At 36.4% G+C, this 72,089-nt stretch overlaps 1 protein-coding gene across 1 annotated transcript; it reads left to right on the top strand.

Moving 5' to 3' along the window:
* The first annotated feature begins 33,197 nt into the window (after positions 1–33,197).
* LOC113079386 (MAM and LDL-receptor class A domain-containing protein 1-like) lies at positions 33,198–56,251 on the top strand. The gene is made up of 49 exons (XM_026251641.1): positions 33,198–33,319; positions 33,421–33,461; positions 34,333–34,422; positions 35,728–35,975; positions 36,429–36,510; positions 36,638–36,993; positions 39,292–39,832; positions 41,148–41,344; positions 41,445–41,825; positions 43,532–43,815; positions 44,395–44,660; positions 44,794–44,844; positions 44,921–45,058; positions 45,201–45,457; positions 45,580–45,664; positions 45,889–45,954; positions 46,343–46,480; positions 46,575–46,834; positions 46,960–47,044; positions 47,179–47,283; positions 47,428–47,565; positions 47,679–47,938; positions 48,046–48,130; positions 48,265–48,369; positions 48,549–48,686; positions 48,817–49,076; positions 49,191–49,275; positions 49,410–49,514; positions 49,786–49,923; positions 50,037–50,296; positions 50,404–50,488; positions 50,623–50,727; positions 50,907–51,044; positions 51,175–51,434; positions 51,560–51,644; positions 51,779–51,883; positions 52,028–52,165; positions 52,279–52,538; positions 52,646–52,730; positions 52,866–52,970; positions 53,115–53,252; positions 53,383–53,642; positions 53,768–53,852; positions 53,987–54,091; positions 54,236–54,373; positions 54,487–54,746; positions 54,862–54,946; positions 55,079–55,199; positions 55,578–56,251. Exons 1-49 carry the CDS (start codon positions 33,243–33,245, stop codon positions 55,612–55,614), a joined length of 7,917 nt encoding a protein of 2,638 aa, XP_026107426.1. The 5' UTR covers positions 33,198–33,242; the 3' UTR covers positions 55,615–56,251.
* Positions 56,252–72,089: the final 15,838 nt, after the last annotated feature.

Genomic DNA, 72,089 nt, shown 5'->3' with positions numbered 1-72,089 from the left:
ACTTACAAAAAATAAAACTGATAGTAAAATAAAAACTGACTTTTCAACTTTTAATAGCAAGACACAAATGCATACCAAATGTTTTGCTTCTGACATCACTCCTTATTCATTCAAACTCCACTATATTTTGTAGTTGAATTAATCAAATGCCAGCATGGACAGTTTGTATGATATTATCTTAGAAAATGCTGCAAGTTAAAACATAAATAATAATCTTTCAATGGCAATTTAGCTTAGTTCTACATGGTAAATAACTTTGGTATTGTTTTGGGTCACTACTTTATATACATACTTATATCTGTGGCCTAAAGCAAATCCAGCAGAGAGCCAATGATTAATAATAATAATAATAATAATAATAATAATAATAATAATAATAATAATAATATGTTTATATTCATAACTGTGACCTAAAGCAAAACCATACCAAAAAAAAAAAAAAATTTGATTTATTTATTCAAAAATACAAAGACAAAAAAAAAAAAAACACAATTATTTACACAATAATGCACCATGAAATCTGAAATGTGTTAAATATTCAGTGAGAATCTTTGTACTTATGATAACAATAATAATTTATAATTATAATAATAATTATTATTATTATTATTATGGTGTGTTAAAAATTTGATACATTTTTACACAAAAAAAACACTGAACTTTGAACAAATTTCAGCTTTCATGGTGCATCGTTCAGAAAATAATTGTAATTTAATTAAAATGTTTGTCACTGTTAGAGCAAAAATTAACATCTATTGCCAAGGTAATTATGGTGAAAACCCCTGGAGTAAATTCTTCAATAAAAGCAACGATAATACTTCCTCAGTAGTACTGTAAATACATTTAATGTGATGATGTTGCTGCAATTACGTGAAGCACACAGTTTGTTAGTAATCAAACAAGGCTGTACAGAAATGATGTGTTTGCGAGAGAACACACTGAAGCTCAGCTTTCACTAAACTGCGGCACCTTCGTTAATGTAAAGCTACTAATCATATTTAATTACAGCAATGGCTTTGAGTTTTTGCATACAGTGTGACTAACTCAGGAATATTTAGGTGATCAAAAACAGATGTAATTCCACCAGAGGTTATTTCCGCTATAGTAAATTCTTTAATTATCACTAGCCCTGTTCTCAGATGAAAGATGATTTGAACATATGGAGAGAGCTGATGAAGAAGAGGATCTAAGCGGATGAGAGATAGATTCTAGAGGCATTTTAAAGCTTGAAGTTTTCAGTATTCATGAGAGAGTCGAAGTGTTTAGCTGTTTTGTCCTCCCTGATCCATTCATGCATTTATGCCTGAGATTGAGCAAATAAGAGAATTGACAGTCATGCTCATAAGGTCACAACAATGACCCTTGCTGTCATACTATGGGATTGGGAAATGACCCAAACCAGATTCAGGTCATCAGTACATAACCGGCACTATGGGTGAATCTAGGTACATTTTGACACTTATCTCCATTGAGATGACTAGGCAAAAATGTCCTGTTTAACCTAAATTCATCCTACTTGATGATGGAGCACACAGTGTTGTAACTTACTTTAAATTAACATTTAAAACATTTAGTTTAAAATGATCAGTTCACATACGATTATTGTTTGGTGACAAACAAATAATAATGATACTGAACTCAAAAACAGACAGATAGACAGATAGATAGATACTAGACATTGGCCGTTTACCGGTTTCAAGGTATACCACGATACTGAAAATTTCATGGTTTCAAAAGCACTAATATTTTCCAGTATATACCGTTCCTGCAGTATGCGCCGTTTTCCATGTCTCCTCGATGACTGAAAGAGTAGGACTCCCTCAGGCTGAGTCCAGTTTAGAGAGTAACAGTGACTCCTCCTCTTGTTGGTGCGAGCAAGCGGTCAGTCACGTGTGTGTCGGATGGCTGAACTTAAGGCCACGGTACATTTCACATTCAGCGTTCCTTTCCATCTCACGCACAGTCACGTCCACACAGCTTTCAAAAGTAAACTCAACCGCAGATGAGCGTGGATGGATGACCTCGACACATGCGCAGTACCACGGGGTGTGCGGCATTCCGCTAGCCCTCTTGATGACGAAAATAACGTAATGCCAATGGTGCGCGGACAGTCGAAATATAATTCGGACTTTACACGATCAGCAACCAGCCATTTTTTGCCTTACTGCAACTCTCTGTTATGGACATGCACAAACTACGTTGCAATGCAATCATTTTTCGAAATGTAATTTCAGTGAAAATATGAAGTCTGTTGACGCCCGTTAACACAGGCCACAGATGCTGAAGGAAGGCAGATCACTCACTCTTCATGATACACAAACTATTGGAAGAAAATCCTCAATATTGATTTGGGGATTTATATGAATGTGTTTCTGAGGGGAACCGACTGTCTTCTGAAAAGTTTACGTGGTATAATTTCACAAAGCTTGTCAGAACATTCTGTTTTTGCTTTCAATTGGATTATTATTAAATCAAATGATGTGTATGATTATATAACTAAATTATATGAAATTATATAAATGATATGTATATGAATTATATAACTAATCTAAACCGTTCTGTAACAATAATACCTTGAGACCATAAAAAAATCTCATACCTACCCATGCCTACTAGACACAGAAACCAAATGCTTGCCCTTTTACTCAATTATAGACTTAGTATCTCAACTCCCCTTAGCATTAAAATGGACTATGCAGGTGCACAAACAAAGTCAGTTAGTGACTCCAGCCACCGTATGAAACACAAAAAGGATGAGTGAGAGGGAAGGAGTTAAGAGAGAGGAGCGGCATGAAATGAATGAGGATCTCGACGACCCTCAGTCCAACCGTTATCAGCATTTACTCAGACAAATTGGAACAAGCGATGACATGCATTATACATTAGATGCCATTGTGACACGCCTGTTGGACTAATGGGATGAGAGATTGTATTTACCCAGCATGCCTCTCGAGAGCTTTCGCCGGCCTGTGAGTGACAGTGATTGGTTTACCCGCTTCTATAATTTCCACACATCTGTAATGTAAACTGATTTAGTATTTCAGTACATGGGCATTAATGTGTTTTCCGACAGAATTCCAATGGATTGATTTTGTTCAAAGACGCAATAAAACTAATCTCAACAATACATCTGAGAAAAACTGATGAAACGGATCATTATTTATTCAGCATTCAGAAAAATACACTCATAAAGAGAACCAAAAATTTGAATGTTGAAAATAAACCTGTTGATAAACACAGCCATTATAGTGTTTTCAAGTTTTTCCAGGTCTGAGTGCACAATGTGCATGAAGTGGGCGAGCAATATGCTAATGTTTCATGTTGATGTCAACAAAATGGCTTGGGATTCGTTATTAAAATGACTCGTTTCAATGAGTTGACTCGTTCTTTAAGAGACAATAACTTTATACATGGTGCACTTTCAGATTTAAAACTTTGCAGGAAGTTTTCATTCAATTACAGCTGTGTTACACACTGCATGAAAGGTAATTTTCAAAAATACATAATGGGGCACTTATAAATATTACTTTTCACAATTGACAGAATATTTACTTGCCATTGCTGCCATGCCGCAGAAGATGATGACAATTTAAGACCATATATGTAATGTTGATTTTGACTATGACCTAGACACACCAGTGAGTTGTGTGATATTTTGTAATATCATGATCATGCCAGAAGAATCTGATTCTTCCTCACACTCAGAATTTCTAGATGCATCAGTATCTGTGTTTCCATCACCCTGTTTATAGACCGCTTTTTGAAACTAAAACACCATTTCTAATAGATCCAGATTAATGTGGATGTAGCCTTAAAATCCAGTTTCCAAGCTCTGGCCTACCAATCACGCACTAAAATTGAATCTGCCCAATCACTGCCAACATGCAGTCTGAAAACAGCACTTCTGTACCTGCATTAAACCCCCGAACTCATTACCCTTCATTAAAGCACTTGTCTAGTGAATGATCTGCGTCTTGATTGCACAAAAATTACACTCTTCATTGATTGCACTCAAATGTGTGCATTGTGCTATGTTCTGTATTCTCAAAACAATCAAAAACCTTCTCTAAAAGCAATAGCACCAATGGGCTGATTTACTACTTTATATCTTAAATTATGAAGCACTTTCAAGAGCTGACTGCCTGTTATATAGCAATACGTAAAGGTTTAGACCAAGTCGTCCACTAAATGAATTAATTACAATGCAATTTAAATGCTTTCCATGCTGGACGTGATTCATGCCTCCTCTAACTCTTTTCTCTGCTACTAACACAGGTTCTAAGTTTATTAGTGTGGAATTTCAATGCATAAAATCTGTCATGTAAATGTTTACGTGTCTCCGTGAAATCGTGGCTTATATAACGTAATTGGTATGTAATGTAATTTAATCCTTATTTATTGCATGGCATTAAGAACTAATTGGCAGTGGAGAGTACTGAAAGGAGAACATCTGAAATGAGCTCATTACACTGATTTATTTAGAGAATAATATGTCAAGCGTGCATTTACACAGCAATGAATGTGCAATAAAGAAAAGAAAAGGTGAAAATACGGTAGAGAAAAATACAAGGAACAGTTGTTACAAATTAAAAGTTATAAGGATTCACAAAGTAAGAAAACATCAGTGCTGCCGTCATCCTTTGAAAACATGCCCTCTCTGCATACAGTAATGAAATCTGGATGATATGATCAGGCTTTTCCACCTGAACTACCTGCACATGTTTCTGTACAGAGACTGACACGAAACAGGTAGATCATTCTAGCACAAACACAAGCAATTGAGTACAGGATGTATTATCAATGTAAGGCAGTAGAAGGCAATTAAAATTCAAGGGAGACTTTCAGTTTATTCTTACATGAGTATGTTCAATTTATTAGATTTAATTCTGGCTTAGTAATTAGAGTAAGTATTAAGCATTGTTGCGGAGTGTTGTATTAATCTGAGGAGTTGATTTCAGGGGTTCCGTGAACTCCAGGATCTATCTGTGAGTGTGTAAGCAATTAGCAGCTCTTTTTAACTAAATACCCAGATGCAAGTTTTAGCACTTTCCTGAGCAGGTCATTTAGAAGCCGTGTGACTAATAATAAAAAAAAAAGGGAATTGTGAGGAAGTGAAAAAAATGTGTTTGTACTATCTTTTGTTTGGTTATAATTCTTGGCAGCTGTGCAGAAAATTGTCATTAAAAAAATGAATTAAAAATATAAACAAAAACACGGGGGTGTAGAGCATCCTGTGTACTTGTCTCACTAATTAGCTTTAGTCCTTGAGAGTGAAAATAATTGAGACCTTGTGTCAAGACAATGACAGTTTGAAATAGAAAATAGCAGAGCTTGTTGATGCACTATATACAGCCGGTAAAATAAGTATTGAACAGATCACAGTTTTTCTCAGTAAATATATTTCTAAAGCTCCTGTTGGCATGAGATTTTCACCAGATGTCAGTTACAACCCAAGTAATCCATACATACAAAGAAAACAATACAAAAAATTCAGAAATTAAGTTCTGTGTAATAAAATGGAAAATGGAAAAGGAAAATTTTTAAGATTTTTATCAAGAATGTCTTGGCAATTTTTCAATTCATCCTTCTTTCAATTATATGTATTTTGCCAGTGCTACACCAGGATGTTTCGGGGTGATGTGGCATTTGCCCTTCAAGCATGGTGTGAGTTACGGCATCCAAAGAGTATAATTTTGGTCTCATCTGACCAGACTATATTATCCAATTATTTCCCAGGGTTGTCTAAATGTTGTGCAGCAAACTGTAAATGTGCTTCAACAGGCTTTTTCTTCAGCAATAGAGCCTTGCGTGGTGAGCATGCATACAGACCACGGTGGTTGAGTGCATTACTTTTTGTACTTATCATTTTCTTTGAAACAATTGTACATGCTAATTCCAGATCTTTCTGAAACTCCCCACAAGTGGTCCTAGGCTCTTAGACAACATATTATATATACATACATATATATATATATATATATATATATATATATATACATATATATACACACACACACACACATACATATATATATATATATATATATATATATATATATATATATATATATATATATATATATATATATATATATATATATATATATATATATATATATATATATATATATATATACATACACATATGCTATTATCCGGACCCCTGTGGCAATAAATAAAATCACTCACTATTCATCTGACTATTTATTTAGTTTAAACAACAAACTGAAACACTGCACCAAATGTGCGTTTAGGTATCAATGCCATATAGGACATGAATGTGTTTGTCAAGGCCCTGCAAGCACACAGATATTACACAATCATTATCGTTTTGTGCAATACTTTTTAATACGTATTACAATTTCAAGAGGGATTTCAATTCTTGGTGACATGTAGTCAATAATTTATTGATTCAGGCTAAATAATTGATGGTAGTGTGAGAGATGGAACATTAGGATGACTGTGAGCCTCTACTATGAAATTGTGAGAGTTCTGTTCAATAAATAATGGGTTTAGAGACCATTATCCAACATTTTACTAAAATGGATTAAACACCCAAAACCACAAAGAAGTTTTAATGCCAGCTAAAAAAGCATTGAGCGAAGCGACTAGGGGATGAGAATGGAGTAAACCTGGATAAGGTCCTAATGACACTTCATTCTCCCAATGAGGCTGTCCATATACAGTAGATGAACAGTAGATGAACAGCTCTCTCTACACCTTCAATACCACGACTTAGGTGCCCTAGAGCAAGGCATCGAACCCCCAACTGCTCCCCGGGCGCCACAGCATAAATGGCTGCCCACTGCTCCGGGTGTGTGCTCACAGTGTGTGTGTTCACTGCTCTGTGTGTGTGCATTTCGGATGGGTTAAATGCAGAGCACAAATTCTGAGTATGGGTCACCATACTTGGCTGAATGTCACTTTCACTTTCACTTTAAATAAGTAGAAAATATAAGTAAAAGACTGGCACCTTGACCGGCAGGGACAGCAGATGTTTAAAATCCAGTTATGTGATATAAGTTCCTCAAGGGAGGTTTTTTGCTTGACAATATGGCCTGGTATCCCTGCTATTAAGATCTGCCTTGGGTGATCACAGACAATTAGTACAGACAGATCAGTGCTTACACTTAGTAGCAAAAAGGTCTGATTTTATGACTGCATATGTATACATATATACACACACACACACACAAACATAATGTATATTTGTTTCATGGCACCTTTTTTATGACTGAAGGTGTGTATCACTGTGTGGCGAGTGGGGCGGAGCCGAGAGGCGTGGGAACCAGGAGTGAGGCCAGGTAGTGATTGGAGATGAGCTACACCTGCGCCCCACCGCCAGTATCAAGTCCCACGTAGGAGATGGAAGGATATAAAACTGGAGCGACTATAGTGAAGGACGAGAGAGGACCAGCCCTGGGACATTATTTTATGTTTTGGTTTTTATTTGTGCGCGTCAGTCGCCGTGAGTGGCTGACGCGCCGTTTTGTATTTATTTTTGAATTATTAAAGTGTTTTGATTGTGCGCCGGTTCCCGCCTCCTTTATTCCAGATGATTAGGAAGTTTTAATATTGTTACACACTGATATACTACTGATGTCTCTAGGAAACAATTTTCTTTCCCTTATTATTTAACCATTGATAATAGCCATTCAACATTGCAGTATAATTGATTGCTATCAATTTAACATTTAATAGACTTATAACAAATTAGACAAATTCTAACAAATCAGACTTAACAACAAATTCTAAGTACTACTAGTTCCACCTGTGTTAATTGTGTTAAATATTTTAATGACGTTAAACTGAAAAAAATTTAATACCTGAATTAACGTGCAAATTTAACAGCAAATATATACAGTGCATATATATACACAGAAAGTGGGAGGGAGGGAGGGAGAGAGAGAGAGAGAGAGAGAGAGAGAGAGAGAGAGAGAGAGAGAGAGAGAACAATAAAGGATATAGGAAACATTTTGACAGATCTGAAGAACAGCACTTCCTGAACAATAAAAATAATAAATACAACACACAACGTATAAAGGGCCTGGTTTCAACAACTAGTTGACAATATAATAAACACTGCAACATATAGAGTGGTCAAAAAGTATGAGACCACATTATAACCACATATTCAAGCCTGCTAATAAACAGAAAGATTAAGGCTTTAAAAAAAAAAAAAGGAAACATTATAATGCCAGTTAGTTTTTACATTTACATCTCATCTCTGTAAAATGTCTGTTAAATTACAAAACAGCTCAGTCCTGCTGCAGGGCTAGCATGCCTCCACACATGCAGAGCTAGCGGGCTAATCAACGGGTATGTCAGCACCTTAGCACAGTAATAGCCTATCTCACACTGATAAAGAGTCAGTCACATGGGATGCGGAAACCCCCTGTGGGCGAAGACGCTGGCTCTGCTGCAGACCCCAGAGAGCCGCGAGAGGGCTTCAGCACAGGATGGGCCAGTGGGCAACAAGCTAGCTGGCTGTTGGCCGTTACTTGGTTGGAAAGCTCAGCTAGCCTGGCTTTCCAAATCTCCCTCTTGGACCCCTGTGGGTGTCGTGCTCTTGTGACATCTGTCTGAGACTGATACCACAAAGGGTATAGGAGCCTCTGGGGAGGCAGTACACCTCCAGCTCTCTTTAAGCTACCAATTCGGTTTTCCTGATATGCTTCAACTTCCGACAGATTTCATAACTTTGACTATTTCATTAGTGAAGTGTTGTTAAAGCAAATGTCACTATTGCTATATAGTGGAGCAATGCCCGCCCAGTTTTTTAGCAGGTTCAGTTCCAAAAGTATTTTTCCTGTTTATTTTTCCCAATTGGATTTTTAAAAGTCTTAGTTCAGGAGTTATAAAGCAGAACCAAATCAACTGATAGAAATCACAACTTTGGTCTGAAGTAAAAGCAAATAAAATAGTACTTACTCTTGTGGTAAAGAAATGAATTGTTTTGTACTGTATGTTATACATAAGCATAAAAAACCTTACACATTACAAACATTATCAATTTGAAACTACTCTCAAATAAATTGTTTAGAACTTTACCCTTTAAATGGTGCATTTCATATATAATGTAATGTAATGTAATATGTGAACATTAATAAAATGTTAAAGGGGTCATATGATGCTTTTTTAAAAGATCATTATTTTGAGTATTTGGTGTAACAGAATATGTTGACATGCTTTAATGTTAAAAAAAACACATTATTTATTAATTACTGTGTATCATTGTATGTCTTTTATGCCGCGCCTCTCTCAAATGCATCATTTTCTACAAAAAGTCCCTCCTGACAAGCGCAGTCTGCTCTGGTTGGCCAATTGGCCCAGTGCATTGTGATTGGCTGAACACTGCAAGCGCTCGTTGGAAATGTAACGCCCCTTTCTATAATCACAAGCTTTATCTTTTAAAATAAATGTTAAGACAGTTAATAGTGTCCTTAGTTTTACCATCAGTTCAAGCTTGAAAGGAGAACAGAGTCGCGTGACACAGTGATGAAGCTCGTATGTGTTTGCAGAACACAAGCCATGGATGGGTAAAGCCTGGTTCACACCGGACGCCGAAGCGGCGCCCATGTTAACCTAAGGTGTCGTTCACAGCGTGAAGCGCCAGTTTCGGTGGCTGGTCTATTTTTTGCGCGAGCCACGAGCGATCTGCGTCAATTCCGGAAGGAAGTCACACCAAGAAACACGAGACAATCCGGTCAATTGTCAAAATACAAGCAATTTTCTAATTAAAATACCGCGAGTGACAAATGCGATCATATTTGTGTATCTAAACAGACTAGAAAAATGAAAAAAAAAAAAACACACACACGCACATGCACACACAGAGCAGGTGAGTGGGCGGACTACAGGGCGGGTGGGAGGAGAAGCGCTTGTCGACTGCTGCGGAGAATACATGTCTGGTGTGAACAGGCAGGCGCCGGACCGTGCGTGATTTTCCGTTCCGCATCACTTCGGCGTCCGGTGTGAACCAGGCCTAAGACAGCTGACTCCACTGTGTGACCATCTCTCTCTCTCTCTCTCTCTCTCTCTCTCTCTCTCTCTCTCTCTCTCTCTCTCATACACACACACACGATGCACAAAAACATACTTACTGTATCTGATTCAGAAGCGCCAGATTGTCTTAGCAAAGTCAGAATGACCTCCTCTCCTAGGTTCACGAAACAGTCGTCCATAAAATGTGGTGTTGTTCTGTTGTAAGTAATCTTGAAAATTCCTAAATGCATCTCCTTTCAGAAGGCCAAATAAAGTGCTTTTGCTTTCGCCTGCATACAGCATCTCCCTGACATGGCTGCTTCAACGCTAACAGCGGTTAATGAAACCACACCTTCTTTCTTTGCATGAACATTTGGGCGGGATTACACAAATATTTCCACATAGTGATGTAGACATGTGGGGGGTGTTGGAACGAGCCGTTTTAGGGGGGCGTGGCAGAGTCTAAACTTTGATAAAGAATCTCTCTATAGATTTGAGTCTTTAGACTTTGCAACTTTACAGATCTTTTTATGCACCAAGAGCTTGTAAGACTCCAAAGAGAAAGGAACAACTGAAATTGCATCATATGAATCTTAACATATATGAAAAAAATAAAATAAAATAAAACTTTATTTATGTCTTGATGTATTTTTGTTGTTTTCTGGGACATTTTAAAAATTGATTTTATGTATTATTGTAATATGTATTGTCCGAGACTACATAAATATGCAAATAATACAATATAATATAATATAATATAATATAATATAATATAATATAAACATTAATGGGGATTTTAGTGTTAAAAACGTGTATTCATGTCTTGAATTCTTAAATTAAGTATTTCGTTCTTATTATTCTTTCTTATATAATTTAAGGGAATTGTAATTCAATAAAATTACACGTTATAAATGCACCAAAGTAGTTATATATTTATACTGCATAGAAACTTTCTGGTAACCACTCACAGCATTTCAATTCAGAACAGTTTTATGTCTGAACTTTCAGAACTCCAAACGTCCTGCCAGCACACTTTTATTTCAATCTAGCTGATAATCCAGTACATTCCACCATAAACACTACAAACTCTAAGTGTTCTACTTCTCTCCTCATAGACCAAATGCCGAAGCCATCCCTGCTGGGATGAGTTGGTACAAATGTGTTGCAGTTACTTAAATAGGTACTTACGATAGCAGTTGCCACCCCTTTTCACCGTATTTCTGATAATGCGCTCAACCTTTATTCGTATCGTGCGTCCTTACATTAACATCTGTCATTTCCTGGCAGTATGTTGTCAAGAGAGCAGAAAATATCTGTAACATTCCACAAATAGGGACTTTTTCTATCTCATTCCTGTGCTTGTTTAATGAATCCGTGTCATAGGCAAGATGGATCCCATTACAACGTGTCCCTCGACTCCCATCACATTAGCATCACCGCGCAGCGAGAGGAAGCGTCCACAATGGCGGGTAATAATCATAAGCTATCTTGTACAACACCTGAATGTCGTGATTACATCTGCCAAGACGGCTGTTCAAAGAACCAAATGGCTAAAAACGCATCATCGGGTTCAATAAACTGCCATCCTGCACATTAAGCAGATTTTTTAAATTAAGAACGTACATGCTTGCTTCATAACGCGGTTAGTGTTTTTTCATGGCAGCGGGTTAATGCGACTGAAATTGTTGGCGTGAACCCGAGGCCATGGCGAGTGTGACTGAGCATGTGGTGGGCTGAGCATGGAGTGTGATTTTCAGAACAGCACCTGAGATCATCAGACGATGAGACATTTACAGGTCAGTAAATCGTCTGAAACAAGGCACGAAAGGTAACAGAATAGACCAGAATACACCTGTATTGACAAAAGATAAACATGATATGAATCGTCCCAAACAGTATAAGTACAATGATACACTATAGTGATATAAGATTAACTCAGAACTCCCTGATCACATGCTTCTTTAATATAATATAACATAACATAATTTTGAATTATACTATAAACGTATCACAGACGACTCTGTTTCAAGGAATAACTTGATGATTCAAATATTTCACACTGTCATTTTCTTTACACTCTATTTATGAAGTAAATAAGAAGGAAAGAAATACAAAAACTACTTATAAAGTAGTAGAAAAAATCTTGGAACCAAATCCACCTTTTACTCTAGAAAAATTTGAAAAAAAAAAAATATGATACATAAACAGTTTTATTTTAAACTAAGCAAAGCAGCTTGTTGTTATACATTTTTTAGTTAGACAATTAAACGTTAGTTTCATCTAATGCTGAATTCTTGTCAACAGTTTTACCATATATACCTAAGAACATTACTTTCTTTTACAAGTTTTTTACATCATTACTTGCTAAGTCGCCTAAGTACTTGCCTGTGCTGATTATGCTGCACAATTTACCAGGTAATTATGATCTTGTGTTTAGCGCTTTTCTGTACTCAGCAAAGCCGCTAATTGATGCCAAACAGTGGGGGGGTGCCGTGACCTGCCGTCGTCAAAATCTCACCTGGTTACTTACTCAGCTAACATGCAAATGCTGTTAAATTAGAAGTGACAGAGAAATCAGTTCATATTGAGCTCCTCTGCATTTATCAGCTCTTGACCTTTGACCTTGGCTAATGGCCTGTTTACTTTAGCATTCTGGTACCCGCTGGTGCCAGCAGGAGTCATTCATCTATTGATTGTTCGTTTTGAATCTGAAAATGCTCATTATTCTGATCGATCACATATAAACGTCCAGCCTGGGCCGCTATCATTAGACGCACCACATGTTAGCAGGTCACTGTGACTCGCAGGTAACTCATCTGAGAGGCAGTGAACTCTGAAGAGCACAAGGGGTCAAGCAGGTGGTCAGACAACATAAATAAAAGCTGCAAAAGGCTGAGGCAGACTGCACGAGTGGCCTAAATATGGCACACATGAGAAGAACCAGATGACCATCTCAAACAGAGAGGGGAAATAAATAAATAAATATATATATATATATATATATATATATATATATATATATATATATATATATATATATATATATATATATATATATATATATATATATATATTTTTTTTTTTTTTTTCTTTTTTTTTTTTTTTTTTTTTTTTTTTTTTTTTTACCTGATATAAAATATAGCATGCAACAAACAGACCCCAATCATTTAAAATTTGCCTTTTTTTTTTTTACTACAATTTATAAGTAATAATAAAAGGTTTTTTTAAGCTAAAGTAAATTTAAAGTAATTTTTTTTATCAAATACTGTCATCACATCAACATAATTAGACTGAATTATTGTTAATTGTTTTATCTTAAAATAAAATATATAGTATTTAAAACTATAATACATGCAAACAAACACAGGTAAATCCAGAAAAATCAAGCATTTCCTCTATATAAAAAAACAAGAAAAAAAAAACCCTGACTGACATAACTGGGCCATGTTATATTTATATAAACATCCTTCATTTTACATTCATATTATTTCACTAAATTAAGTCATGTCTGTACTGCTTGTTCACTTTACCTTTCTTCAGAGCAACTTTCATTTCCTACACTCCTGAGAGGGGTCAAAAGGTCACACAGACAGAAGAATGCAAATGTAGCGATTTCCCCACAAGATTCTTTACCTGACTCATTTCCATAAGTTGTGTTTCCAGGGAACCACATCAAAGAAAAATGCAAACAGCTCACTCGTCAATGCAGTGACAGGTCAGCTTTCATCTCGCTTTATTTCTTTCCTGTTATATCTTGTTCTCATTTATTTTTACCTCACTTTCTGCCTGATTAAATGAATTAAGAGAGAGAACTGAGAGTGTACGTGTATCTTGAATGGTGCGTGATGTATGGAGAAGAGGGGTTGTTTTAGTCCACACAGTTTCTCAGATGTAGTTCAGCGACTGATACTGTAAATCAATTTTAGAAGGATCCAATAGCCCTCACGGGGAAAATGGCTTAATAAACATAATAAATAATGACTTAATGTATAATGCAAAAAGGATTGTGTGAGGATTAGGGGATAAAAACATCATTAGCTGAGTATAAAAACATGCAAGTCCTTGCCAAGATGGGCAAACAAAAAGTGTGTGTTGTGTGTGTGTGTGTGTGTGTGTGTGTGTGGGTGTGTGTGTGTGTGTGGGCATGTTTTTGTGACATATCAGGAAACAACTCTGTATAATGACATGGGTATGACACAGGTATTACAAGGAGAGGGTGACTTATTAGGACATAACCCATGTCCCCCATTTTTCAAAACGCTTATAAATCATACAGAGTGAGTTTTTTTGAGAAAGTAAAAATGCACAAAGTTTCCTGTGAGGGTTAGGGTTAGGTGTAGGATTGGTGAAGGGCAATAGAATATACAGTTTTCTACATTATAAAAACCATTACGCCTATGGGATGACTTTTCACAAAAACAAACGTGTGTGTGTGTGTGTGTGTGTGTTTTGTTACTCCCAGTAGCACCCCAAAAGCCTGCAGATGTTGTGTGTATATGTGTGTGAGTATGTGTTCCAGAGTGAATATATCCTTTGATGGCTGGAAAGTCAAAAGAATCACACAGACATCAAAAGGTTTTTTTTTCCTTCCCACACACAGCACTAGCCACTTCAGACTGACTAAACTGCACATATCCTGTACACAGACCTTAAGACCTTACAAAACTAAGAAGTTCCTGAAAAGACACAGTGATGGAAAAAATCTAAGATGGCAAAAATATTTATTTATTTATATATATATTTGTTATTTATATTTATATATATATATATATATATATATATATATTATAATTGTTTTTTTGTTTATGTGTCCCATTATGGATTTTTTTTAAACTTTCATGCAGTGTGTAATGAAAGACAAAGCCTTTCAAGGTAACAGAATATCAAAATGAATGGCAGATATTTAGGCCAAAGTGGACAAGGATAAAAAATCTTCGTCATTATTTTATCTTTGTAATTAAAAAAATAAGAACAAAGATACAAATTATAAATACATTATAGAAATAAAACAACAGTGCATTATTTTAAGGTACAATAGGTGTATTTAACAGCAGCATTTAAGAAATTGAATGAACAAATATAAAAATCTAACATTATAGACTGATTCTGATCAAAGCAACTGTATAAAAGTTGTTCAGTTAAGAGTAGTGGGTGATCGTTCTCTTTGTGTTTTGTTGTTTTATTAGCATTAAAGCAATAGTTCACCCAAAAATTTAAATATTTCTGTCAAATCTGTCTTAGTGTTTAATTTTTATACCATCATTTACTCACTCAAAATTAGTTTTAAACCTGAATGAGTTTCTTTCTTCTGCTGAACATAATTAACTATAATATAACTATTTTGAAGAACGTGGAAAACCAAACAGCTGCTGGTGCACAGTGACTTAGTATGTATTTCCTACTATAAATTTCAACTGTTTAGTTACCCACATTCTTCAAAATATCATCTTTTGTGTTCGGCACAAGAAAGAAATTAATACAGGTTTGGGACAACATGTGAGTGCATAAATAATGACAAAATTATTTTAGGGTGAACCATCCCTTTAATGACAGTCAGCTGCATGTTTAATACTGTCCCTTTAAGAGCTGCACGCATCTAATATACAGGCATGCATCTGTTTTTCTCTCAAATGTTTATTTTCATTTTAGACATAACTCTATATATAAGTCTATATGTAAACCTTGTGTGTTTTGACAGTATTACCGCAAAAGATAACTTAGTTCAGTAATCAGGCGGTGTTTGACAGGTTTTTTTAGTTTTCAGGTGTAGGTGCTCAGAAAAAGCACACGTTTATCTTCGGAACACAGTTTAAGATATTTTAGATTTAATCCGAGAGCTCTCAGTCCCTCCATTGAAGTTGTGTGTACGGTATACTGTCCATGTCCAGAAAGGTAAGAAAAACATCATCAAAGTAGTCCATGTGACATCAGAGGGTCAGTTAGAATTTTTTGAAGCATCGAAAATACATTTTGGTCCAAAAATAGCAAAAATTCTGTATACTGTTTGAGTACATGAATTACTCCGGGATATGTTTGAACTCAGAGGGAGTGTCAGCCACATTAAACAAGTTAACAGCTTAAGTCATTTGTGGATTAATGCGTATTAGAGATGCGAATCGTTTAAAACGATTCAGTTCGATTTGGTGAACTGAATGATTCGTTCGCGAACCAGATATCCAGACTGCTTTGATTTGAACTCTCTCTCACAACAGACACGGAAGAGAAGACAATGCTGAATAAAGTCGTCGTTTTTTGCAATTTTTGGACCGAAATGTATTTTTGATGCTTCAAAAAATTCCAACTCTCAAATTCTCTGATGTCACATGGACTACTTTGATGATGTTTTTCTTTCTGGACATGGACAGTATACCGTACACACAGCTTCAATGGAGGGACTGAGAGCTCTCGGATTAAATCTAAAATATCTTAAACTGTGTTCCGAAGATAAAAGGAGGTCTTACATGTTTGGAACAGCATAAGGGTGAGTTATTAATGATATAATTTTCATTTTTGGATGAACTAACCCTTTAATAGGTAAGGCTTTAAAAAAAGATGCTTTTGTGATTGCAAATAAGTGCAGTGTCTTGTGAGAGTATGTATGTATGTACTGTATGTGTATGTATGTCGCTTTATAGCCTACAGTATTTTGAGATTGAGCCACAAGAACTGTAACTGTTAATTACAGCATTTGTGCTTAAAGGGGTCATCTAAGAGATCATTGTACTATAAAAGATCCTTTAAGTGTCAGAACTCAAAACTTTCTCGCTAGTCTAAAAACAGCTCATACTGAAACCACAGTTTGTGGAATGTGACACTTTATTGTTGTTGAATGTGACATATTACACATGTAATAGTGCAGCTAAACACCACTTCAGCAGAAGATGAACAACACCTGCTTCTACATTGTTTTAACCACGCCCCCCGATTCGCACATGTAGTGCCTGCTACAGAGGCGAACGCAAAGTACTGAGCAGAAATCAAATGACAAACCTGCCAGAAAGTTTGCTTTAGTGAGATGTTTCAAACTCCAGAACAAACCATGATTGATTTTGTTCTAAATCAATGCCACGCTAGTTAAGTCTTCAATTTCTCATTCTGACTTTGCTATGACAATCTGGCACTTCTGAATCAGCTACTTTTAGTATGTTTTTTTTTTAGTATGTGTGTGTGTGTGTGTGTGTATGAGAGAGACAGAGAGAGAGAGAGATGGTTACACAGTGGAGACCCTAAAATAAAGTGTGACCAAAAAATAAATAAAACAGAAATACAGAAAGATGGGCTGAGGGTAGAGACAGAGATGGAGAAAGTTGAGAGGAGGGACAGGCCACCCTGAGAACACTCGGAGGCCATGTGGGGTTGAGAGAGGATCTCTGGGGTCTGCCGTCAGGGAGAGAGGAAGATTAGATGATTGAATCCTGAGTCGTGCTGTCTTCAAAGACTCAGAGGTTCATCTGAAAAGCAGTGGGGCAACCGTAACAAACATACAAGCCCTCAGCCACACTCTAATCCGTCTGTAGCTTCATACACACAGGGAGTCAGTCACACCGTGACTATTGGCTTCATATCATAAGCCATTAGGAACATCTTAAGTCATTCTGTTGAAGAAGTACTGTACCATTTCAAACCCTAAACAAATGATAAACTGTAAAAAAAAAAAAAAAAAAAAAAAAAGCTAAAACTTGAGTTTTGCAACCTTAAATATATCATTTGATTATTCATTTCTATGGTAATGTATTGAATTCAATAAATAAATATATATATATATAATATATATATATATATATGTATATGTATATATATATATATATATATATATATATATATATGTATATATATATATATATATATATATATATATAACACCAAAAAAAAAAAAACTTGCTATTATTTGTAACTGTATATTATATTTTATATAATACAAATAAAATTTAATTTATCTGATTTAACTGAATTTAATACTTTAGCAGATAAATTATATTTTATTTATATTTTAATAAATAATAAATATTTTAAAAAGGAAGCATTTTTTCATATTATATATACATTTACAATATTTTATATGATATGTAACAATATATTATAAATTATAATTAATGTTTTCATTATAATAAATAAATATAATAAATACATTTATCTAGGTTTCCTTTCACATAAAGAAGACAGAAAAAAAAGTGTTTAATTTTCACATATTGCTGACTCTTGAATTAATGATATTGAGACCAGAGACATGATAACAGGGCTAGCAGCAGCCAGGGCTGGATTATGGTATCACGGGGCCCCTGTTGATGTTGATTTGGCGGCCTATCAGCAGTTGACTGCTGGGGATGGTCTCTGTCCTTTTGCACTGCATCTCCTGCTATTTGAAAACATTTAGATGGCCTCATGTGGTGGTCATAAGCCCCTGGGCAGGTGTCCAAACGCCCATACGATTAATCCAAACCTGGCAAGTTCACAAGTTCAGAATATCCCAAGACACTCAATTATTATTAATTTAGAAAATGCACATAGCACTTAAATGTAAGTCTTTGTTTCGAAAAAATAAGATCTGACCAAAATCTACTTTTCTGCAGAAAATGGCACCCATTTGATAGAACGACTCAAGGATATCGCTGAAATGGCATCAGTCAATAATCCACTGTCTGACATTTCAGAGATCACATGTCAGCCAGCTGGATCAAAGAGTGTATATGTTTTTCACAAATCCAGGAGATTGTCTATCGACTGTGTCTGCGTAGGTGTTCACCGGCCCTCGTCAAAGCCACAGATATGATAGTCTGTCTCCAAAATGATGGATTTACATGTGTGTTAAAGGGCCCATATTTCTCACGGTTTTATTTTTATTTTTTTGTCTTTGTTATAATCCTAGTCAAGGATTCTTGCCCGCAAAACAGCTATAATTTAGTGTTTCTCTAACACAACTGGCATAGCATTACGCTAGAAACTCCAAGGACATGCGACTGATTCCCAAGAAATGCCCATACTGATATTATAAAGAGAATTTTAAAGGGATCATATAACAGAATAATGCATTTCCCTTGCAAAGCACACAAAACAATGTGGTATTTCTATATTTGACCCTTTTGAAACTCGCTCTCTCTGCAAGTCTCAGGGTCCTCGAGGAAGACCAAGGTGAGTGACTCATGCTAATGTGTGTCTGATCTCAGTTCCCCCCTAACATCTGTTGTGTCTAATGAGTCACCTCAGTCCCACAGTCACCATGAGCTTTCCTTTACCCAGCCAACAAAAATGTGTCATCTCTCACATCAGATCAACTATTTATAAAGAGCAGACTACAAACCTCAAGAACAGCGGGAAAGAAAAACCTTTTCTCTATTTGACTTTCACACACTGGTTTCCTACCCTATAAATATTCTTTACAATCTCATTTTGACTGAGGGTCAATAATAATAATAATAATAATAATAATAATAATAATATAAACACTCCAAAATTAATATAAATAATTTAGATAATTCAAATGAAGCTTATTTCTAAAACCATGTTTTGCATTGTGACACTTTCATGATAATTAATAATAATAATAATATCAATTATTTTAGTTAATTAATAACTACATGACAGTTATTCAAAGATTTTATTTATTTTTTGCTCCATTTTTACAGTGACAGAAGCATTCTCCAGATATTACAAATGAAAAATAAATAGCTGCAGCTAATTCGGTTAAAAACTGTATTTTCTTTGCTTATTAATATGCGCTGTCTCTGCCAAAATAAATGAATAAATAACAAATGCCTCCAATTTCTAATTTCTCTAATGTACAAAAATATTCAAATTTACTGTAAACAGCCAAATGCAAAATACTTGATTAAACTCATAATCGTATTAAATGCTAATAATATGAATTACAAAATACCAGTAAAATTTGAAATATCTTCATCCAGTTGTTAAAATTGTTAATTTTTTCTTTATTTTTGGGGTAACTGACAGATTTCATATGATCTGCCCAATAAAGTTCCCTGTGTTTTAACTCTTGCCTTATTAAACCAACACAAAACCATTCACTTTAGTAAAAAACTACATCAGTCATGCTCCATGAGTACATACATCAGTCGTGTGCCATTTCCCAGCAAACTTCTGATATTTGGCGCTTGACATTCTCAGGTGCTCTGTACCTGCGTGAGACCGAGGAACGGTGTGTTATCTGTGCCTGCCGCGCACTCAGAAGGAAGTCTGGAGGTCAGAGGTCAGGGCTTGGTGTTTCTAATGCAGTGATGGAGAGACAGCAGGGGTGCGAGAGAAGGAAAGAGACATTAGGACAAAAGCGGGAGGAGAAAGACCTTCTTAGCATTTCACACAGAGCCTCAAAGTGCAGCAAGCCTCTGCTGCTGGCAAACCACTGATAAATGTCCTTAAGCGAAGCTTTTGTGGCTGTGTGTGTGTGTGTGTGTGTGTGTGCGCGCATGTTCTCATTGGCAATTACAGTAGAGGGTTCCTCTGCTGTTGTGAAAGGGAACAGCTCGGTCAGGTTCTATTGATGTCAGAAAATATTGATTCCACCGTATACAGGTTTAAATGCTTTTGCGTTTGAAACAGCATACACTAGCAAGACAGAAAAGCCTGATGACTGCAGAGAGTGTGTCTGAGTTCATATGTTTGCAGGCCGACAGAGCGTGATGTGTTTTGTCTTGCCGGTAGTCAGGTAGTCATACTGATGTTCAAAAGACTGAGAGACTCAAAGAGTCAGAAATGAAACAAGTCACCAGCGCAGCACAACAAAAACAGAGACAAACTCTGTCTTCAATTCAGTCAACCATTAGTGACCCTGGACAACAAAACCAGTCATAAGGGGGTTTTTTTTTAAGTGAGAGCTGAATAAATAAGCTTTCCATTGATGTATGGTTTGTTATTAGAGGACAAATATTTGAAAATCTGGAATCTGAGGGTGCAAAAAAAATGAATCTAAATATTGAGGAAAATCGCCTTTAAAGTTGTCCAGATTAAGTCCTTACCAATGCATATTACTAATCAAAAATTACATCTTTATATATTTATGGTAGGAAATCTACAAAATATCTTCATGGAACTTGATCTTTACCTAATATCCTAATGATGTTTGGCATAAAAGAAAAATCGATAATTTTGACCCATACAATGTGTTGTTGGCTATTGCTACAAATATACCCCATCAACTTAAGACTAGTTTTGTGGTCCAGGATCCCATTTGTTCCCCATGGAATAGTTCACCCAAAAATGAAAAGACTCGAGTATTAGCCAGAAACAACTGTTTAAATTTAAAAATGTCTTGATGGATTTTTAATTACAAGTAAGCAGCTTCTGGGACAATGGGACAATCACTTTTACTCAATTATGAAAAAGGCCCAGCAGAGGCTATATGAACTTTGCTCAACCTGCCACAGGAGCGACCCAGTTTTACTCAGCCATCATTAAATCTGCCCTGTGTTCATCTATAATCATTTGGTTTGGTCCAGCTACTAAATCAGACATCAGAAGACTATAAGAGACAGTCAGGACTGCTGAGATGATTACTTGTGCCCCGTTGATCAACCTTCAAGAACTTTACAACTCCAGAGTAAGGACAAAAACTAGGAAAATCACCTGGACCCTCACATCCAGCCCACTTTCTCTTTGAACTGTTGCCCTCTAGCCAGTGCTACAGAGCACTGAGCACCAGAACAGCTTTTTCCCTCCGGCCATATTCCACCTCATCTCAGGACATAACTTCATAACTTCTCAGAACTTTTCATCTGTAAATAGCATATTTGTTCAACTGTTTTTGTCCATACCATGAAATTTCCAAAGTTCAAAGTGAAACCCGACCCCAGTGACATTCATCAATAAAAAAAATAAACAGAATTTTCTTCTGTGAAACCTTAAAAGTATATTTTTAATAAACGGTGCTTGCAGATAATATAACATTACTTCAATTAAAAGCCACTTAAGTGTTATTAAAGAGAGAGCACTTGTTAAAGTACACTTATTTTGAAGTTTTGACTAACATACTAAAACACATGTAAAGTACTTCATTATCATTTGAACTTAAGTCTATTTATCATTTAACTGCTATTACCATGCAATAAAGTGTACTTCATTTTCTCAAGGGTATTCCTTTATTCCCAACATTGCACCAATATATAAAGTCACTGAAACTGAAACACTGAATCATAATTTATATGAACCAAATCTATGCTAAATGGCTATACAGTATATTATGCTGTTTCATAGGGTGTCAGGGACAGACTATGTGACCAAAACACGCTTTGTGATTTTACCTGGTCTACCTAAATGCTAAACAGAAAGGCTGGAGCATAATGAAATGTGTCCCAGCACCACAAACACACACTTCCTGTGCCAGTAATTTACACTTCAAAGCTATGTGTCCTCTCTGCACTGCATGCAAGCTTCCTCATTTATACAAATACACACACACACACACACACACACACACACACACACACACACTGCATGACAGCTGCAACACAAAAAAAAACAATCACACATACACACATAAAAGTCCCTGTATGTGTGTATCCTCATTTAGACACTGTAAGATATCACACACCCACACAGCAGAAATAATTTGAACTAGTCTTGGCAGGTCCTCTATATTTCCGTTCCCTCCCTCTCTTGTGTTGAAGCACCCTGTTTTTCATCTCAGACTTTTGGCTCCAACAGTGTTTGTTTTGTTTGTTGCTTTCTGATTGTTCATATACGTGAACATGAATGCTCAGCCAACGCATTGCATGTGTGCGGCACCCATATACACAAGTGGAGCCCACATCCTTGTTAGCTAATGGAAGAATGTACGATCTACTGCCGTCGGCTGGCATTAAAAGCACATTTTTGATGTAGGCCTATAATTTGCGATAGTTGTGCCTGGTGATATTTCGAAAATGTAAATGTGCTTTTTTGGCCTTGCACTGAGAAAGAAAAAAAAAAAGATTAAAGTATCTGTGCACAGATCTACTACATTTTTGGAGCGGTTATGATTCTGTCAGATAGCCAGAACAGGGTTGCCCAGACAGAGATATTGGCAGGGTCAAAGAGTTGGAAAAATTTGAACATTTGAGCTACTAAAACATGTCCAGCATAGCCGAAGCCAACATTATTCAAGTGTGCACTGTTGAAAGTGTAACAACACCAGCAAATAAACTGTCAAATGCTCATTTGTCTTTGTGAACTGAGGAAAAAAAAATAGATTGACTGTTCATGCCAATTACATTTCATATATTTGTGTGGAGAAATTCTGGAAATGTTTTTTATGAGTTTTAATTAAGGCTAAAAATAATTGTTAATTATATTACTTTTTTATTTAAATATATGAACAAATATGTAAATATATTTAAACATATGTGACCCTGGACCACAAACCCAGTTATAAGTAGAACGGGTATATTTGTAGCAATAGCCAACAATACAATGTACAGTATGGGTCTAAATTATAGATTTTTCTTTAATACCAAAATCATTAAGATATTAAGTAAAGATCATGTTCCATGAAGATATTTTGTAAATTTCCTACTGTAAATATAGCAAAACTTAATTTTTGATTAGTAAATGCATCGCTAAGAATTTAATTTGGACAACTTTAAAAGGCAATTTTTTTCCATATTTAGATTTTTTTGCACACTCAGATTCCAGATATTCAAATCTTCAAATCTTTATCCTAACAAACCACAAAATCAATGGAAGCTTATTATTTCATATGATGAAAGCTGAATAAAGATGAAATAAAAATTTCCCTTGTTTTGAAATAAATGAATTAGAAAAAAAAAATAAAAACATCTAATAAAATAATATAAAAAAATCTAATGAATCAAAGTAAAAGATAAAGTAAAACTAGCTTGATGTTGTATCTCAAAATGTTGTATCATAGATTTGTGTTAAGAAATAGCCAAATATCTAACGATTATAAATTATGGACATTATTTTATGACCTTATCTACAAGCTAAAAATGTATATTTGTGTGTATATATATATATATATATATATATATATATATATATATATATATATATATATATATATATATATATATATATATGTGGCGCAATATCCAAACAACTGACAACAGTACATTTTTTAATTATTTTCTATGAACGGTGTACAAAATTAACTATAAAATTTTAATTACATAAATTTTCTGTTTTTTTTTTCTATATATATTTTAATATAGAAATGCACTGTATATTTTAAAGAGAAAAAAAATAAATGAAGTAAATTTAAGTACACAATAACAGTAATAATAATAATAATAAACAACAACAACTAGCATGATATTGTGACTCCTGTGGCTCATAAATATTAATCTGTTAATGTGACTGAACAGTCTACGAAGATTATCAAGCAACGTCATCTTAAAGTAATTAATATTCATGAGCTAATTTCCTGACCATCTTTCGTCCTGCTGCTGGATCTCCATACTTAATGTTTTTGCTTTGCTAACAAACTTTTTCAAATGTCTATGACATTAAACCAGATACTGTAAACATATAAACTTTTCTAATATTCTCTTCAAACTTTTAGAAATCACGAAGATAGGTGACCTGAAAGAAAGCCGACCACAAAACAAGAGTTTAAACTAATTCCCGTTGGACTGTGCAATAGGTAGGCCCTTTCTCGTCATGCAGTATAAACTGCAGTCTGACGCATTTCATAACTCATTGACACAGGTTTGTGTAGCTAGAAGTGTTTTGGTTAGCTATAGTTGCACAGGCTATGCTTCGGGCCTTGAAAGGAAAACAGGCAACGTTTGCAGAGTGGTTGAGTTGAATTTGCAATTAATGTGGCATCAGCAGGAACAAAGGTATAAGCGTGTCCTGCATGTAGAACGGTACACGCGCACACGCACACACTCTCCTGCATCCGCTCACAACCTTGCTCAGCCCTAGGGGACTTTCCTTTCCTTCTGTCAAACACCTCCATGTTAACAAAAGGCAATTAAACGCTGGCTGCTCACATCTATTGATCATATCTAACACAATGCACTGCTCTGCCAATGTAGAACAACAGGAGCCATATTCAGCCAGAAATCCCCTGCCTCCATCCACCCTCGGCAAGACAGACGCCCGTCTAGAGATTCATATCTGCTGCTCATTTAACGCTTGTTCCTGTGAATCTAACAAAACATCACATTTCACCTCCCAGAAATAAACTTAAAATATAAATGTCTGCATTTGGCATAAACATGTTTTGATTTGTGCCATTCTTTGGATGACAGTTAAGCACACTTGCCCTTGAATTTCCATTACTAATGTGTCTGGATGTTTTACTTATAAGCCTTTTCTTGTATTTTTCCTTCAAGTTTTTAACATTGTCAGTGGAGACTGTTATGACTGAAATACATTAATTTAAAAAAAGTATTCAATATTACACAAAACAATGATAATAAAAATCTGGATACATTAGGTAGTACCACCATATGTAAATAATATGTAAACGTAAAGAGATAGATTATGTGTGTGTGTGTGTCTATCATTAATCATAAGTCATGTCTATATTAACATACACATACATATACCGTATTTTCCGGACTATAAGTCCCACTTTTTTTTCATAGTTTGGCTGTGTCCTGCGATTTATAGTCAGGTGCGACTTATTTATCAAAATGAATTTGACATGAACCAAGAGAAATGAACCAAGAGAAAACATTACCGTCTACAGCAGTCAGAGGGCGCTCTATGCTGCTCAATACTCATGTAGTCTACACTGGAGACATAGAGCGCCCTCTCGCGGCTGTAGACGGTAATGTTTTCTCTTGGTTCTTGGTTCTAAATAAATGCGACTTATAGTCCAGTGCGACTTATATATGTTTTTTTTTCCTCGTCATGACGTATTTTTGGATGATGTGACTTATACTCAGGTGTGACTTATAGTCCGAAAAATACGGTAATTAATTTTTTAGGAGTCATATGCTTCAGGTTTTCTGAGATTCCACATGTGCTTCCCAAAAAGAGCTCTGAGCCATCAAAGGTGACCCTCTTTCTCAGCAGCCTCCCAAATGCTCTGCAAACAGTGAATTTCTATTCTGACTTTTAAAAGCTTTTAAAAGGTCTGAAGATGAAATAAGACTCGGTTTGAGAAAAGCATCCTGATTACAGACAGATACCGCAGAGACTGCAGATGAAAACACGAAAGGTCAGCGAGTGCAACAGAATGGAACAAAAGCAATGACCTTGACCTGATAATCTCTGTGCGTGCATGCGTGTGTGTGTGTGTGTGTGAGCAGCAGGAAGATGATGCAGCACACAGTCTCTCCTCTACTGCACGGTGTGACCTGTTCCTCAGTTAAAAAGGGCAAGGTGTAGATTGATTTTCTCCACCTGCTGACCTTTAGTACCGGATCTGATATGGCCTGCTGATTAGACAAACAAAGAGAAGCAGAGAGAAAGAAAGAAACAGTTTGTGTGTGTAGGGTATTTCGTATATTACAAATGAAGCAACAAGGGTGAAATCAGCTTGAGCTGGTTTTATGGTTTTAGCTAGTTTAAACTGATCTAGCTGGTGTTTCATCAAGTGGTCTCCCAGCTGAGAAAGACATAAGCCCTTCTAAAACCAGCAAATCTGTCTAGTTTGACCATGATGGGAGACCTTGTGAGACCAGCCTAAGCAATGTCAGAAGACTTCATACAGAAGACAGAATACAGCAGTTCTCAACATTTCAATCAAGAAGATACCTGGTTAAACCTGGCACCTGAACAGAAAATGATATTGTGACACTGTTGATTGGCTGATGGCACCACAACAACAAACAGAGTCTAGTCTTCGGATTACGATGTTTCTGGGAAACACAGCCCTGAACGGAACGACTGGTTCACAAAACTGAGACAATACAAATGGTTCTTACTCGCTGAACTGAAAACCATCTTTCTAACATGCACAATTCTTAATGAGAAGAGCATTTGTCTGATGAGGCACAAGAGTAGTTGCATTATAGCTGATATTACAAACAAAACACTGTAAAATGATACTGTACAATCATGCTAAAGACAGTAGACGGGGGGGGCATAGAAATGACATAATCAAAACAGATTTTGTGTCTGAATTTTTTTGCCAGAATTGATGAAGAACATCTATCTGTCCTGGCGGCTTCCAGAGAGATGGTTAATAGCACTTTGGAGGCTTTCCTTCCCTCTTTCCATCTTGTCTGAATGGGTGTGGAAAACATCTGTAATATTCAGAGAGATAGAATAAAAAAAACATGTATAGAGAGATATAACAGGTAACCTTCAAATAATATGGAGAAGAGACTCAGGCTTAGAAAAGAGCATCTAAATCCATGCTAAATTAATCAAACTAAAGCTGTTTTTAAAGTTCTGTGACATAGTCATTAACAAACTCCATCGGTCATTATTTTGATCCTGAACATGACAGGAACAACTGATTACTAGTGCAAACTGTAATGAACACTTCAAGTGCTTTGGAGAGTTGCAGTAATGAATTTATGGCTTTAGAAATTAATTTAAACAAGTAAATAATGAGCTTTGAGGGAAAAGCAACCATGATGTATGTTGAAAAATATAAACGTACAAGTAAAATCTACTGGTCTGGCCTATCACTCTCCGTTAAGCAGCACTAGATTGGACCTGTCTGGGTAGGTTGGTTAAGTGAGAATGCCTCCCCGGTAGAAACACACAACACTGGTACAAAAGAGTTTAATCTGAGAGCGTGTTGTTTGGGGATTCTGAAATGCACACTGCTGCAGAAATCATTCCCTCTTTCATCTCTCTACATCCTGCTCTCATTTGATATTCCCCTCCATTCCCTGCAGTTCGTCATGCAGTCAGGTCACAGGTGCGCTCAGCTAATGTATTCAATTAATCGTATAATGCAGAAGAGACACGATTCACTGTAATTTCTGCTCTGAGAAGTGGGACTGTTTATATGGGGAGGGATTTTGTTTGGGACTGTTTTTGTTGCATTCCCCTTTTACATCGTGTTCTTTACTATTTTGTTTAGAATGTTTTGAAACAGATTTGGGTAGCACTTTATTTTACAGTCCCCCATGTACATACTATGTACTTATTATAGTAATTACAATAACTATGTAATAACTGGGTACTCCCCTAAACCTAACCCTACCCCATGTAGTCACCTTGTGTTACCAGAACATTGTTAGATAAATGCGCTGTAAGTACACTATAAGTACATGTAAGTACACATACTGTAAAATAAAGTGCAACCCAGATTTGTGTACCATTCAGTCTTTAATTGAGAAAGCACTTTAAATTCCAATTAAATTCCTGAATTTGAACTGAGGCGGCAAATCGGACACAAACCTGAAATTCAAATTGGAGTGCAAGGGCGTAAAATTAATTTAAATTCAAATAATACATTTTTGACTTGAAAAAGCATGAGTTAGCAAGTAAAGCTCTGCAAAACTTTTAGTTACTCAGAAATTATAAAAAAAATATATTTTATTTTCTCAGTTTGGGATTGATGCAGTTTTTGAAATGTTTTAGCAAAAAGTCTCCTAGATGCTCACTATGGCTTCATTTACTTGATAAAAAAAAAAAACTTAAAATAAATAATTAAGAAATCATTCTGATATGCTTATTTGCTTCTCAAGAAACATTTATTATCACTATTATCAAAAACGTTTGAAAGGTAGTCCTTTCTTATGATTTTTTGGAGGGGGCGGTAACATGAGTGTTTGTTTGCTTGTTTTATGCCAAATTAGTTTGGATCTAGTAAATTGAAACATGCTACCATTTCAAATGCCTTACTATTTGACTCCCTCAATGCGGTCAAACTCGGTGTGTGTATGTGTGTGTGTGTGTGTGTGTGTGTGTGTGTGTGTGTGCGTATATGCAAGGTGAACACAGCGGGGTGCCATCCACTCAGATCCACTAAATCCACCAAGATCTTTCCTCCTTTCATGCACTGATCTTCCTCCTCTTCTCCTCTTTTCTCACTCCCTCCTCTCCTTCACTCACAGCCAGAGATAGAGGGATAGAAAGACAGGAACAGCTCTTTGATCTTAGTCCCCCCCCCACCTCCCCCCTGCTTTGGCCAGAAAGGCACAAGCATAAGATCATCTCCTCTCTGAAGTTCCCCGGATCGATGAGACCAGGGAGGCATGAGCAGGGAGTTTGTTCTTCAGCCCTTTCTTTTTAGTCTTTTTTTAAAACTTCCTCGTATTTGTTCTCAGTTTTGATGGGTTTGTGTGGTGCTGAGGTGGCATGCAGGGCGTGGAAATGACTTTGAGATCAGAGCTGCATGACCCTGTCAAGGTCTGAACACAAACAAAGTCACATAAACACACAATCTAGGACAGACCAAACACTGTTAGACCCTGTTTGCACGTGGTATCACCTTTTTGGGTGATACCCAGATGGAATGAAATGAAATTTTGAGAATCCATCACACTTCGACCACATTTAAATGCATGCAAATACATGCAGAGAACAACTTCAGTATGTCTGATAACAACATGCAATGATAGATCATGTAAAGCATATTTGAAACGCAGCTAATACAGATTGCTGACAATAACATCTGCTCAAAAGCATCACTTTATACTGAGAAATTTAAGATTCAAGTCAATTGTAAATGTTCACCAGCATAGGTGGATTTCACACATTTTTAGCTCTTGCTTCTTGCTTCTTGCACAAGATTTAAATAAAAAGAAGTAGAATGAAAAGAAACAGTGGGGTTTGGCGCTCCCTGCTGGAATTTACATGTTAATGCATGGCAATTAAAGTAAATAGATGTGTCTACTAGCTTGTTTTACTTTTCCTCATATATTCTCGGTGTAAGAATGTGTATATTGTATAATTGTACATGTTCCCTAACAATAAGCACTCTAAACCACTCAGCCAATCAAACCAGAGGACCAAAATTAAGTGTGTAAATTACTTATGATCTCAAAAAAAGTGTCTGAACTACTGTATGTGGATTGAGTTCTTTTAACCTTTTGAGCTCTTGGCAACATCTTACTAACTAGTTCTGAGTTTGGTGCTTTGCTTCATTTTGAAATGGGTCAGATCACGTTTGAAATGAAACACTATGAAGAACTGGAGCTTTGTAAGTGTACGGTCCTGAGTGTCCAGGGGAAACGGTTTGGAAAAGCACACAATATATCACCTCTCCAACACTACACTTCAAACACAGAGCAGCTCTCAGCTTAACCCGCCTGGGCTTCTGAAACAAATCCCTCGCTGTGCAACAAACCACAAACACGTCACTCCCAAGTTTCTCAAACAGCTCACACTTCTGAAGTCTCTGCAGGAAAGTTTCAGAAACTCTAATTAAGGGCTGTGTAAAATCAACCAAAACTGCTGTAAAATCTTTAATACCAAAAACATTTGGATCAAATGTAAATGGTATAGAAATTTGAATGTGGCAATAATCTTAAGAAATTGACTCCAAACAGCTCATCCAAACATTCTCCTGTAAGTGATATATACAGTATAAATATACAGTATATATAAATATATATATATATATAAAAAAAATTATATTTATCTTCATATCACAGATATATAACAGTTCTAATGAACTATTCACAATATTTAACTTTTAAATTGTCAAACAAATCTAACAGAACTAACAAAAAAATTTGACAAAATGTTATAACATTTAAAAATGTATTTTAATATTTGCATTTTTTATACTGTATAATAAATTTTACATAAAAAAATGCAATAAACTGAATATCAATTCAATATATGCTTTATTTTTGATTCATTTGATGTTTAAAACTAGTTATGCGATGTAAAAATGTTAAAATGTAAGAATTTATCAACCATAACAGATCTTTTTCCCCCACAACAAAACTGTGGACTAAAAAAAGGGAGAATGACACACCAAAATTTACTGTTTTTGTCAAAAGGGCCATCTAGTTGTCATATCACTTCACTTAAAAAAATTAAATAAAAAAAATCAATGAATGAAATATTAAAATGTAAAATTAAACAATTCATAAGAGAGCCAAACTCTCTCTGTGTGCAAACAGTGACAGACAATCTCAGAGAGAAACTTTATGAGATGAAAAAGGAACAGAACGTACCATTAATATTCTTTTAGTTCATTCCATATTGACACAAATGACAGTAAGAGTCAGGGAACGGCCGGGGGAATGTCCATTTAGAGCTGTCAGTCTTATCTCTGACAGTTAGCAAATACACTCTGGACAAACACTCTCATTGACACCAGCCTTTATCTGGACCCAGTGTACACATCACATGCCGGTAAACTTCCCTTAAGGGCTCAATAAAAACAATTCTAACACATGATTGTATTCATCTCTGAAAACAGGGAGTACTCTGCAATCATTCAACTGGAAGATATTATTAAATATCTGAAAAAGGCATGTGTGATCTAATCCATGGTGGATAAGATTCCAGGTAAACATTTTAATTTTCACCTTTCTGATATTCCAAGGAGAGAGCAAATTATGGTTATTAAAAAAAAAAGAATAATAATAACAATCGGTTTGGAGTAGAACTGAAGTATGTTTTATAGAATGTTTGTCGCTGAAATTATAGAATGCACTGGCTTCTTTAAGAAATACTTTTAGTTAAAAAAGACTGAATTAAACAGAAATAAACAAAAATATGATATGATACATACACTACAATTAAAAATTTTGGGTCCAGCTAATTTTTTTCAAAGAGATTTCAAATTATGTTAAAACCACGGATAATAATAAAAATCGTTTCATTATGACACTGAAGACTGGAGTAATGGCTGCTGGGAAATAAATCAATATTTACATTTAAATATATACAGATATAAAATTTTATTTTAAATTGCTATACACTATTAATGTTTTACTGTATTTTTGCTTTAACAAATGCAGCCTTGGTGTACAACTTGGTTAACGCTAGCAATAGCATAAACGACTGCAAGTTGTTTCTCCTTTATGTAATAGGCTAAGTCATAACCTACTCAGCTCTTTATACTCGAGGGCTGGACCTGCTCTTGACCTTGATTCTTTTATAATTGAGCATCAAAGAAAAGCTATTTCTAACCTCTCTGAGGGCGTTCATTTCACATCATTCATACACACTTTCTCATTAAAACCAAGTGCTGAGAGAAAAGCATTGTTCATTTTCTGATATTGTGCATCTGCTGTCAGAGGACGACACTTAATGACCCACTGAGGGTAAACAGCAATTGTAATCTTATCTGAGATGAAAATTGCAGTCATTCACCTGTCTCTGCACCTGCAGTCTGTTTCATAGCTTACTGTAAAGGAGAAGCTTTGTTTGCTGCGGTCCAAGAGTTTAGTTGATAGCACATGTATGACACCCAAATCCTGGAAGTCACACCATTTACATATGCCTGAGATGATATCGTTAAAGAAAAGTACTGCATGTGTCAATCTCTTATAACAAAGGCTTGCTGGCGTTCTCTTATCTGTCGGACAGTTTGAAGAGAAGAACAGGAAATACATATAAAAAAAGAGTGGCAATTGGAAACTTACTTGTGAGGTCTCATATTGCAAATAAAGCCAGTGGCTAGGACATAATTACAGCAAAGTCCATAACTCAATAGCTGTCCTATGAAAAGTGTTTGTGCCAAATAGAAATGAGCATTAAACAGGTCAGGGGTACAAATATGGGCAGGGTGACTTTAATGGCCTGACAAGGTTCAATTAACCTGAGGACAATGCAAATCTATTCGCATAAACTGTAATGCAGTACTTGAATAGCAAACGCACTGTTAATAAAGTCCAATTAACAACCACAACAGTGTTAAGAAAATCTATCTGGCATGCTATGAATCTTAAAAAATTTTATACGATTTAAAAAAAAAATAATTGTTGCTTAAAGTGCCATTTGTCTTTAATAATATGTAATAAATAAATCAATCAATTCAATTGCTTACTCGATCTGATCAAGTCTCTTGATTTCTAAATGGCCAAGCCCAAAGACCACCACACCAACCACGGAAATCAGCTAAACACCAGCTTGGCCATTCTGACACATTAGCCCAAAATGGGATTATACCAGCTTTGGCTAGAATCTAATATTTCAATAGCAATTTTGCATTAGACAGAAATCATTAAACTTGTGGCTAAAACACAAAAGCTGGACTTTGAAATGGACGTGACTGGGACTAAATTGAATTGAATAAAGTACAGTGAACAACATGCGTAACTAACTATACATCAAAACCCCTCCCCACTGACAAAACCACACCTAGTACAGGTCAATGGTGCATTTTCATCACCTTCATAACAGCCAGCACATTCGAACCCTTCTCATTGTCCTGAGGTAGACCCAGCTCAGCTCAACACTAGAGGACTCTCAAGAGACACTGGAGACAAACTATGTCAGGGGACGCATACCTGAGGTTGCTCTCTATAGTAGCCTATTTATGTGTTCTCAACACTGAGGCTCATTCAGGGTAGGTTTTTATTCTATCACTCTTATATTGTGTTTAACAAAGCCGAGTTTTTAACATTTAATAACATAGGTTTTTTTTTTTTTTTCATTCATCACTTGCAGTGGTTTTCCACTCACTCTTCCTGACTGGACGTCAAATGCAGGTAGGAACTACATCAGCACAAATACAGTTGCCTCGCGTCTATAAGGTTATAATTTTATGGTGGTAACACATATATACATAAAATATTATTTTTATAATGTATATAATGCATTAGTTATAACTTGTAATGCACAATATAATGAGTTCTATGAATAAGTTCAGTCATTAATGTTTAAAAATATATATAATTATATTACTATTATTACTACTATTATTAATAATATTGTATAATATAAGATAATATGCATTATAATATTTATGTATGCATTGTTACACCTTTATAAAATGTATATGTAAGAATCTGCAAATATTATAATGCATTTTTAACTTACAATACTTACTGAATGTATAATGCATTATGCAGGTTGTATATTATAATGCATTATATATATTTTAGAAATAATTGTAACCAAATGCGTTATCATACATAAAGAGCTTTTTGTTGTTTAATGCATTATATATTCTAAATGTTTAACAACTAATGCATAAGTGATATAATCTATTATAACAGTGGTTAAAATTACTCATAAAATAGTACAATGCATTATGATTTGCATTACAAGGCATAATTAATGCAACATCTATAATGCATTATATAGAAAAGTTTTAATTAAAGTGTCATCTTCTGTGGAACTGAAAAGAGGACCCGTTAGAAACCATGCTATCAAACTCTGATGAGTTGTAAACCTTTTAGTCTTCTCTAATAGAAGCACTCACACCGGTATGACCAATTTCACGCAAGAGTGGCTGGAGACATGGACATTTGTTGTAACAATCCAAACAGGGTTCCTTTCTCTTTTTTGGTGGTTAGGTTCTTATTCTCACTCCACTTTTTTATTGTCCTTTAATCACTTTTCCCTCCTGTGCTGTAGATTATTTCGCGAAGTGTGATTTTGGCAGTGATTTGCCAGCATCCTGTGATTGGACCTCTGAGGGACCCATCAGCGCTCAGAAGGCAACAGGTAATTATACTGCGGAGACGAAATTGCTGCAGAGACAGTAACTGCTTTGTGTTTACAACCAATCCATCCACCTGCTGAACAACAACAGCAGTTAACAGGTTGCTTACAACACGCAGAGATCAAGTCAGTTCAATTTTTGCCGATCTGTGGTAATTATGTGTGAAACATCACGTCGTCATTGTCTATAAAACATTGCCACTCTAAGGAGCTAAAGGTGATTTGCATTTATTAAGTCATCAGGTATTATGTTTGAGCAGAAAAAATATAAAAATACTGACACTATTATATAGGCCTACCTCTTCCTAGCGACCCTATTAACTTTTTACCAAAAAAAATAATAATTACATATGTATGTAAAATGTATAATTATATACATACATACATACAGTGGTGGACGAAGTACACAAATCAAGTACTTGAGTAAAAGTACACATATGTACAATAAAATATTATTCCAGTAAAATAAAAGTACTAGTTTTTTCAATTTTACTCAAGTGAAAGTAAAAAAAGTACTTGATTGTATTATGATTTTCCCAAAATAACCACTATATGTAGTCAAAATATATTTTAGTTGTTGATATGGACTATGTTGAAGAGAGTGATGCAGTAGTGTTCACTGTGAAGCTTACACTGTCATGCACCTGCGAGAGAACAGATCTGACCATCTGATTTTCACCTGTAAGAAAAAGTGTTAGAAAATGTGTTGTTTTGCAGAACATCACAATTATACTGTATATGACATGAGAATAAGGCCTGAATTTAGGAAGAACATTTTACAGAATAAGAATATGTGAATAATTCAATTTTGATAAGAATGTAAGATAGAACCTTATAACACCAAGGAGATGTCGACAAGCTACATTGTAAGAATTTGCAAAACACAAAGTACAGATCAGAGTCTAACTTGTGGCATATGTTGGCTTTGAGTCTGCAAGCAGGTGATTTGGTAGTTATTTATGACTGCATGCTTTTAGAGGTCACTCTATGAACTATATGCAAGAGCATATGTTATTAATACAGCCTATGCTTGTAAACATGACAAACTCATTGTGTTTGAGAAAACATAATCATAGTTCTATATTCTGTACAAAACAGAGCTCTATTTGGGCCTTTGTACTACTTATAAGAACAATGACAAGTAACAACAATCCAGATTCAAACTTGCACAGTTGACATAAGCACCAGAGCGCTACGTATCAGGATTTTACATTTTACCCACAGACACAGCATTAAACCTGAATCAATTATTGGTTATTGTTATTGTAATCAAAATGGAAAATTTAGTTTTTTGTCTGTGTGCTATAGATGAAACATCTCTCCATTCTGAGAGTCCATCTGGTGTGTTTCGCCTTAAGAGTGGATTTCTTAAGATCTCAGAAGACTCCTGTCTGGAGTTCTGGTACCATAAACTTAAGAAGAGTTCTGAACTCAAGGTTTTGCTAGAGGCTGATTTTCTGCAAACAGTGATTTGGACCTCAGAGACATCTAGCACTGGAGACTGGAGACAAGTCTCCGTCCCTCTCACAAAGCAGTCTGACAAAGACAACATCCAGGTACAGCAATTTAAATATTCATATTTAAGTTTTGGGCATCTTTACAGAGAAAGATAGCAGATAATATAAAAAGATTTTTTTTTTCATGTGTTTTAACTGTGTATGCAGAAAGTTTTTTATCATGCCGGCACAAAAAATTATAATAATAATAATTATATAATAATATATATCACTGGCACAGATCACTGGCCAGCAAATTATGATGCAAGATTAATATATATATATATATATTAATATACTAGACTCATGCAATGTAAGTTAAGCTGTCTGCCATCTTAAAATACGACATTAATTTCTGTAAGTTGTCTAATAAAAGAAAGCAATCTGTGAAAATAATGAGGACAATAGTAATTGTAGTTATTTTAAAAACTTTTGAGTCTTGAGTGATGAACATTTTGCTGGCACTGAAGAATCACTATTACTCCCTGCAACTGTAATTGTGTTCTTTGGCAGTTTATTTTTGAGCGACTGAAAGGTCTGCAAGACGATGAACAAACTGCCTTTGACAAAATAGGAATACGGAAGGGACAATGTGGTGAGTGACATGATTATTATTATTTTGACCTAGTACATCACTTACCAAAATATAAACAACCTCAATCTAAATTCACCATATTTACTGGCCTTTGGGAAATAGTAAAGTGTTGATATATCATCCACAGGGCCACAATGTCGGCGAGGAAGCACATTTTGGACTGATAAAAGCACTCGCTGCACTTGCACTGATGAGCAACTCATCTGTTCTCACGACCCTCGGTCCAAAGATACTTTTGGCACCTGCCATGTGGCCTCTGACCCACACTACACTACTTTTGATGGGGTCAGCTTCCAATTTAAGAGTCCTTGTACCTACGTCTTGTCAAAGGTCTGCGATGACTCAGGGTTGCTTCCTGAGTTTGCAGTAGAGGTGCAAAATGAGAATAAAGGGGACTCGCACGTATCCTCCATTCAGCAGGTGAACATCAATGTGCATGGTCTGAGAGTGACCATGGTGAGGACAGAGAGGAGCAAAGTCATGGTGAGCTGTCAACCAAACATAATGATGAACATATTTGTCTTTTGTCTTAAGCAATAGTTCACACAAAAATGAACATTTGCTGAAAATGTACGCACTCTCGGGCAAAAATGTAGAGGATTTTGTTCATTAGATTAGATTTGGAGGACTTTAGCATAACATCAGTTGCTCACCAATGGATTCTCTGCAGTGAATGGGTGTCATGAGAATGAGAGGCCAAACAGCAGACAAATACAGTACATCACAATAATCCACAAGTAATCCACACCACTACCTTTTTACCACCTATTTTACTACCATCACAATATTTTTACTACCAACACAGCTTCAAACTTCAACTGTAGCAGTGTTAAGTGTTAAGTAAAGTGACAAGTAAAGACATGAAATATCTTTCCAAAATGAATTAATAACATATTTAAATCACAATTTAAGGAGGCAATTATAACTTAATTTCAACACTGGAAGGGAGAAATAGAGAACCAGAGAGAGCGAGAAAGAGAAAGTCAGGAGAGGTTCTGTAGGTGTATGTGAGTGTGCATGTGTGTTAGGACAAGTGAGTGAGCTACATTCAAGTAAGAGGGAACTCTACCATAAGACTTGGATTAATCAAGATATCACAACAGGCCTTGGTCCATAGGATTTACTCAATATGTCAAAGAGTTACAATTACATAAAAATTTGAAGACAGACTGGACCTTTAGAATTAACAGCTACACAATGTGTAATAATATAATAATATGTTACAAACTTAATAATAATATATTATATATATATATATATATATATATATATATATATATATATATATATATATATATATATATAATATCATATTTATCGTTTTCTTGCAAACGTTCCAAAAAGCTTCTCGGCTGTTTCCAACTACTGGCTTAAGCCAGTTTTTAAACCGAGCGTCATCCAGCCAGAGTTCCGAAAACTTGCACTTCCCCATATTTACTTGGTAAACTCGCGCGAAGCAGAGGTTTACCGCCAAGCTACCAGCTTGAACCGCCCAACGTACACATCGCATGACGTCATTCCATTCACTCAGGTCCGACCACTCTTTTCTCTGTCTTTGGGTCCGAATCAAAATACAAATAAATTCATCGAAGTTTAGTAAGGAAATAGGCCTGCACACGTAAGTTACCCTAATTGAAAACCATATAGACCAGGGGTGTCCAAACATTTTTTAGTGAGGGCCAAATTTTTCCAAAACGCTATAAATCCATCCATATTTTTTCCAAACACTATAAATCCATCCATATTTTTTTCCAAAACGCTATTAATCCATCCATATTTTTTTTTCAAAAGCTATAAATACATATTTTTTCCCCAAAAATGTATGGTTTGTCTTTTTAAAAAGTATTTTGTCTTTTATTTCGTGTTTGCATTTGAGGAAAAAAACATGTTATGTAGCCTAACTGTTCGTTCTCCATTAAGGATGCTTTTAAAACTTTCCCAGAGACATCAAACAGAAAACACAAAGCCTCTCTTTGAAAGGAATTTCGTTTTGTATTAATTAATTTTAATCCATGTTTCATTATTTTGTATAATCACAACACGTTCAGACATGAACCGAAACTCAGCGTATAGGTAGCCTAGGCTACTCGCCTCACAGACCTAAACAAATTAGAAATATCCTATATCTATTATCTAAGAAAGATTTGAGATTTACTGGCCAAACGGAAAATCTAACCGCACTTGGCACTTGGCGGGTGTTAATTTCGGACCCTGGCTGCGGGCCAATAAAAACTGGACCGTAGTTTGGACACCCATGATATAGACCTAGTTAGATGGGGCTTCAAAAATTTACTACCTCGTTAGATGACGTTTACAACTTTTTACTACTTTTTACTGGCCTTAATTTGACATAATTTAATTTACTACCTTTTACTACTTTTTACAACCCCGCATAAACCCTGAAACTGTGAACACACACCTGGAGCAGTGGGCAGCCATTTATGCTGCGGCGCCCGGGGAGCAGTTGGGGGTTCGGTGCTGGCCCGAGACTCGAACCCACAACCCTAGGGTTAGGAGTCATACTCTCTAACTACTAGGCCATGACTTCCCAAAGCTATGTGTTTTAATAAACAAATCCATTAAGGTATTTTAACTTTAAACCCTCACTTCTGGCACTTAAATCATTCTGACGGCACCCATTTACTGCAGAGGATCCATTGATGCAATGATGCTTAATTCCTCCAAATCTGTTCAAATGAAGAAACAATCTCTTCTACATCTTGAATTTTAATTTTTATGTGAACTACTCCGTCAACCTCTTTCCACTGTCGTCCTTATCAGGTTAATGGGATTTGGAAGAATCTCCCTCTACTCCTGCAAAAAAACAAAGTTGCGGTTAATGCCCAGGGAGATGCTTTGGTCCTTCAGACAGACTTCAAACTGTCTGTCCTCTACTTGAGATCCGGTGCCGTACAGGTGATTGTCCCCAGCCATTACTCAAACAGAATCTGTGGCATGTGTGGTAACTTTAACCACGAGACAGAAGACGACTTCAAGATCCCAGACAGGTCACTGGTGCAGGACACACATGTTTTAGGGCAGAGTGTGTGTGGGGAACCCACCCTGCTCAGGGTCTGTACAGATGCAGAGGAACAGAAGTACGCCAGCGAGGTTTACTGCGGCATTCTAACATCCAGACAAGGGCTATTCTCAACGTGCTCATCTGTTCTGAATGCAGACAGTTTCTTCCGAAGCTGTATGTATGATATGTGTACAACTCATGGAGATCCCACAGCCCTCTGCGATGCCATTGAGGCCTTCAGTGCCACCTGCGACAAAGTTGGGATCTCTGTTCTGGCCTGGAGGAACACAACATTCTGTCGTATGTACTTAACATTTTCTAAAATTATCTATAAAAAGAACATTTTGTTCATAAACTCAACATTAGTGATCAATAAAGAATGTGTCACAGTAATGCAGCCACAATGGAAGTCTCTGAGGCTTTTTTGGCCATGATTTATTCAGTTAAAAAAGTATAATTTGATCTGTAAAGTTTTCCTTTTTAAACAGACTTTAATATGTGAATGAACATTCGATATTTACATTATGCATTACTAATGCAATTTCTGAAAGTGCACCAGGATTAAAATATATTATGGTCGATACTGATAAGACAGTAATTACTTTTGGGTGATGACCAATAAATAACTGTTATTTTAAATTACTTTATTTAAAAAATACTATAAGTGAATTTTAGGAATCACATTATGATGTATAATACGAAAAAAATTACGCGTCATATCTTCATAAAAGACATTACTTTGTCAAAGCATCTTTAAATTGTGAGTTTATCAAATAGCAAAATCTTGTAATTGAATTAAATAATTCTGCATGTCTGCAGAACTGTGTTGATGCAAGCAGCTCATGGTCCAGTGTTTCAATGTCTCAATTCAAAGTGAACTCAATATTTGAATGTGCTGGTTACTATAAAAAAAAAAATTATATACCAATATTTCTATAGTCATTAGTTGAATTATAATATTAAGATATTATTCATAATTTTCCTCAAACAATGCACCAGATTGATGCATTTAACCTTAAAATATCTAAAATTTTCTTCAAAGGCACAACGGCCCCGAAACCTACTAGAGGGACGGAGGTCCACCCCCATAGTCTCACAAAATCTTGGGTTAAATCTTTGCCATAATATATTGTTATCCTTTCAACTTCAAGTTTGTAATATTACCCTTTAAATCTCAAAAATAGGCATCAAGCAGCATATGTGAAACTGGCCTTGAACCATTGACCTTGAATATCAGTTTAAAGCCTTAGTATCTCATCTCCACCCAAAACTATGAAACAATGGAGACAAGCGATACAAGTACTGCCAAGTATTATTAGACTAAGCATATATATAAATTAAAGCTTGACATGTCAGATTAGACTACCTGATTTGAGCCCCTGTTGAGCAAATGGCCTAATCTCAGCCCTTCTGTAATCAGTAGCAGTGGTGCGGTCTCCACCTAACAACCCACACAGATGTACTACACATAGTAACTGGTTATTAATTAATAATCTCCCACACCTTCACCAGCTGATCCTTAACTTTCCATTACAAACCACAAAGGCACTGAGAAACATAGAGTGAATCTATAAATCTGATTATTTATGCTTGATTCTTCACGTTTCTGTTTTAGCTGTGGCGTGTGGCCCTCAAAGCCACTATAACACCTGTGCCAGCGGCTGCCCTAAGACCTGCTCCAGCCAGGATGCTACAGGGTCTTGTGGGATATGTGAGGAGCGCTGCGAGTGTGACGATGGCCTCATGCTCAGCGGAGGAGCATGTGTATCAGCTGATGACTGTGGATGCTGGGCTAATGGACAGCATTATTTGGTACAGTAGCTTAGCCATCTTATATTTTAGCTTACTAAAATATTTCTGTATATTTTACTAAAATAGTATATTTTAATCTTTCTCTTCCTTTCCTATCTAGGTCAGAGAGACATTTATGGAGGGTGAATGTGAGCAGCAGTGCCAGTGTTTGGGCAATGGGAACATTCAGTGTTCTCCTACGTCCTGCAAAACTGATGAAGTATGCATGGTTAAAGACGGAGTCTTGGGTTGCTTTCCGTCCAGCCCGGTGACCTGCAGCGTCTACGGTGACCCTCATTACATCACTTTCGATGGCAAAGCCTACTCCTTCTGGGGCACCTGCAACTACACCATAGCAAAAACCTGCGGGGCTACTGACACCCTGTTCACAATAACAGCACGAAATGAGGGCCAGAACAACTCTGCAACTTCCTCTCTTAACTCTGTAGCTCTTGACATGGATGGCCTACATATTGTCATTGGAAAGAACAAGCAGGTTTCTGTGAGTGTCTTGTTTTTGTCATTCATTTGGATTTGACTACACTGTACTATCAGTGTTTGTACTGACTTAATGTATTCACTTACACCATTAATATGCAATGCATATAAAAAAATAGGGGGGGAAATATGATTTGATTAACCATTTGTGGTACCATACGGCATGAGTTACAAAGGAATTATATAATGAGATCTTGATTCTTGAAATACCATGAAATTTTTTTTACAATTTCAGAACTCAAAACTGCCTAGTCCAAACAAATTCCAAGCTGCAAAAATGCCAACTTTGTAACATCATAAAGATAAATACATCAATACATGACCACCCATATTTACACATCAATCTGGTGATTATACATGTGATCAGAAACTAGAAAGATAGCGCCAGAGAACAAGAAAGCAAACAAATTACAGTGAGGGGAAGTCTGTGATGTCTGGGTTTTCCACGTAGCACTAATCTCCCAGTATGTACCTAATCATTCCTGATATACATGGGCAGTTCATGGAAAGAAATGTGGGCAGGAGCTGCCATCTAAAATATATGACCCATAATTAGTGTTTAGTGCAAGTAAAATGTTCATATTTTAAAGGTAAGTGATAAGACATGTATGCTTATGACGTCACATGTTATCTTTCGGTGATAACATTTGAGAAGTGTTCTGATAGTGACTTCTGCTTCACATAATCAGGCCACTGGCACAGATTTTTTTTAACCAAAGTATTCATCACCATGTTATCAGTAACATGACACTCTCTGGCCCTCACACTGAAAATAAAACAATGTGCCAACAAATGAATGACCTAGTTTTAAATGTACAAATCTAAGCACATTTTTTTGATTCGCATGATGATTTGGGATAGTAATCAAATATCCCTTATCAAACATTTACTGAAATAGTTTCCGGAAGAATACTAAACTTACTCTAGTTATTTTTACAACAATACAACTGTCACAACTTGGCAGCAGCAGCCAGTAAAAAAAATAAAAATAAAATAAAAAAATAAGAAACAGAAAGACAATTTTAAAAAATACTTCTAAAAGCATCGGTTTGAAGATTACACTACTACGAGAAATGTATCATGATTTCATGCAAGCAACAGGATGAATCATGTTTTGGCATAATCTATGGCCATCATAGTAAATTTTATATCCCTCCTTTTCCCAGTCTTAAAACCTGAACCTCACAAAAAAACTCAATCTAAAAACGTAAAGAAAAAAAATATGACTTTATATTTTGCTTATATCTTATTGTAGAACCATTTAATTTATTTCCATAGTTACATTAATTTTAAGACATTTACCACAATATATCATTATTGTAATATAAAAGTTATTAAAAAGCTGCATAGGGAAACAAAACTGCAGTAAATAGTAAATTAATGTATAAATAGTATTAGTAGCTACTGAATTTAAAACATAGGCAATTTAAGTATCCTTTACTGATAGATAGATAGATAGATAGATAGATAGATAGATAGATAGATAGATAGATAGATAGATAGATAGATAAAAAGAAATATTTTTTATTTAATTTAATCTAAATTAATTCTGATTAATTACTGAACGTATAATAATCAATAATAAAAAAGGTACTGTAAATAAATTCGTAAAGGTCCAAATCTAGGCCTCATTTCATTTCTTCGAAAGGTTTGTTGACGTAGGCTATATTCAAAAAGTTCCTTACCTTGACTCGTTTTTCTTCACTCCAGGTAAACGGTGGTCGGGTTCGCCTCCCTGCGGAGTTTGGTTCTTCTGTGTCTGTGTTTCAGTCGGGGCCCTACGCTCAGGTTAATACAAACTTCGGTCTAAGGCTGCTATTTGGAAACGCCAGGCTGTTCGTCCAGGTGGATGAACGCTACAGAGGAGTGTTGTGCGGCCTGTGCGGGACCTACTCTGGAAGTCAGTTTGACGACTTTCTGACACCCGACGGCAACACAGTAGCGAATCCGCACGAGTTCGCCAGCAGCTGGAATACCAACGACAGCGACTGGACGTAAGAGTTTGGAAACCTGACAAAAAATATATTGATTCCTAAAATATTAAGCTGAAAGGACAAATACAGACAAACAAACAGATATTGTGCAATGATACTGACAGATGTTGCGCGGCACCTCAGTGATTTAAAGGAGTATTACTCAACTCAGACACCAAATAAAAAACAATAAAAATAAAATAAAAGTCGTGTTGACAGTTCTGTAAGATGAACAGACTGAAAGTGATGTTGTCACTCTGTACAAATGACATGCACACTTGATCTTGGCGTGTTTATGAGAGTCTGCTTCGTGAACGAGTCATTCTTTTCAGTCGGATCTTTTGATACTTTTCACAAAAATGATTCGAATGGTTCGGTTCACGAAGTGACTCACTGACTCATCGATCCAGTGTTATGGGAAATGGGAAAGTAACAGCAGCCTAACTGATTCATGGAATGTGAAATACAAAGGGGCAAAAAGTTTTGAGACACTATTAACATTAATTATTTATTGTTTTGTTTGTTTGTTTGTTTGTTTTATTTTCTGTGATGAAAATCAACATCGTAATATCAAATGTTTTTTTTATACCTTTTTTCCAGTTGCACTAATGGCTCTCCAAACCCCCCTGAGTGTCATCCAGACCTGGAGAATGATGCATATACAAAGTGCAGTGAACTTTTTGAAGATGCTTTCAAAGAGTGCCACTGGTTTGTTCCACCACAGATTTATGTCAGCAGCTGCGTTTCTGATTACTGTATTTCCAAGGGTGACAAAGCTCAGCTCTGCACTTCTTTGGAGGACTATGTGTCTGCTTGTGAAATAGCTGAGGTCCTTCTGCCAGACTGGAGGAATCACACCTTGTGTTGTAAGTGATTGGTAAAAAAAAAAAAGATCATAAATATTCTAACTTCGAATAATTAATTGATTGTTTTCTTATGTTTTTCCGTATATAAGTTGAAAAAAAACAACTATATAAACTTGTTTCTGTTTCCATACAGTTGCTGATCCACTGCCAACAGATGACCCCAAACCAAGTCCATCTTCAGCAAGTAATCACTATTTCTTCTATCTATCTATCCTTCTTCTTTTTTCTATATTAATTTGAATTATTTTGTCATCACACAGGTTGCCCATGGAGCTGTAACTTTGAGCAGGATGAATGTGGGTGGGAACAACTTATCCAAGACAGTTTTGATTGGACCAGATGGTCAGGGTCAACGCCAACAAACTTCACTGGGCCAGCCGGTGACCACACCACAGGAAGTAGGTTTTCTGTACAAATTGGTTTATACAAGCTAAAGTACCCTATGGGATTCTGGTGACATTGGGGAAAACTAAAAAAAAAAAAAAATACCTGGCTTGACTGCCCTGTTCACCTCTCTGCCTCTCTGACTGTTTTATATAGGTGGCTATTACATGTATATAGAGGGGGATAGTGTGGTTCATGGCGACTCAGCCCGAATAATGACCCCCGTCTGCCACACAACTGGCAAGCAGTGTTTGAGCTTCTGGTTTCACATGTATGGCTTGGCAAATGCTATGTTACTCAACCTCTACCTATTTGAGAACGGTCGTGTCTTCAAAATATGGTCTAGAACTAACAACCAGGGCAACAGTTGGTACCAAGGCCAGGTTGAAATCCAACCACAACAGTCATTCCAGGTATGTTATTCTATGTGCACAACCCAAGAAGTGTGCGTTAATGTCATTGAATTCAGAGGACAAAAGATGACGTGCTCTAGGCAGATATGTTAAATATGATGAGTGATTGCTTGTTGTTTCAGATCATCATTGAAGGCATCAGGGGCTCAAATCCTCGCTCAGATGTGTCCATAGATGATGTGTCCATAATGCATGGTGCATGTGTCCGTAAGTGTTACAGACTGATCTGTAAAAACAGTTTGAAGCTTTTCTGTGACATGACTATTTTCAGTGTTTTTATTTTTATTTTTTAGCTTTGCTACTTCAGATTCTACTTCAGAAATGTTGTTAACTGGATATATTTTGATATTTTTATATAATTTTTTAGTATATTTCAATTATATGATTAAAACAAGCTCCAATTAATTTTATCTCAAAATATTTGTCTGCAGAAGATTTGGACTCGACCACTCTTGCACCCCATCCATCTACTCCAAACTTACATGACCCCCATCCAAGTAAGACTTCCAATAATAATATTGTAAAACGTAAAAGTGATGTAAAACACTGTTTGTGACCCAATTTATTTTCGTCTGTTGTTTTATTAAGTAAGATATTCAGACATTATTCATAGGTAATTGTTCCTGTACATGTTTTTGTAGTTTGAACTGCAGAGAACATGAGTTTGATTCTTATGGAATGCATTAACTGATCACATGTTCAGTATACCTTCAATGCAATTTAACATAAAGTGTCTTGTGAATATAAATGTAAAGTTTATGGATTGTGAAAAGGGAGGGTTACATAAAAACATTAGAAAATTAAAATTAACATGGATTCGTGAGATATCAGATATCATGGTTAACTGCTTGGCATGATGATTATATGGTTGCCATGTTTTGTCAGATTGCAGAATGAACTGTGATTTTGAAAGCGACATTTGCAGTTGGACTCAACCAGTGACTGATGTTTTTGATTGGACAAGACACAAAGGCTCCACCCCCACATCAATGACTGGTCCCTCCTCTGACCACACAACAGGAAGTAGGTTAATTTAAAATATTATTTTACATATTGGTTTTTGGCATACATTTTTTGACCCGTTTTCCTAATCAAATGTCTCCTTTTCCTGGTCAAGGTGGGTTTTACATGTACATTGAGGGTGACAGTGCCGTCCATGGCGACACGGCCCGTCTCCTCAGTGCAGAATGTGCTGATCCTCAACCTCAGTGTCTTCAGTTCTGGTATCACATGTATGGCTCCAGCTGGACCATGGGACTGAGTGTCTACCTGCTGCAATATGGCAATGTGGCTAAAGAGGTGTGGAGAATGAGAGAAGACCAAGGAAACATGTGGCATCTTGCACGGGTGGACCTGAGACCAGATGTTAAGTTCCAGGTCAGTGAATCTTCTTGGAATGCTTTATATGTTAAATGAGATGCAATACACTATAACTAGAAATACCTCAGCACTGACATTTAGGAGACTGTTATTGAGATAAAAATCTGTTATTGTTCTATCAGGTGATCTTTGAGGGGCGTAGAGGAAGCTCAGCCCGGTCAGATGTTGCCATTGATGACGTCTCACTGCACAGAGGAGCCTGTAGCGGTATGTTTCTACTCTGTAGCGGCACTTAGTAAAAACATTAAGATTAAATAAAAACCAACTCACTCAGTAGAACAACGACATCATTTTGCAAAAGGGTTTTTAACTTTATGTAAATAGTTGTAAATATCTTTCAGATTTACCAAACCAGGCAGCTCCATCTTCAGTTCCATTGCCACCAGCTGCAATAATGCCACAACCTGCACCCATCCAAACTGCAGAAATACCAAACACCTCAGCTTGTAAGCTCACTATCCACAATTGTAGAGTGATCACATTTTGTAATGATTGATGATGCCAAAAATTAACACTCATGTTGAAATCTCTGAATCTTCCTTCATATGTAATTCAGTTATAAATGAATGAACTTTGCTTCTTTCCTCCAGCTTGTAGCATCGACTGTGATTTTGAAAAAGACATTTGCACTTGGACTCAGTTGGCGACTGACGTTTTTGATTGGACAAGAAATGGAGGCTCCACCCCCACATCAATGACTGGTCCCTCCTCTGACCACACAACAGGAAGTAGGTCTTGATTTCTAGATCTTCGGGTCATTCTACCATTTTAACATCAAAATCATAACATGAATTCTTTTGCATCAATAAATTAATAATTGTTTTAACAACTTCTGTTCCAGGTGGGTTTTACATGTACATTGAGGGTGACAGTGCTGTCCATGGCGACACGGCCCGTCTCCTCAGTGCAGAATGTGCTGATCCTCAACCTCAGTGTCTTCAGTTCTGGTATCACATGTATGGCTCCAGCTGGACCATGGGACTGAGCGTCTACCTGCTGCAATATGGCAATGTGGCTAAAGAGGTGTGGAGAATGAGAGAAGACCAAGGAAACATGTGGCATCTTGCACGGGTGGACCTGAGACCAGATGTTAAGTTCCAGGTCAGTATATTTTAGAATGGTTTAAATTTTAAACAATAATCTATAACTTAGAATGTTTGAGCAGAGACATTTAAGAGGGAAAGGTAAATCTGTCATTGTTCTATCAGGTGATCTTTGAGGGGCGTAGAGGAAGCTCAGCCCGGTCAGATGTTGCCATTGATGATGTCTCACTGCACAGAGGAGCCTGTAGCGGTATGTTTCTACACTGCAGCGGAACTTTGTAAAAACATTCAGCTTTAAAATCTAGTCAACTTACTCAGCAAAATGACTACTATGTTTGTCTAAAAGTTTAACTTAATGTTTAAACAGTTGTAAATATCTTTCAGATTTACCAAACCAGGCAGCTCCATCTTCAGTTCCATTGCCACCAGCTGCAATGATGCCACAACCTGCACCCATCCAAACTGCAGAAATACCAAACACCTCAGCTTGTAAGCTCACTATCGAACAACACAACGAGATGACATTCTGTAATGATTGATGATGCCATAAAATAACACTCACAATTAAATCTTCCTTTGTTTTCAGAAAGACACATGACAGCTCTTTGTCAAGTACCTGCTTATGTATTTCAAATGTAAATTAATTAAATTTACTTATTTTTTTCTAGCTTGTGGCATCAGCTGTGATTTTGAAAAAGACATTTGCACTTGGACTCAGTTGGCGACTGACGTTTTTGATTGGACAAGAAATGGAGGCTCCACCCCCACATCAATGACTGGTCCCTCCTCTGACCACACAACAGGAAGTAGGTCCTATCTTCTAGAGCTACAGCATAAAAATTAAAGCAATTTTTTTACATCACCAAATTAATAGTATTGTTGCACAAATTATATGACAATTTCTTTGTTCAATAATTTGTATTTTTTCTTTTCCAGGTGGGTTTTACTTGTACATTGAGGGTGACAGTGCTGTCCATGGCGACACGGCCCGTCTCCTCAGTGCAGAATGTGCTGATCCTCAACCTCAGTGTCTTCAGTTCTGGTATCACATGTATGGCTCCAGCTGGACCATGGGACTGAGCATCTACCTTCTGCAATATGGCAATGTGGCTAAAGAGGTGTGGAGAATGAGAGAAGACCAAGGAAACATGTGGCATCTTGCACGGGTGGACCTGAGACCAGATGTTAAGTTCCAGGTCAGTGAATCTTCTTGGAATACTTTGTGTTAAATTAAATAAACTACAGTATGACTAGAACTATTTGGACAGGGACAATAAGGAGACATAGAAAATCTGTTTTTGTTCTATCAGGTGATCTTTGAGGGGCGTAGAGGAAGCTCAGCCCGGTCAGATGTTGCCATTGATGACGTCTCACTGCACAGAGGAGCCTGTAGCGGTATGTTTCTACTCTGTAGCGGCACTTAGTAAAAACATTAAGATTAAATAAAAACCAACTCACTCAGTAGAACAACGGCATCATTTTGCAAAAGGGTTCTTAACTTTGTGTAAATAGTTGTAAATATCTTTCAGATTTACCAAACCAGGCAGCTCCATCTTCAGTTCCATTGCCACCAGCTGCAATAATGCCACAACCTGCACCCATCCAAACTGCAGAAATACCAAACACCTCAGCTTGTAAGCTAAGTTATAGATCAGTGTTTAAAATTTAAAGCATTTTAAAATATACTGACCTGGAACTTAACATCTGGTCTCAGGTCCACCCGTGCAAGATGCCACATGTTTCCTTGGTCTTCTCTCATTCTCCACACCTCTTTAGCCAATTGTAGAGTGATCACATTTTGTAATGATTGATAATGCCAAAAATTAACACTCATGTTGAAATCTCTGAATCTTCCTTCATATGTAATTCAGTTATAAATGAATGAACTTTGCTTCTTTCCTCCAGCTTGTAGCATCGACTGTGATTTTGAAAAAGACATTTGCACTTGGACTCAGTTGGCGACTGACGTTTTTGATTGGACAAGAAATGGAGGCTCCACCCCCACATCAATGACTGGTCCCTCCTCTGACCACACAACAGGAAGTAGGTCTTGATTTCTAGATCTTCAGGTCATTCTACCATTTTAACATCAAAATCATTACATGAATTCTTTTGCATCAATAAATTAATAATTGTTTTAACAACTTCTGTTCCAGGTGGGTTTTACATGTACATTGAGGGTGACAGTGCTGTCCATGGCGACACGGCCCGTCTCCTCAGTGCAGAATGTGCTGATCCTCAACCTCAGTGTCTTCAGTTCTGGTATCACATGTATGGCTCCAGCTGGACCATGGGACTGAGCGTCTACCTGCTGCAATATGGAAATGTGGCTAAAGAGGTGTGGAGAATGAGAGAAGACAGAGGAAACATGTGGCATCTTGCACGGGTGGACCTGAGACCAGATGTTAAGTTCCAGGTCAGTATATTTTAAAATGCTTTAAATTTTAAACACTAATCTATAACTTAGAATGTTTGAGCAGAGACATTTAAGAGGGAAAGGTAAATCTGTCATTGTTCTATCAGGTGATCTTTGAGGGGCGTAGAGGAAGCTCAGCCCGGTCAGATGTTGCCATTGATGACGTCTCACTGCACAGAGGAGCCTGTAGCGGTATGTTTCTACACTGCAGCAGAACTTAGTAAAAACATTCAGCTTTAAAATCTAGTCAACTGACTCAGCAAAATGACTACTATGTTTTGCTAAAAGTTTAACTTAATGTTTAAACAGTTGTAAATATCTTTCAGATTTACCAAACCAGGCAGCTCCATCTTCAGTTCCATTGCCACCAGCTGCAATGATGCCACAACCTGCACCCATCCAAACTGCAGAAATACCAAACACCTCAGCTTGTAAGCTCACTATCGAACAACACAACGAGATGACATTCTGTAATGATTGATGATGCCATAAAATAACACTCACAATTAAATCTTCCTTTGTTTTCAGAAAGACACATGACAGCTCTTTGTCAAATACCTGCTTATGTATTTCAAATGTAAATTAATTAAATTTACTTATTTTTTTCTAGCTTGTGGCATCAGCTGTGATTTTGAAAAAGACATTTGCACTTGGACTCAGTTGGCGACTGACGTTTTTGATTGGACAAGAAATGGAGGCTCCACCCCCACATCAATGACTGGTCCCTCCTCTGACCACACAACAGGAAGTAGGTCCTATCTTCTAGAGCTACAGCATGAAAATTAAAGCAATTTTTTAACATCACCAAATTAATAGTATTGTTGCACAAATTATATGACAATTTCTTTGTTCAATAATTTTTATTTTTCCTTTTTCAGGTGGGTTTTACATGTACATTGAGGGTGACAGTGCCGTCCATGGCGACACGGCCCGTCTCCTCAGTGCAGAATGTGCTGATCCTCAACCTCAGTGTCTTCAGTTCTGGTATCACATGTATGGCTCCAGCTGGACCATGGGACTGAGTGTCTACCTTCTGCAATATGGCAATGTGGCTAAAGAGGTGTGGAGAATGAGAGAAGACCAAGGAAACATGTGGCATCTTGCACGGGTGGACCTGAGACCAGATGTTAAGTTCCAGGTCAGTGAATCTTCTTGGCATACTTTATATGTTAAATGAGATGCAATACACTATAACTAGAAATATATCAGCAGTGACATTTAGGAGACTGTTATTGAAATAAAAATCTGTCATTGTTCTATCAGGTGATCTTTGAGGGGCGTAGAGGAAGCTCAGCCCGGTCAGATGTTGCCATTGATGACGTCTCACTGCACAGAGGAGCCTGTAGCGGTATGTTTCTACTCTGTAGCGGCACTTAGTAAAAACATTAAGATTAAATAAAAACCAACTCACTCAGTAGAACAACGACATCATTTTGCAAAAGGGTTCTTAACTTTGTGTAAATAGTTGTAAATATCTTTCAGATTTACCAAACCAGGCAGCTCCATCTTCAGTTCCATTGCCACCAGCTGCAATAATGCCACAACCTGCACCCATCCAAACTGCAGAAATACCAAACACCTCAGCTTGTAAGCTCACTATCCACAATTGTAGAGTGATCACATTTTGTAATGATTGATAATGCCAAAAATTAACACTCATGTTGAAATCTCTGAATCTTCCTTCATATGTAATTCAGTTATAAATGAATGAACTTTGCTTCTTTCCTCCAGCTTGTAGCATCGACTGTGATTTTGAAAAAGACATTTGCACTTGGACTCAGTTGGCGACTGACGTTTTTGATTGGACAAGAAATGGAGGCTCCACCCCCACATCAATGACTGGTCCCTCCTCTGACCACACAACAGGAAGTAGGTCTTGATTTCTAGATCTTCAGGTCATTCTACCATTTTAACATCAAAATCATTACATGAATTCTTTTGCATCAATAAATTAATAATTGTTTTAACAACTTCTGTTCCAGGTGGGTTTTACATGTACATTGAGGGTGACAGTGCTGTCCATGGCGACACGGCCCGTCTCCTCAGTGCAGAATGTGCTGATCCTCAACCTCAGTGTCTTCAGTTCTGGTATCACATGTATGGCTCCAGCTGGACCATGGGACTGAGTGTCTACCTGCTGCAATATGGCAATGTGGCTAAAGAGGTGTGGAGAATGAGAGAAGACCAAGGAAACATGTGGCATCTTGCACGGGTGGACCTGAGACCAGATGTTAAGTTCCAGGTCAGTATATTTTAAAATGCTTTAAATTTTAAACACTGATCTATAACTTAGAATGTTTGAGCAGAGACATTTAAGAGGGAAAGGTAAATCTGTTTTTGTTCTATCAGGTGATCTTTGAGGGGCGTAGAGGAAGCTCAGCCCGGTCAGATGTTGCCATTGATGACGTCTCACTGCACAGAGGAGCCTGTAGCGGTATGTTTCTACTCTGTAGCGGCACTTAGTAAAAACATTAAGATTTAATTAAAAACCAACTCACCCAGTAGAACAACAACATCATTTTGCAAAAGGGTTCTTAACTTTGTGTAAATAGTTGTAAATGTCTTTCAGATTTACCAAACCAGGCAGCTCCATCTTCAGTTCCATTGCCACCAGCTGCAATAATGCCACAACCTGCACCCATCCAAACTGCAGAAATACCAAACACCTCAGCTTGTAAGCTCACTATCCACAATTGCAGTGTGATCACATATTGTAATTATTGATGATGCCAAAAATTAACACTCATGTTGAAATCTCTGAATCTTCCTTCATATGTAATTCAATTATAAATGAATGAACTTTGCTTCTTTCCTCCAGCTTGTAGCATCGACTGTGATTTTGAAAAAGACATTTGCACTTGGACTCAGTTGGCGACTGACGTTTTTGATTGGACAAGAAATGGAGGCTCCACCCCCACATCAATGACTGGTCCCTCCTCTGACCACACAACAGGAAGTAGGTCCTATCTTCTAGAGCTACAGCATGAAAATTAAAGCAATTTTTTAACATCACCAAATTAATAGTATTTTTGCACAAATTATATGACAATTTCTTTGTTCAATAATTTTTATTTTTCCTTTTTCAGGTGGGTTTTACATGTACATTGAGGGTGACAGTGCCGTCCATGGCGACACGGCCCGTCTCCTCAGTGCAGAATGTGCTGATCCTCAACCTCAGTGTCTTCAGTTCTGGTATCACATGTATGGCTCCAGCTGGACCATGGGACTGAGCGTCTACCTGCTGCAATATGGAAATGTGGCTAAAGAGGTGTGGAGAATGAGAGAAGACCGAGGAAACATGTGGCATCTTGCACGGGTGGACCTGAGACCAGATGTTAAGTTCCAGGTCAGTGAATCTTCTTGGCATACTTTATATGTTAAATGAGATGCAATACACTATAACTAGAAATATATCAGCAGTGGCATTTAGGAGACTGTTATTGAAATAAAAATCTGTCATTGTTCTATCAGGTGATCTTTGAGGGGCGTAGAGGAAGCTCAGCCCGGTCAGATGTTGCCATTGATGACGTCTCACTGCACAGAGGAGCCTGTAGCGGTATGTTTCTACTCTGTAGCGGCACTTAGTAAAAACATTAAGATTAAATAAAAACCAACTCACTCAGTAGAACAACGACATCATTTTGCAAAAGGGTTCTTAACTTTGTGTAAATAGTTGTAAATATCTTTCAGATTTACCAAACCAGGCAGCTCCATCTTCAGTTCCATTGCCACCAGCTGCAATAATGCCACAACCTGCACCCATCCAAACTGCAGAAATACCAAACACCTCAGCTTGTAAGCTCACTATCCACAATTGCAGTGTGATCAAATTTTGTAATTATTGATGATGCCAAAAATTAACACTCATGTTGAAATCTCTGAATCTTCCTTCATATGTAATTCAGTTATAAATGAATGAACTTTGCTTCTTTCCTCCAGCTTGTAGCATCGACTGTGATTTTGAAAAAGACATTTGCACTTGGACTCAGTTGGCGACTGACGTTTTTGATTGGACAAGAAATGGAGGCTCCACCCCCACATCAATGACTGGTCCCTCCTCTGACCACACAACAGGAAGTAGGTCTTGATTTCTAGATCTTCAGGTCATTCTACCATTTTAACATCAAAATCATTACATGAATTCTTTTGCATCAATAAATTAATAATTGTTTTAACAACTTCTGTTCCAGGTGGGTTTTACATGTACATTGAGGGTGACAGTGCTGTCCATGGCGACACGGCCCGTCTCCTCAGTGCAGAATGTGCTGATCCTCAACCTCAGTGTCTTCAGTTCTGGTATCACATGTATGGCTCCAGCTGGACCATGGGACTGAGCATCTACCTTCTGCAATATGGCAATGTGGCTAAAGAGGTGTGGAGAATGAGAGAAGACCAAGGAAACATGTGGCATCTTGCACGGGTGGACCTGAGACCAGATGTTAAGTTCCAGGTCAGTGAATTTTCTTGGAATACTTTGTGTTAAATTAAATAAACTACAGTATGACTAGAAATATTTGGACAGGGACAATAAGGAGACATAAAAAAATCTGTTATTGTTCTATCAGGTGATCTTTGAGGGGCGTAGAGGAAGCTCAGCCCGGTCAGATGTTGCCATTGATGACGTCTCACTGCACAGAGGAGCCTGTAGCGGTATGTTCCATGTGTGTCTGGAGGCCCTTAGTATAAAAAGCCTAATGTGTTCAGAATTTTCAATCGATTTAATACACATTATCTAAATCCAATAACTAAGCATTGCAGCAAAACCTCTTTCTGTCTCTGCAGAGATCACTCTCTTGGAGACGCATGGAAATTATGACAGCATAAGCGAAAATATCATGGATGAGGAGGTGGCTAAGAAAGAAAGCTGGAAAGCAACATATGACAAAATCACAGCAAGAAGAAGGTAGAGAGCCTTATATATATATATATATATATATGTGTGTGTGTGTGTGTGTGTGTGTGTGTGTGTGTGTGTGAGAGAGAGAGAGTGTGTGTAAATTATTTACCATATACAATTAATTCAATATGATTATGAACTGATTAAAAGCCATGTATATATGTGAGAGAGTCATTATTAAATACTTTTTGTGGTGCATTTTATATAGTTATACATTTAAGACATTTACTGTATTGCATGTTTTGTTTTGATATCTGTCCTCCTTTCTGCTCATATATAATATGAGGAAAATTATGCATCTGTTAAAGAACTACTCGTGTTAGCTGTTTTATGTTTGTTTGTTTGTTGACATCAGTTAATTTGCCTATAATCTTTGGTATGCAGGCGGTCACTACTGTTTAGGGAACGTTCTCGGGCTTGAGCTGGAACACTACGAGGCAAACCATTAGCTGAAAGCACCTGTCATCTGTCAATATGAACCCACTCAACATCAAAGCTCAAGAGCTACTCAGACCAGTTTTAGCAAGGTCATTTGAGGTGTTGTTTTTCTAGGAAATATCTTTTAAATAGTTATTTCATATTATGATTTACAAAAAAGATGCGTTTTCCCCTAAAATCACTGTGATTTTTCTTTCTTTTTTTTTTCAAGTTTACGTCTCCTAGCAGAGTAACCACTTTACATTGATCATGAGAATGTTACACAAATATTTAAACATCCATATAACGCCTGAATACTTATTTTAATTTTCAACAATTAATCTGTTTTATCATTTATAAAACTAGCTAAATTCTTGTTGCTGAATGTTTTATGTGCATGCATGGTATCTGTAAGTCTGTGTTTTTGTCTTTCATTTAATAAACATTAATTTCATTGAGTAAATCTTCTGAAGGTCCTTTTATTTTTTAACTTTGTGATTTTGTATGATTCTGCAAATTATTTAGATGTTACAAAATAGTTTTCCAGCATTCCTGTCATACTTTCAGAATTTAAGTGTAATGCTAAGTGACTTTTATATCCAGCAAAACTGGTTTAGCAAGATGCAGATGTAAAACAGTATGTAGCCTCAAGAAATCTCAGCAGCTCTATTTAAACATTTAGTGAAGTGAGTTGAGTTGGACACATTTACCTGAACAGGATGAAGGTTTTAGTTGTCCATTTCTGGCTTCTCTTACTGCTTCTGCACCAAAGAAAGGAGAATCTGGCGTCAGGTAAGTCAGACACTCTCCAGGTCAGCTGCATGTATACACATGTTCTGTGAGAAACTACAGGTAACAATAAATTCACATAAGATAGCCACAAGGGAAAACTTCCCTTTGTGTACGGCAAGGCACTAAATTCAGACATCTGGAACTAAAATTAAAAACTGTACATTTAAGTGTTTCCTTTATTATACTGCATCTATTTGAATCTATTTGTGTCTGTAGATTTTTATCTAAAGTAGTAGTATTTCATGTGCTTTATGATACCAGAATTTTTCATAGCTGTGAAATTTCACGATTTCTTGATTCAAATGAATCAAACTAGTTTACATTTTTAAGGCATGTACAACAGTAGAAAACAGTACAAAAGTGTAATAAATGTAAAACAACGATCTTTACTGTATAAATAAAAAATAGATTAGTCTTTATTAAGCAGGACTTGCATACACCAAATGGTCTAATTTTATTCCAATCTATATTCTGTAAATTTCATATCATTATTCACCATCATTTTATTCCTAAAAACAAAATGCATTTATTTTTGTCTATCTTAATGTACTGTGATTAATCCACACACATTTATTTACAAATGTATTTATTTGTTTAACATGGAGGTCACAGTTACACTGGATGAAACATATGCATTTGCTTAAGTGTTTTTGCAAACATCCGAATATAAAATGCACATGTATATTATATGTGTGTGTATTTAAATATTACTGTAAAGTACTACAAACAATCCTATTTGAATTTTTCCTTTTTTAAATTTCTTTGATTTCTTACATGGCACTAAAATGTGTAGCAATGAACAAAACCTAAGGAAAAAATAGGAAAGGATGTTGATCATTCTAAGAGCTGAATTCAGCTCTGCATTCATCTTGGGTGTTTTATCTTTCAGCCCTGTGTTCAGTGCCCACAGTGCTCTGCTGTCTTGGCAGGGATGACAACTGCAGACGAGAGTGCTATTGTGATGAGTTCTGCATCATACTCGGAGACTGCTGTTCTGACTACAATCAGATATGCAATCGTAAGATTTTGCATTCAAATTTGAGATGGGGTACTGTAGGTAAACAATAAAAAAAAAAATGTTTAAAAACAGCCTGGGGCCAAAGCTCTTCAATGTCATAGGTCAGCTGGGTTCTTCAAATCTTGCCCTGGAAGGCAAATGCATTGCAGAGTTTAACTCCAACCTTGACATTTAGCATGCTCAGGTGTGTTTGGTTCGGGTAAGAACTAAACTCTGCAGGATAGTGGACCAGAATTGAGGATCCCTTTCATAGAAACTCCCCAGTACTGTTTTTTGTAACCACTAGAGGGCAGTACATGATAAAAAAGTGACAAAATGTACAAAGGTACTAGTGTATGATTTATTTTGTGGTAGTTTTTTTTTTGTGTGCCTTACAAAGAAATTTTACCAAATTTATAATGATATGATAGATTTACAAACCAAATACTGCTTGAATCAGTTTAGACTTTTTCAGTGATGAAACAAACTGCATCAGATTCAGTGACTAATGGATTTTTTCCCCCACACCCGTCCATATTTCTAGCTTCTCCACCAAACTCAACATCTATACCATCAATACTTTCACAAACAGAAACAAAAGCCCCATTGCTTCAGCCACATCCAACATTCCAACAGTTTTCAGTGTCAATCTCACCCCAGTCATCATCCTCACCCACCATTAAACCATCACCATCATCCTCATCTTCTACACCATCAGCAAAATCCTCTTCATCTTTACCAGTGTCGGCAGTAGCGATATTAACACCCACACCATTGTCATCCTCAATGCCACCATCTTCTGCAATAACCTCAATACAAACTTCATCAACCTCGCCATCTTTAACTATAACACCATCGACTTCATCATCACCAACCACAACGATCTCACCAACAAACTTATCATCAACCCCAGCAGCACAGCCCTCACTATCAGCAGCATCATCATCATCCTCATCATCTTATTCTTCAATAAAATCATCTACATCATCTTCATCAGTGCAACTATTTTCATCAACATTGCCCCAACCAGCACAGCCCTCAATGTCAACAACCTCTGCATCATCTACCTCATCCTTACCATCATTAAAAGACTTACAGCTTACATCACCATCAACACCATCTTTATCATTATCAACACCCTCAGTAATATCAACTCCACCATCCTCTTCATCTTTACCATCCACAGCAGCATCTTCATCAGTCCCACTATCCCCATTTGCATCATCATTGTCATCTTCAACACTTTTATCTACACCATCTTCATCATCAACATCTTCATCATCACCATCTTGGCAGAAATCATCCTCACCAACTTCAGCACCATTACCATTATCCTCCTCGCTTTCAGCAAAACCAATACTAATGTCATCACTCACTCCATCTTCATTACCAAATTCACCATCCCCAACATCCCCGTCTTCATCAATAACCTCACCACCATTATTACCACCAACAGCAGCACCATCATCCTCTTTTTCTCCACCAATCTCGTTGACTTCAATGACTAGATCACCATCATTACCAACCATGCCATTATTTCCATCATCCTTACTGTCATCACCACCGTCATCATCCCCAAACTCTCCATCATTCTCAGAATCATCTTCACCACCATCGTCATCAATCTTGCCATCCTCCCCAAACTTTCCATCATTTAGACCATCAAAACCATTTATGGATTATAAGAAAGTGACCACAGGCCTGCATATGTATGTGCGCTCCAAGGCTAATATGCAAGCAACACTGAAGGCTGTGCAGGATGTAAGTCATTCCTAAAATTACTTTCAATAGTGCACAAATGTGCTTTACTGTGAATGTGGTTCTGTGTATGAGAAGTATGTTTAGAGAAATTAACAGAAATGAGATTTTTTTTTATATATTAATACAAAACTATTTAATCTAAACTATTAATTTTAATTTAAGAGAAACTACAGCAAACAAAAAAGACTTCGAGCTTAAACATGTGTTTTCGCTCAAGAGCCAATGAGGAGGCAATGCTCAAGGCTATGCAGGATGGAAGTGTCCTTCACAAATCATTTTACTAGAGCACCGATGTTTGCTTAAATTTGGGTAATTTGTCACCAGTGCAGGGTAAATGTCTTCTGAAAACCAAGCTACTGCTTTACTGCTAAATAAAACTGCTCTTTAATGAAAATTTGACAGAATAAACAGTTAATACAGTTTGTTTAGTATTAAAACATTAAACTCATCCATTGATAGTTGACTAGCATTAATAAATTAACAACACTGGCAACAGCACATTTACATTAGAGAGTACTGTAAGTAATATTTTGTTTTACTCTTGGTTCAGTTTGTTCTGCACATGGAGTCCGTCATGAGGAGACAGCAGGCTGAAGACTGCAGGCTACGAGTGTTACACAGCACAGCTATGAAAAAATAAACGTGAAATGAACACCTCACTGAACACGACATCCATGGCACAATAGCTGCTCTATGTAAATATAATTTTTCGGAATATTCTGTGTTTTACAGAAACCTAATTTTCTGAGTATGTTACTCAATGGAAGTGTGCTTTTTCACTAGGTGGCACTATAACATAAACATGAGTAAATAGCCATTCACTGGAACAGACCTAGGCTTCTTGTAAACTGTATTTTGTCAAACATGTAATGGATAAAATCTGATTAAATATGTCCTAGAAGAATAAAAACATAATTGGACTTTACAACACATTCTCAAGCTCTCATTACTATAGACAAAAAAAATGCATAGCCGACACAAATATCTGGTTAATTATGCTGAAATCCATATCAATTATTTTTTAGGGGTTTTTTTTGTTTGTTTTTGGCCAAACAAATGTTGTTGTTTACCAATGTTTTTTATTTATTTATTTTTTTTAATGTGTTAAGTGTCAGATTTTGTGGATATTTTACATTTACATTTTTTAAACACGTTTGTTTAAATTTAGTGTGATGGAATTTTAAATCTACTTGCTTTGCGCATAGAAAATAATTGGAATTACATACAAAACATTTTTGAATGTGCATTCTTTGAAGCAAAATAATTTTCCAGCATTCCACCAATTTTTTTTTCTTTTGAGGAACATAACTTTCTACCTTGATGCCATGCGTCATAGCAGAAAATGTGTGTTAGGCTGCCAGTAACGGAAGCAATCTTTAAAAAATAAATAAATAAATGTACGGTGTTTGTGGAAATATTACAAATTGCTTTGGGTCAGTTACTTGAAGACAAAACATTTTCCAGAAAATATATAAATATATAGATTTTTACAGCATTGTTCCATAGAAGAGTTTTCCTGCAATCTTTTCTTATTTGGATGATTAGTATTTTTCTTCAGACAAACAGGAAGTAACAATTAAATATTAAATTCCATTACCTATATACCTATAGATGAACCTGAATGAGATGCATGTAAAAAGCTAAATGTTTACATGGAAATGATGCTGGTCTCTGAGTGTGGATTTTACTAATGCTTTAGTTAAAAAAAACACCCAAACTGCAAAGTGCACACTCAGCTGGACAAGGTCTCAGATGCTCACTCCTGGCTTTTCTTATTGTTCCTGGACCAGGTTTCAGGTAAGAAGCATGCTTCAGTCCTTTAAAAAACTATAGCAAAGAAAAAAAAAACAAGAGCTTAATTTTTTTTTTTTTTTTTTTGTGAATGTGTTTCTGTGTATGAGAAGTATGTTTAGAAAAATTTACAGAAAGGATAATTTTTTTAATAACACAAAACTATTTAATCTGGCCTTAAATTTTTGTGAAAGAGAGCAGTGGACTTTAACATTTAAGAGAAACTACAGCAAATAAAAGACTCAGAAGAGCTTAAACGTGTGTTCGCTCAAGAGCCAATGAGGAGGCAATGCTGAAGGCTATGCAGGATGGAAGTGTCTTTTACAAATAATTTTACTAGAGCACCGCTGTTTGCTTAAATCTGGTTAATTTGTGATCAGTGCAGGGTAAATGTCTTCTGAAAACCAAGACAGTACAGGTTTTTTTCTATTTGGAATATGTGACTACAAATACAAATTGCATCTCAACCTTAGATCTCAATATTAAATTATGTAAAATGTGTATTTTACTGTTACCATATACATTTCTATATTCATTGTATTAATGCATGTTTGTATTGACCCTTTTCACTATGTTTCTCAATAATCTAAGTGGGCTACAGTCTGTTAACACACTTCCAGTAAACCTCAATAGACTGTACAGCATGTGTAAATGCAAGTAAATGGTTTCAAAAATCAATCTCCTCCTCAGTACCATAAGGTCCACAAGAAAAACAATATTTCAAAAACTTTTGGTGTGAAAATAGTTAATTTCTGTCAGTTGTTTATTTAGTTATGTCTTATCATAGTATTTTTATTCAAGTTACAGTTAACTGTAGCAATAGTTTTGGCTGTTACTTTGCACATTCTATATTTTTGTGAGTTCAAAGGGAGAACTTATTTTTAAATCTGATATTATTTAGCACACTCATTTTAGATAACACTTGAGTATTATTATCTCTGTTTGTTTTGCGGCCTCAGATCATTTTCCACCCTCAGATCATTTTCCACCTCGAGGCCTTGATGAGAAGGCAGCGATGTGAAACTGCAGACTACGAACGCTAAACATCAGCAAGAAACATTACTGACCAACACATCAAGTCATATTTATTATTTTAGAGCAGCAGAACCTCTGTGAGAATAAGTACTTCATAATTTTTTACCTGACCCTCAGCGTCTGGTCTCCGTCCATGTGTTTGGCGGGTCCTCCGCGCGGCGCGCACGCGGTGTGTAAATGGTGTCACTAGATGGCACTAATGGAACCTCGCCTGATTTCTTCAGGTAATATATTGTATTGTTATATGCAATTGTATTATAAAGTTTCTGTTGGCCTATAGCTTTTCAGGTTATTATAACTAATCTCAAACAGTCTAGTAGGCTATATAATTAGCATATAATAAAAACTTCATTTTATAGTACTGTCAGATGATTAATCGCAATAACATCGCAACATAACATAATATGTGTGTGTATACTGTATATACATTATATATATATATATATATATATGTATATATATGTATATATATACATATATATATATATATATATGTATATATATATATATATATATATATATATATATATATATGTATTTATATATATATATATATATATATACACACACACACACACACACACACGTGCAGTATATATTTTGAAAGTAGTTCCATGTATAGGCTATATTTATATTGTTATAATTTATTTTATGTATCAATATTTTAAATGTATAAACATAACATATTTTTTCTGAAATATATACATGCATGTATGCGTATTTAAATATGCATAATAAATAGAAGTACAGACACATATATTATGTAAACAAAAACTTTTATTTTGGATTCGATTAATCACGACAGCACTATTTAAATCAAGAAATAAAAGAGCTGTTGATAAAAATGAGTATCAGGTCTAAAGATGATAACTGAGTAACTGAACAAACAAGAAAGCTTAAACCTAATTGCGTATTTATAATCACAAACATTACACTGCAGTTGGACAAAGGAGGCACTAAATACGTACATATTTCTATGCAAAATACAAATTGTAGCGTGAGGTTTGTGTGGTTAGTGCTTCAACGTTGTGCACCCATTATTTACAGCATATCCTGAGGTAAGATCTAAACCAACTCAAAGATGAATACCACAAAAACTAGTAAAATACATATTTAAAACTTTAAAAAGTCCCCTTTCATCAGGAAAGTATATGGTCACATGCCTCCATAAATGTATTCAATTTATTAAATGTAATATTTGTTGGTGAAAACTTTCATAACTACTTTTGTTTAAATTTTGCATAATAATAAGTCTACACTATACATTTTTATAAAGTATTACATTATATATAAAGCACACAATAATATGAACTCTAAAAAAAATATTAATGTAAAATTATACATATTTGTAAAATCATAAATAAATAAGAATTTATGGTTTTAGTCAACAATTATTTTTTTTTCTTCTTCTTTTTTCAAGTGAAAACATTTCTTGTTTTGTTAGCCTGACTTGGCCCCTTCTGTGAAGTTGTGGAGGTATGATCAGGTCAGAGAAGTGAGATGGTCAGCTCAGCTCAGCTCAGCTCTGCCCCCGGGCTACATGTCTTCAAAGAACAGCAGGCGGACAGATTAAATTAAGACAGGTCAGGCTCTTCCTCGGGTCAGGAAGGATGCTCCTCTCTTGGCCTAGGATACACAGCTGAGTTCTGGTCAAATATCTAGCAACCGATATCCCAACAAAAAGAAGTAATTGTATGTGTTTACCTCTATGGAATAAATTATTTTATAAAACTGTAAAATACTAGTGATTTTTTTTCTTCACAATTCTAAAAATGAGCATAAAAAAAAAAAAATATATATATATATATATATATATATATATATATATATATTATACATATTTTTAATACGTATATTATTAATACGTTTAAATATTTTAAGATACTCTTTATTTGTAAAACTGCTTTAAAACAAAGTCTTTAATGGGAAAACATTGTGGAGAGCACTATAAAAATAAAACTATTGTGACATGTTTATCATATTGTTGTTGCAGCCATCTTTACAATAAGCCACTCAGAGCTGCTCCCAGTGATTACAGCAATATAGTAGCTACCTCTCTGCAGAAAAAAAAAACATTAGTTAACCTATCCCAAATATTCTAACTCATCTAAAATCAGAAAACAGACCAAACCGTTTTGAGTTTTTAGTCTAAAAATAATCAGTTGTCTAGAATTTTTAATAATTAATTTCCTTATTATTTTCATTTGGTAACTTCATGAAGACAGTGTGTGTTGTAATTCTACAGTGACAAGATAATCCCAATAAATAATTCATAAATCAGTTAAAGTTTATTTTTTAAACGAATCAGGCCTTTTTTGAACACCAAACCTTTGAGGGGAAAGCAAGATTGTCACAATAAAGTTTTTAAAAGTCATTGCATGCAATTTATGAAGTAGCCTACCAAATCATTTAGATTTTTCCTAATTATGTAAGCCAGCAGTAAGTCTTTATAACTTTTCTGTTTTAGTAGGTTGCATTTGGTGTAGAGGCATGTATTGATATGATGATTATGTGTTGATTTATATAACTGTAATAGATGATAAACCAGGCAAAATAAGTCAAAAGTATCAAAAAGGCATCAAAAGTTTCCAACCCATGAAAACAAGCCACTGCAAATGTTCAAGCGATATGGATAGACAACCACACATTAATGTGTTCCAGTGATAGGTTTCTAACAATAAATAGAGTTTAATATTCCTCCTCAACACTAGAGCGATATGAACACCTTCTGGCAGCTTTATTCTTGCATAACGGTGCATTATCTCTTTTATAATGTATCACACGTGCTGTAATACACTTAATTTATCATATCAGTGATGTAATTGCTTTTAATTATTTTTTTAATTTTAATTATTGTAATTGCTTATTATTGCAGTTTGCCGCTCAGCTCCATTCGCTTCTCCCGACCACCATCACCCGAAGAGCCCTTGATTTGCTTCTGAAACTCGAGGAAACTCTAAACTTCATATAGGAAGGGGTGCAAATATAAGTTGCGTTACAGAAGATTACACCGCTCTCTCTCTCTCTCTCTCTCACTCAATCTGGCTTTCATGATCTGGCCGGCAGAATGTCGTCAAAATGAAAAGCGTATGTTCTCATTAAAGGCATCCCCCGCCATTCTTGCTAGATGCAATTGACGTTAATTCACACGACCGATAAAGTCTAAGGTTCCATGCGTCCTCTCCGCTCTGGGTCGAAGATGTGAGATCACACGGGGTCAGCGGGAGGTTCAAATTAGACGAGCGCTCTCCGCTGCATTTTTCGCCGCTTTCTGCACGGATCAAGTCCCGTACACGGCCGTCCCCTGCACCGCATCCCTGCCTTCTGCCTTCTGCTTGATTAAATCTAACCTCTCCACATCAAAAGACCTTCGAGCACACATCGTTTAACTTACTTCCTAATACTGATTTTGTCAAAACAAATGTAATTACAGGGCTGCGTTTGTTAATTTGTAAATTCACCTTGCGATTGCTGGTAACTGCGCACAGGGGTCACTGAGAGAATATATATATGCACTTTAAGTTACTTTGGATAAAAGCGTCTGCTAAATGCATTAATAATATAGGCCTATTGTGTGTTGTCAATAAACCAAAAGGCATTTAGAAATGAACTGGTTTTATTCCAATCAAATATGGCGGAAGATATAGCCTACTCATATATACATTTTCAATAACATCTTCAATTAATTAACTGAAATATTTTTTGCCTTCTGATATATGACGTACAATATGCTTAGTTGTATAATATTGTTGAGTATTATTTCAATTTAAAACATTTTGCTTCTATTGTAATACATTTTAAAATGTTTTTTTTTCCTGTGATGCGATTCTCAGCAGTCATTACTCCAGTCCTCATTATCACATGATCCTTCAGAAATCAGTCTAATAGCCTGTTGAGTTGCTGCTCAAAATTTGTTTATGCATGAAAAGTTTAAAAGAACAGCATTTATTTGCAATAGAATGTTTTATCTTTAATCTCACTTTTGATTAATTTAATGTCTTTGCTGATTTTTTCAGTTAAAAAAAAAACCTTCTCACCTCAACATTACAGAAGCATAAATATCATATATATATATCATATAATTATATATAATGTGTTTTGTGCAGAATCTCATTTAATAATGCATGAGAAATCTCTAGTGTTGAGTATACTGACATGTCTCTTGTCTCAGATGCTGTTTTCCTCCTCAAAGTCGATTTTGTCAGCGGCTGGGCCTGCGTTGGATTTCTGCTTTGAGGAGTCAGTGGAGGTCATAAACTCTTTGTATGGATCATTATTGCCTTCATCATACTGAACAAAACCTTTGAACAGAGCTAGAGCCAGGAAGGAGTAGAAGAACATCACAAACAGGATGTAGAAGTAGGCATTGTCGTAGGAACGCCTGCTTGGTGTGGAGGTCGTGGCTGTTGTGCTCACGTTATCTCGGGAATCCTGATGGTTCGTCTCCATTTCCTTCAGAATGGCTTGTCGGCACCTGTCCAGCAGGGCAAGAAGCAGTGTTTGGTTCGTTGTAGCGCCACCTAGGGGCATGTTGATACTAACACTGAGGTCAGATTCAAGGTTTCAATCTCTCAAGAGGAAACAGATGCTGTAACTTCACCAAATTACATCGGTTTGCTGTTCTCTTCGAGGTCAAAAAGATGATTCCTTCACCTTGAGCTGTGACGAAATCAAGAGTTCAGAATGTACACTTTTTGATATTTTCACGAAGCCTTGCTGATGCTGATGTAAAGGGCAGATATGGAGCTGCTGGAGCAGTATGGGATAGATTATCCGTGCCGTTCAGATACTCTGATGGAGGCGTTAGTTCCAGAACGTCAGTGTGTCTGAAGTTCTTTTTCTTTTGTCACTCAACTTAACTGTAACGTTCAAACATTGAAGCTTCAGTCCTGGACACGCTGAGTCTCCCAGTTATCAAATGCAGCTTGTTTTGCTCCTTAAACTTCACGTCAGAGAGACTTCAAGAGGACTTTGCTGAAGTTCATCCACTGCAGTGGTGAGTTGGGCTTGCTCTGGTGATTATGAGGTTTCTGTCTGTTTTGTGAACAACATTCAGCCTGACCAAAGAAAGAGAGAGAGAGAGAGAGAGAGAAATGATAGCGAGCGAGACGCTTTTGGAAAGGAATGCTGTCTGCCGTGCATTTGTTCTTTCACTGCCATGATAAACACTCTTTATCATTTATGTTGTGATAAAGCCCTGCTCAACATACACAATCCTTTATACTCTGCTAAAGCTGTGAAAATGAATTGCATTAATGTTTTCACATGTCACTTTTTAAATTTACACACATTGCATAAAATCTCAAAACACTCATCTGCATAAAAATGTAAACCGTAACACAAAGCCATTTGAACAATGTTTTTTTTTTTTTTTTACCATTATTTTGCATGAAAATTTAAACCATACATGTATATGATTATTATATCATATGTCAGGCTATACAGGGTAAATTTAAATACTTAAATTTGTTATACCATGAACAGTAATTAGTAGCCCTAACACTTTGTGGTTGGTATAAACCTGCATGTTTATCATCACTGCAAGTGAACTCGTATTCAGTGCAATCGGTGTTATTTTTTCTTTTACTTTATGCACTTCATAGTATTTGAGCATGGGGACATCACTCCGTTTTTAACGCCCCGTTGTCTGTGACCCAGAAGAGAAAACCTATGATCCTATCACGATCCACCAGCTCAGAACATCTTCTGTAGATACTTGATTGATGACTAGTTCTGGACTGATGTGTCTGTTCAGGACATTGGCAAAACACCTTCAGAAAGGTGAAGTCTTGAATGTTTTGCTCTGTCCTGCACGTTTGCGTATGAGCCGTGAGATGTTATTTGCTACCGCGAGAAACAGTCTCATGTCTTTCATGTTTTTCTCCCTGTTGTTTTTTTTTTTTACTTTCTCTCCTCTTTCAGCCGTCTGTCTCAGAATGACGCGGGGGAGTGGGGAGTAACTCTTGCCCTGTCCGCTATGCAGTGATTGTCTACTGATTTCAAAGAGTGCAAGGGGTCAGAGGTTAAGTTGTCTCCAGTATATGTTATTGTGTCTGACACCAGGCTCCATGCTGGAAAAGCGAGCAAAAGAGAGGGACACTTGAAAAAAAAAAAACCTGTAAAGACATAAAGGTGTGCTACATTAAATTTAATGTTCAAAAGATGGTTTAAACCAGCAAGTCTGACCCCAGGGGATCCTGCAGGCTCCTGAGGGGGTACTTCTTTTAGATTTGAACTGTCTATAAAACAAAATGTATGACATTGAAATAATAATATATGGGCAAAATAGAAATTAAAATTAAATTTAATAAAATCAATCAATAATTAAATTATCTTCTGTGGGTTTTTTTCTTTTTTTTTTTACTGCTGCATAAAAAAATTATTTTACATTTTAAGAAAAGAAAACAAAATATGTGTGTGGATGACATATTTCTAAAGAACACATCTTTTTGCACACTTAAGTCTGGGACATGAGGCAAAAAGTGTTAAGAAACAGATTTGTGGCTTTTTAAATTGTACTATATTTTACTATACTAAATAAGAAACCTATACTTGTCAAAAACATCCACTCAATTGCATACATTATTACACAAGAAAAAGACCAGCTGATGGATTTATGAGAATGAAAGAAAGAAAAGAAAGAAAGAAAGAAAGAAAGAAAGAAAGAAAATGACTTTGTTCTTGTTCTCTGTTGTGTTTGGATGGTTTACAGCGCTCTGCTTTAGTCATTAACCCTGTTTAGATCTCTCTGGAGAGAAGTACTTGCTCATGAAAGAGTGTTTTTATGAAACTGAATATATTTGTACATGAATAAAAGTGCTCTGTGAAGCTGAAGACTGAATAAATCTGATAGTTATTATGGACGATCACGCTAATTTTCCTAAAACAGCATTCAATACATGGTTTATTATTTTATACAGGTGCAGAATGATTTTTTGAAATGTTAAACATGATCCAGGAAAATAATGCAATTTGTTGTTTATTCTCCCACAGGCAAATGTGGAAGGATTATTTAAAAGACAAAAAGATGGGAAATATAGAAAAAAACACATTTTTTAAAAGTAAAATATTACGAATTTCAAAACAATAATTTTGAATGTAATTTATTTATTTTTTTCGTATAAATAGTAAATAGTGCTGCATTTTACACATTATCATCAACAATTATATGCAGTCGAGAACAAAAAAAGAAAACATGAAGGTATAAAAACAAGGTAAAAAAAAATAAGACATGAACATTGTGTTACAGAGACAGAACAAAGAACTTCATCTGCAGATCTTCTCCAAACTTAAGAGTAAAAATAAAGGTGGCATCCGTCCACATATGAAAGTCCTTCTTTGCATGAAAAACAATCAGAGTTTAAGAACAGATGATTTTCGTGAGCGAGTGAGGTATTGAGTGTGTATTGCACTTTCCTTGGGTTCGATTTGTGGCAGGGGTCTCTCTGAATGTTCAGAATAGCATACTACCATGCTACTAATGTTCAGTATGCACTATGTATATCGTGTGCAATTTTTCTGCATGCAAAACTGATGCAAATCATTCGACTTGACTTTCCTATTACACTGTAACCAGTAAATTAAATATTTTATTCCTGTTCTTCTTGACACGTCATCAGCCAAATCAAAGACGTTTTTACACTAAATCAGATTAAAAATGCAACCGCATTTGCAAGGTAGCATACTACTTTCATTGCATTCTTTAGTATACAAAGTAGTATAGAATTAATATACAGTATGCAATAAGCAGAACAATAGTATTCCATTCTGAACTTCACGTCTGTCTCATAATAAGCTCTTTGTGTGTGCTCAGATGACTGGGGTCTGTATAGTCTGTTTGCACTACAGAGGGCCCGTGAAATGCCATCGGACACTTGAGTGCATTCTGTTTAGGTCACCCTCCTTCCCTCTATGAAGTGGACCTGAGAGCGTTGTGCCAAATGTTTTTGTGTATTCAGTCATTTATTTATGATTAATAATACGGAAAGTTGGCACACCTGTATTTTCCAAGGCCTCATTTCCTAAATATGTCAACAAAGTCAAACAAAATGTGTCTCCACCATAGAGTCGCCGTCGAGCTGTCACAAACCAGCCACTAAAGTGCGTCCGTCAGTGGACAGCTGATATCACACTCTTCCCTGCCATTCCATGCTGTTTATAAGCACAGTCTCAGTCTTTGAGTTATTTGTCCTTTCCCTTTGTCCCCCTCGTGCCCCATGGCTCTTCAGGAAGGAGGTGGCAAGTGTCGTCAGAGCGTGTGATGAGATGAAAATATGGAGAGGCTGCTTCCTCCAGGTCTAAATGGTCAAACTAACCCATTCTCAGTCCTGGTACTAAACCAAAACCCAAGCCACCCGCAATATCCCCCTCATAAAAACAACTCCGTACAACACTTTGTACCCACAGGCGTTAGAGAGGACGGCCAGCACCACTCAGCGCCTTTACTCAGCGCTCCTCAAACAGGAGTCTGAAGACGGACGGTCATTTTGGTCAAACATTCGAGGATTGGAGGAGAGCTCAAGTGCAAGAGTTCACGGCCATCCATAGATCTCTTCATCTCCCTCTTCATTCAGTCGATGCTGGGTTTCAGATAATGAAAGGCACCTGAAAGAGACAGAGAGAGAGAGAGATGTTAAATTAAGGTCAGGGTCATTATCGTCATTATGAAACCATGAAAAACTTCATTACTTGAAATGTAATAAATATAAACAGAAATAAAATAAAACTTATTTTTAATTCAGTTAGGTGCCAAGACAACGATTCTCATTTTCATTTAGTTTAAGCTGAAGTAATAAAATAACTAAAACATAATAAAAACCATCACCATACAGGCACAAAACTAATAAAAATGACAAAAATACACAACTTTATGAAAACTTTTACAAAAACTCAAAGGAAAATATAAACTTTAAAATGAAATTAAATGAAATTAAAATGTTTATTAACTGGTAACAATAATTGTTTAGGGAAATAATATAAAGAAAATACAGTTTTGCATGCTGGCAGAACTATATATATAGTAGATTTAGCTTCTTTTATTTTTTAAAGAACAGTACACACACACACACACAACACACACACAAAACTCATGACATTACATACATCATATTAAAGTCTTGGAAGTCTACTGATGCCTCCTAGTGGGCTCCGGCACAATGGCTGAGAACTACTGATATTAATATATGACTATATTGACCTAGCCTTTGGCAGAAGAAAAAGAAAATCAAACTATGCAAAAGCGTAAGATCCAACAAAACATAGAACATGATTGAGTGAGCCGGTGCGTGCCAATTCCACTAAGAAGACAGACAGAGAGAGCAAGAATGAGAGATTGAGAGAGAGGGGGAGAAATGAGAAGAGAGCGGTCCTATATTCAGTTCTGTACGGATCAGAGTCAATGATCAAACAGCATCTACAGATCTGACCCGACTGAAACACATGGTTCTAATATCTGCCTGCCACGGGCCATTCTACTCCTACACGAGACCCCGCTAACTCCTCCACGGACCCCAGCTCTGTGCTTACGGGGGTGCGGACCCCAGCAAATTAATGATATCAAGATGCAGTGCTGGATTGGGCACTCGACATGTCTCCCCTCCGCTTCTGAGACGGCTGCTCCTCTCGTTTCACTGAGTGTTTGAGTGGATCATGAACGATATCTTTGTTACCCCAGAGCTCATTACATGGCTGGCTGACGGATGACTGGAGCTGATGAGATACAGCTCATCTCACGGGGTCATGAAAGGTCACAGGTTAAGCACCGTAAACCACGGCAGCGTTTACCTGTGTGGCGGCCCGGCGGATCACAACTAACTAATGTAAACCTATGATTACGCCTCAGATTAAAAGACCAATACTTCACTGAAAATAATCTGAGTTGACATTTAGATGATCATGTTTCTCTGTAGAATCTTTGCTTTTAAAAAAAAAAAAAAAGTTTCCTGGCTGAACTGTAGCGGTTAGGACGGTTATTTTAGAAAGTCGAGCTGTAGTGATGCATCTCATCAAAATCATATGCCATGCATCAATAAAAGTGTAAAAAAGTGGTAAAAACATTGCAACCGTTAATGCACTTTTTAAGCGTGGTTGCCACAAACAAAACA

Source organism: Carassius auratus, unplaced genomic scaffold (assembly GCF_003368295.1).
Source record: "Carassius auratus strain Wakin unplaced genomic scaffold, ASM336829v1 scaf_tig00027893, whole genome shotgun sequence".
NCBI lineage: Eukaryota > Metazoa > Chordata > Actinopteri > Cypriniformes > Cyprinidae > Carassius > Carassius auratus.
Note: the sequence above shows the minus strand (reverse complement) of the source record. Positions and strands in the feature narration are given on the sequence as shown.

Coding starts and splice junctions, on each gene's coding strand:
- LOC113079386 (XM_026251641.1), top strand. CDS start 33,243: ATGTCAGGGGACGCATACCTGAGGTTGCTCTCTATAGTAGCCTATTTA. Junction 48,131..48,264: donor GCACAGAGGAGCCTGTAGCG/GTATGTTTCTAC, acceptor AATATCTTTCAG/ATTTACCAAACCAGGCAGCT. Junction 48,687..48,816: donor CTCTGACCACACAACAGGAA/GTAGGTCCTATC, acceptor TTTCTTTTCCAG/GTGGGTTTTACTTGTACATT.